The sequence below is a fragment of the Cucumis melo genome, chromosome 11, assembly GCF_025177605.1.
Source record: "Cucumis melo cultivar AY chromosome 11, USDA_Cmelo_AY_1.0, whole genome shotgun sequence".
Taxonomy (NCBI): domain Eukaryota; kingdom Viridiplantae; phylum Streptophyta; class Magnoliopsida; order Cucurbitales; family Cucurbitaceae; genus Cucumis; species Cucumis melo.
In genome coordinates this window covers 3,393,107-3,454,054 of record NC_066867.1, presented here as the reverse complement: position 1 = coordinate 3,454,054, position 60,948 = coordinate 3,393,107, and the positions used below count along the sequence as shown (strand labels likewise).

General features: G+C 32.3%; 5 protein-coding genes and 3 non-coding genes across 13 annotated transcripts; 6 read left to right on the top strand and 2 right to left on the bottom strand.

Annotated features, from left to right (window-relative positions):
* Positions 1-897: 897 nt before the first annotated feature.
* On the top strand, positions 898-6,438 carry LOC103499718 (squalene synthase 12-like). Of its 5 annotated transcripts, none has more exons than XM_051079661.1 (15): positions 898-1,019; positions 1,392-1,700; positions 2,698-2,740; positions 3,113-3,202; positions 3,356-3,431; positions 3,819-3,888; positions 4,198-4,341; positions 4,442-4,546; positions 4,649-4,795; positions 5,217-5,292; positions 5,449-5,537; positions 5,665-5,756; positions 5,858-5,903; positions 5,989-6,082; positions 6,188-6,438. In XM_051079661.1, the coding sequence occupies exons 2-14, from the start codon at positions 1,506-1,508 to the stop codon at positions 6,067-6,069; spliced, it is 1,254 nt and encodes a 417-aa protein (XP_050935618.1). In that variant the 5' UTR covers positions 898-1,019; positions 1,392-1,505; the 3' UTR covers positions 6,070-6,082; positions 6,188-6,438. The 5 variants fall into 5 exon arrangements, with proteins under 5 accessions (XP_050935618.1, XP_008461011.2, XP_008461009.2 ...); XM_008462789.3 differs by having other exon boundaries at positions 5,989-6,087; XM_008462788.2 differs by having other exon boundaries at positions 957-1,119; positions 5,989-6,087.
* Positions 6,439-8,534: 2,096 nt separating this feature from the next.
* LOC103499719 (SH3 domain-containing protein 2) lies at positions 8,535-12,579 on the bottom strand. The gene is made up of 10 exons (XM_008462791.3): positions 12,321-12,579; positions 11,531-11,653; positions 11,369-11,438; positions 11,062-11,213; positions 10,629-10,730; positions 10,034-10,234; positions 9,856-9,918; positions 9,606-9,770; positions 9,092-9,166; positions 8,535-8,969 (listed from the first exon to the last, which is right to left on the bottom strand). The coding sequence occupies exons 1-10, from the start codon at positions 12,378-12,380 to the stop codon at positions 8,853-8,855; spliced, it is 1,128 nt and encodes a 375-aa protein (XP_008461013.1). The 5' UTR covers positions 12,381-12,579; the 3' UTR covers positions 8,535-8,852.
* Positions 12,580-19,951: 7,372 nt separating this feature from the next.
* Positions 19,952-22,133, top strand: LOC103499742 (uncharacterized). The gene is given in 5 exon segments (XM_051079049.1): positions 19,952-20,450; positions 20,540-20,630; positions 20,719-20,802; positions 21,195-21,350; positions 21,426-22,133. Coding segments are annotated over 5 exon segments (1,461 nt in total). The 5' UTR covers positions 19,952-20,028.
* A 9,439-nt stretch (positions 22,134-31,572) lies between these two features.
* LOC103499720 (GATA transcription factor 5) lies at positions 31,573-33,296 on the top strand. Of its 2 annotated transcripts, none has more exons than XM_008462792.3 (3): positions 31,573-31,828; positions 31,911-32,248; positions 32,331-33,296. In XM_008462792.3, the coding sequence occupies exons 2-3, from the start codon at positions 31,916-31,918 to the stop codon at positions 33,000-33,002; spliced, it is 1,005 nt and encodes a 334-aa protein (XP_008461014.2). In that variant the 5' UTR covers positions 31,573-31,828; positions 31,911-31,915; the 3' UTR covers positions 33,003-33,296. The 2 variants fall into 2 exon arrangements, with proteins under 2 accessions (XP_008461014.2, XP_008461015.2); XM_008462793.3 differs by having other exon boundaries at positions 31,643-31,828; positions 31,914-32,248.
* Positions 33,297-34,849: 1,553 nt separating this feature from the next.
* Positions 34,850-43,844, bottom strand: LOC103499721 (uncharacterized). Its single transcript, XM_008462794.3, has 5 exons — positions 43,396-43,844; positions 40,977-41,146; positions 36,099-36,159; positions 35,291-35,360; positions 34,850-35,178 (listed from the first exon to the last, which is right to left on the bottom strand). The coding sequence occupies exons 1-5, from the start codon at positions 43,559-43,561 to the stop codon at positions 35,058-35,060; spliced, it is 588 nt and encodes a 195-aa protein (XP_008461016.1). The 5' UTR covers positions 43,562-43,844; the 3' UTR covers positions 34,850-35,057.
* An 11,261-nt stretch (positions 43,845-55,105) lies between these two features.
* LOC127144087 (small nucleolar RNA snoR117) lies at positions 55,106-55,188 on the top strand. Its single transcript, XR_007815711.1, has one exon. It is a non-coding gene; the product is annotated as a small nucleolar RNA snoR117 (small nucleolar RNA).
* Positions 55,189-55,513: 325 nt separating this feature from the next.
* Positions 55,514-55,636, top strand: LOC127144096 (small nucleolar RNA SNORD14). The gene has a single exon (XR_007815719.1). It is a non-coding gene; the product is annotated as a small nucleolar RNA SNORD14 (small nucleolar RNA).
* A 328-nt stretch (positions 55,637-55,964) lies between these two features.
* LOC127144097 (small nucleolar RNA SNORD14) lies at positions 55,965-56,087 on the top strand. Its single transcript, XR_007815720.1, has one exon. It is a non-coding gene; the product is annotated as a small nucleolar RNA SNORD14 (small nucleolar RNA).
* The last annotated feature ends 4,861 nt before the right edge of the window (positions 56,088-60,948 follow it).

Sequence of the window (60,948 nt, the reverse complement as noted above, 5' to 3'; positions counted from 1 at the left end):
CTAAATATATCACTACAAGAATTTTTAATTTTACCGACAAAAAAAACATGTCGATCAAAGTCCAAAAAATGTCGCCCTAAGTTATGCAGATGCATTTTTTTTTTTTGCGTTGGCAAAAACATCGTCGTATCTGTGTCGGGAAAAATTCTTGTGAAGAAGTTCTTGCTGATTTCATCAGCATAAGTACCTATTTTGCGACGTATATTGTTGCATCAACATACAAGTTTTGGCGACAAAACACAACTTCGTCGACATATAAGTTTTACCGAGAAACACAATTTCGTTGGCATAATGCATTTTTACCAACAAAAATGTTGCGTTGGCATATAAGTTGTCTGACGAAAATACATGTTTTGCCGACATAACCATTTTTCAAAATGCAGTAAAAAACATATGTTTGACGACGTCGTTTTCGTCGGCATAAATAGTTTACAGTTTTATATATGAATTGTAATTGTTAAACAAGCAATTTTTTTTAATAATACCTACTTATGCACGAACAATAATTAATGAATAAATATAACAAGAATAAGCTTCTATATAAAAAATAAAACTAATATTCAATTCAATAATGTAACGTTAGTAATACATATACATTTGAGGATTGCCGAGGACATCATTCCCTAAACTATCGAACAGTTCAAAGTTAATTACCTCTGTAGATTTAAGCTTGTGATACACTTGAGGATACATTTCGTAAGGTTTGCCATGTAAAAATCAGTCAATCTTTAGAGCAAAACGTTTAAACTCAGGCAAGGATATTTTTGTTAATTTAAACATATTCTTTATTTTGAATTTTAAAACAAAACATGAAATGTCGGGAACGATCCTTAGCCAAGATTATTCGAGAAAAATAAAAACATAAATTTTTAAGAACATTGCTTTTAAAATGTAAAACCTAAATGAGATCATATTTGTCATTTTTCGGTACATTGGGTCTAAAAAACGGTCAATTGCTACGTCCAATTTCACTAAAATAAATCAAAATGAAACAGCCAAAGGAAGAAGACGACTGAAAGGTGATTGTCATTTGAATTTGAGGCCTAAAACATTTGTGTGTAATTCTTGAAAATACCCGTTTGCCAATTTGTGTAATTCACCATTGATCCACCAGTTGAGGTCTCTCTCTCTCTTTCTTCAACTTCCTCATTCATTTCTGTCTTAAGAAACAAACCCACGTCTTTCACGTTTTTCTTATCAATCTCTGATTACATTACACCATCCTCAACAATTTTTTAGATTTTGATTTTGATTTTGATTTTGCATAGTACCCAAAAAGTCTTCATCTTTCAAGCTTCGCTCCTTGTTTGTCTTCCTTATATCTGAAAACAACCCTTCATTCATTTTGTAGTCATCTGGGTTTGAATCATTCTCTTCTTTTTGCTTTATAGTGTGAATTTCTCGTCATCAATTGAAGAATAGGAAATCTCAGTTGAGGAATTGGGCATTTGTTGTGGGAGTTGACCAGTCAAAGATCTGAAGCTCTGTGGATTTGAGAGCGAGAAATGGGGAGTTTGGGAGCGATTTTGAAACACCCAGATGACTTTTATCCACTTTTGAAACTGAAAATGGCCGCTAGACATGCGGAAAAACAGATCCCACCTGAGTCTCATTGGGGATTCTGCTATACCATGCTGCATAAGGTCTCAAGAAGTTTTGCACTCGTTATTCAGCAGCTTAAGCCTGAGCTTCGCAATGCTGTGAGTTGAACATCAAGTGTTGTCTTTTTTTTTTTTTTTTTCTTATTATTCTTAATATTGATATTTTGGTGTTCCTTTATTTGAATGAATCTGGTTAATTTTCTGGGTTTATGGTGTTGATGATGAAATCTATTTATCAGCTCTGTTGGGTTTTTTCTTTTTGAACAGTTTGGAGGATTGATCGTTTTTTGCAACGTTGTTAGTGAAGAAGAATATTGATAGCTCAAATATCACCATCACAATCCTGTTGGAATACTAAATAATGGATTTAGGATTATAGAAAATCAACTCTGTTCTGTAAATGATACCTTATGATTTTAAACACTGCTATGGCTCGAAATCTGCAAATCATAATATTATATCTCAATTAATTTTAATGAAACTAGTACCCATCCACTCGTAGAAGCTACCAAGGTTAATTCTATTGAAGTTACCCTTACCACCTTTAATGGGATTGTAGTGTTTCTTGATTTAGCAATTCACAGCAATATTTGAATCTAGGGAAGTAGGCAAGCTAAATGAATTTCATCTGTAGTTCCGTTAACCATTTATCCATTGACTTTAAATGCTGCAGAAGAACACACACGCGCACACACACACATATGGACAATTCAGCTTTTCTCACAAAATTGCCAACTATATGAACTCATATTTGTACCAACCAGGTGGTTCCGCTATTTTCATGAATAGTATCTACCGGGCAATTTATTCTTGTTTACAAATCTTTTCACTTTGAATTCTTTCTAGTTTCATTTCCTCATACCATAACACACCTGCAATTATGCCAATATTCCTTTTCTTCAAAGCTATGCTGGGTTTTATTTGTTTATTTTTGGATATGTCATTCATTCACTCTGTCTTTACTGCATTGGATTGTAGTACAAGTAATAGCTCTTACTACAAAATCTCAGTGTTTGTTTGTCCAGTTATCATTGAAGTGTATTTATTTGTTTGTCCATCATAATATTTGTTAGCTTATAATTTTTGTTTATTTCAGGTGTGCATATTTTATCTTGTTCTGCGAGCCCTCGACACTGTTGGTACGAATGACCTCTTTACTTCTTCTTGTATGTGAGATCCTGATGTATGCTGTTAGCCTCGACTTCAAGAAATTTAATGGTTTTTCTTCAATAGTAATTAATGTAGGTTGAATATAATAACTAGGTTGCCATTTTAGTGGCTTTATACTGTGTTATGAAGAATATGTAGAATTTCCTGTTTGTTTCATTTTGATGTGGATTAGCCTAATGGTCTTATTATCATTGATATTTTTCGATTGATAGCATTTGCTTCTCTCCTTAGGCTTCATGCTGTACCTTTCATTTTACACCTCTCGGGTTTCTGAAAGATTTCCCCTCTGCCCTCCTGATAGATGTTTTGAAACTGATCTAACATTGACATTTTCTTTACAGAGGATGATACAAGCATACAAACAGACATTAAGGTGCCCATTCTGAAAGCTTTTCACTGTCACATTTATAACCGTGATTGGCACTTTTCATGTAAGTTTTGTACTTGTAATTCTGTCCTCTCTTTAGAAGAAAAAACAAATTAATAAAATAAAGTTCTGTGCTTATGAGTAGGATGTTTTAAGAGTAATTTTTATTTAAGTTCTCCTCTTCTTCTACTGAATGTGTTCTTTTTTCTATATTTAGGTGGCACAAAGGACTATAAAGTTCTTATGGATGAGTTTCATCATGTTTCAACTGCGTTTCTAGAACTTGGGAAAGGGTTTGTTACTGGAACCTACTGATTCCTGTCTGATGCTTTTTGACGAAGACAGCAATTAATTATTGATCAATGTCTATACCAATGTTTTCTCCCCCACATCTTTTCTGGCTTGGGGACTCTTTTAAAGAGGGGACTTTTTTAAAGATCTAACTACAATTAATGATTCAGGGATTGTGGCACATAAATGACTTGATGTTTTTTCTGAATTTAATTTACTTCATCACTGCAATTATTTCTGCTTTCTTATTTTCTTTCTTTGAAGAAATACACACAATTTTTCATTTTGGTATCGAATAAAAGGCCTTCCAAACTTGTTGAAGTTCTTAAAATGGAACACCTCATTATAAATTCTCCTGTTTAACTCACTATGTTCAATTGCTTCTGCAGGTACCAGGAAGCGATTGAGGATATCACAAAACGGATGGGTGCAGGAATGGCTAAGTTCATTTGCAAAGAGGTACAAGATGAGTCTGTCATCCCCGTTCTATATTGGCCTTTAGATTCACGTTCTTTTTACTTTTGACGCAATGTATTCCTTTTGTATGTTGACTGTTATTTTCTTAGCAGTAGTCTATCAATAAGACCTGCTTAGGGGCCGTTAAAATTAATGCTCTTAAACTATTTCCTGTTAATTTATTCGAAGTGTCAGTAAATACACATTTTCTTTTTCTTTCCTACCTAATAAAGTAGTAAATTAGTTATAAGGAACATAGCTGAAGTGATGTATTGACTGGTGAAGAGACTGAAATATTTCTTCTCTTTGTAGGTAGAGACAGTTGATGATTATGATGAATATTGCCACTACGTAGCAGGACTTGTTGGACTAGGTTTATCTAAGCTGTTCCATGCTGCGGAGTTGGAGGATTTGGCGCCTGATTCTCTTTCAAATTCTATGGGATTGTTTCTCCAGGTTAACTACTATAACTTAAGTGATCATTGTTCTTTCAAATAGTTCATTAAGTTGTTGAAGTTTGACTCTGATATGTTCGTTTTTGAACTATTTAATGCAGAAAACAAACATTATCCGAGATTACTTGGAGGACATTAATGAGATTCCAAAGTCCCGGATGTTTTGGCCTCGTGAGATTTGGGGCAAATATGCTGATAAATTAGAGGTGCATAAGTCTATATTCCCTTTGCCTTTTGCTTTGAACTATCTAATTCTTCTACCATCTTTTAATCTGATTTGATTGTTTCGTCATTTTTGTGTTGTACAGGATTTTAAATATGAGGAGAATTCAGTCAAGGCCGTGCAATGCCTCAATGATTTGGTCACTAATGCTTTGAACCATGTGGAGGATTGTCTGAAATACATGTCCAACTTAAGGGATCTTTCCATATTTCGGTTTTGTGCTATTCCTCAGGTATGAAAAAAATTTCACTCTATGTAGGATAAGTCATAAGCAAGTGTTTCCCCTTTGTGCTCATCCATTTGTACCATCAAACTTGCAAACATATATGGACCCGATGGCTTTGTTCGCCCCTTGACCTGATTCTAATAACTTTTGAAGCAAGAATCAACTTTTCCAAGCATGATTGTATGAAATTATAATTTCAATTCCATTAACAATTGTATATACCAGAGAAAAGAAGCCACCAACACTTTTTAATTATATAAGTTCATTATATGTACCTATTTTTTCCTGCTTCATATTGAAGCAATGGTCCTTTATTGCACAATTAAGTACAAAATTCGAACCAAATAAATGCTGCTGTACATTTATTTCATGCCAAGAACTAACATTTATGTAGAAGTAATTATCTAGTTTGGTATCTTCTTGATAGATTATGGCAATTGGAACTCTAGCATTATGCTACAATAACGTAGAAGTCTTCAGAGGGGTGGTTAAAATGCGCCGGGGTAAGATTTTCATTTACAGTTCCCTTTTTATTTTTTAACAAATAATCTGTAGAAAAAATCCCAAAAAGGGTGCACCCATTGGGAGAGATGTAAAAGAGAAATCTATCCTTTTAGGAACTACTCCTAGTATGAATTTTTATGGCTTTTCTTCTGCAGGTCTTACTGCAAAGGTCATTGATCGAACGAAAACAATGGCTGACGTCTATGGAGCTTTCTTTGATTTTTCTGTTATGCTGAAGGCTAAGGTAGAAATCTTCCTGTCAGACTCAGCGATTGCTCGGTTATCGCATGTCGCTTTTCTGCACAAATATCAGAGCTTATCACATCATCATCTAAAGCTGTTTTAGAAACTAACATCCATGGGTTCTACAGGTCAACAGCAATGATCCTAATGCTTCTAAAACCCTGAGCAGGATCGAGGCAATACAGCAAACCTGCCAGCAGTCAGGACTCATGAACAAGAGGTTTGTATTATCTGTCCTCAACTCTCACTCTTCCTCTATCTTTCAACCTTAATCCTCTGCGCCCTCTGAAAAACTTTCATCCGTGTTTATTTGTTCACCAGGAAATTGTATGTAGTCAGAAGTGAGCCAATGTACAATCCAGCTGTGGTGAGTTTCTATTACTCAAGTCACGTCAAAACGAAATCGTTACAATGTAAGAATATCTGATGATATTTCTGTTGTTCCTGTCCAGATTGTTATACTTTTCAGCCTATTATGCATCATTCTTGCATATCTCTCTGCCAAGCGATTACCAGCCAACCAATCTATATGAGCGTCAAATTCCAGTAAGGTTCGTACCAACTGGATCATTGATTACAAAGGAAAACAATCAAACACAAGAATATGTCTAGTCATTCATAGTTCTAACTTTGTTTTCTTTTTGAATGCAGTATATGAATTCCAACAGAACACGCCGCAAATGTGCAATTTATGATTCAGTTTCTGGCTCCGTTATCTTTCTTAGAGCTTTGTTTAAGTATTACAATGGGTGTAAGTTACTGTTTGTTTAGTACAGAACAGGAAACAAGTGAAATCCTGTAACCTTCTAATGGTTGTAGTGAAATGGTTGACATGAAAATAAGCTTATTATTATTCGTCTTTTTTCAATCTTATAATAAGGAATTAAGTCTTTGAATTAAAATCTCTTCATAGCAGTGAGTTGCAATTAACAAATGTTATTTATCTACTTCTGTTTCTTGCTGATTGTTTGTTTGCTTCTCTTTTTCTGTTATTTTTTCTTTTAGATTGTGAACATCCTAATACCAATTTAGTGCATTAAATTATATTTTTGTATGCCATTTGAAACATTACCTATAGAAAGGAGAATGTGTTGGGTCAAAAGAAACATTGGAATCTCAATTCTAAAAGAATATTTCTAAATAAAGCAAAATGAATCAAAATATTTATAAATATAGCAAAAGTTTTTTAATGGTAGACATTGATTGTACCTTATAAGAGAGGGTTATACACTTTGTGAATTCAAATAAAGATCTTATTTACTTTTCGTCTGAAACTGTGAAACTGTGAAACTGTGGCACACATCTGAGTTACAATCCCCTAATAAAGATTCAATAAAAAAGTAAGGACAAAAAAAGGATTTTACTTTTTTAAAAGTTTTTGGAATGGAAGTTGACCAGCCTTTTGGTGCTTCTGCAAAAAGACTTGCGTTTTTTGAACCCGAGTTAATAACCGAAAGAGCAAAACCAATTTTATAAAAAATGGACAAATAACCATGCACTTTGCGAATAATTTTAACGGTTTTATCATTTAAAATAATTACCCTTTAAAAATTTGTTGGTTTGAAATAGTGTAAAAAGAATTATTTAAACTAGCGAAAAACATTTCACATTTTTTAGACAAGTAAATATGTTTATTATCTATATTTACATTTAATGACATTTTGTTGCTTAATTTTTATGTTCTATGGATTTTTTTACAATGCAACAAAAAACCATCAATTCATATATATGTGATATCAAAACCCATGAAAATACGAAAACATCAACCTAATGAAATTTTTGTTAAGTTTGATTTAAATTATTATCTACCTAAAAAGTAGTTTCAAAAAATGTAAAGGCAAAAAAAAACTAATTTCCATATGAGTGAACATAATTCAATGATAATTGACATGTACTCTTTGATTGAAAGTTCAAACCTTCTAAGCCTTTTCCTATTATACTAAAACAAATGTCGCTAAATAAATACAATTGATCGAATGGAGGTTTCCATGAGTATAAAGTTGCATTAGAAGTATCCATTCATCTTCTTAATGTTAGAGGTGGTTCATGTACTTGAAACAAAACAAATCAAATGGAGATACAAGAAATAATAGAATATATGCAATTTAAGATTGAAGAAGTAATTGGAATCTTTTAGGTTTCAAAAGTATGCGAAAGAATCAAAGATCCAGCAGTTTCCAACAAACGTAGTGGGTTTGTACCATCGATCAATGACATATTTTAATAAAATAATTTGATCATAACTCTTGTTTGTTAAGATTAAAACACTTCAATATCATGCAATATAGAGTTGTCCATGTAAAAGAATTTATATCAAGAAAGAAAACTGTTCCATTTTGAGTATTAAGTTTTGACAAATTTCCAATATGTTTACTCTAATTCACAATCACACATGAATGGATGAATTGAGCTAACATTTAACCATCGTTGCTTAAACAATTGTGTCCGCAACTACTCAATCTAATGTTACAATTTGACCTAAAAGTTCAATTTTCATGTATATAACTACATCGATCACACCAACATAAATTGTTACTGTTCGATCTCATTACATAAGTAGATAACTAGATATGAATTAAGAAAATGTTTGTTGTGTGAGTTAGTTTATACACACCCGACTAATTTGATATAACAACTCACTTGTCCCTACTCATATTCCAAATTTGTAGAATAGAAATATTGCTCCACATGACAATCGGAATAAGTGGGCCCGTCGTGCTATTCTCCACGAAACTAATAAAGAAAGGCTAAAAATCTTTCTAGATTTAGAATCATCGAATAATTAACACTTAAATATAGAATATAGCTTTTGATGGTTGACAAAGAGCAGATGATTGTGTGTTACAGATGTAGAAGTGAAAATTCCAATGTCTTATTCACATTTTCAAATATAGGAAAATAAAACTAAATATTTACAAAAGTTTTATTATTTAGGATAATTCATCCATAATGCATAACTTTAAATAAATAAATAATATATAAAAGTAATGAGAGAGAATTAAAATCAAAGAAAGTTCTTCATTGGCTAAACTGGAGAATAATACAACCTTTCCTAAAAAGGGGGGGAGAAAGAAAGAAAAGGAATAAAAGGAAGTAAAAAGCAATAAAAAGAAAGTTTTAAACCCACCCCACAAAGATCAATTTTAGATATTGTTGATGTCTATGTTACAAAATCTCAAAAATTGGTAGAATGTGCATTCTATGAGCAAAGAACATGATGCATCATATGAGTACACCTAATGAAAGAAGGAAAAAGGAAAAGAAAAAAAAAATACACATACAATATTCCGAGCCGAATAAATTGAAGCAAAAGTGATCAAAACACCTCAGCAACCTTACTTGCAAGTACGCGTTCTCTTCTTTCGATATATCCGAACGGGAACCAACCTGCTTTACCTTTGCACTCTCCCTCGGCCCAACCATTGTTCGACACCTGTTGAAAGAAAGAACCAAATGAAAACACAATCGGTAAGCAAGGTTCGTTCCAAATCCGAAAGGAAGACTTTAAGGGCATTCCAATATTTAAGGGCATATGAATTTAGTAATGCATGTAACCTTTCTGACAACAACGTAGTCGCCAACTGATAAATTGAGCTCAACATCTGACTCGGCTAGGTACGGATGCATAACCTACAAGAAAGATGATAAAACAAAGACAAATCATCTACCTAGTAATCCAACAAGACAGTAATTACCTAAGAAAGGTAAAATACAAACAAAAATTGCTCTTTGTTTCATAAATAACCCTGCTCTTTCTAAAGTTGCAACATTATCCTTGACCTTACAGAAACGTTTCAAAACTACCCTTGGAGTAAAAATTCGGTAGAACGTGAGATCAAAACTGGGATATCAAAGTGTGTCAGAGACCTGATTGAAATTGAAACTCGAATACTATTGACACTGTTGCAGCTCACCACTACAATCGTTCCTATTCATGTCCAAATTTCTAATAGATTTCTATTGCAACTTTTGAAAGAATACGGTAAACGTAATTCCGAAACAAAGAGCAAAGTTGGCTAGTATTTTTATAAAACAAATAAACCAAAGAAAAAGGAAATTGGCAAGCTACCTCCCCCAAAAAGTAACCCATGGCATCTGTTGAGCCATTATGTGCTTGAGAAGCAAATACACCATTGACTTCTTCATATGATGGGGGAGGCGGCATGCTATTGTCGATACTTGGACCAGGAGGAGGAGTTGGTGGAGCTTCAATTCTCTGCCGCTCCAATATCATCTACCATCAAAAGAATATTACATGCTTAATAATCCTTCAACATTAAGCGAAAAGCTTCAGAACAAAACTGGTACGTGATTTCTACCTCGCCTTCAAGCTGATCAAGTATCTGAAGGACTCTCTGATGATAGGCACGTTCTGCTTCAACCTTCAAAATACAGGATGATACAAGACCATTAATTTCAACCTTTAGACTCCTAAAAATAAAATACATCTAAACAAAATCAGAAAATCACCAGAAGTCCTGATAACATTATACCCACCATGGCAATGAGTCGTTGGAGAGTTAGCCTCTGTTGTTGAGCTTCAACAGCAGCCATGGCTGCTGCAGCTTCCTTTCCCATTGTTGCCATATTTGACTTTAGATCTTGCAATTTCGCTTCGGCAGCTTCCAACTTCACAGTAATCTCAGCATTCCCTGGTGCTTCCCTAACTCTTGCCTGGCGCTTGAAAACCTCAATAGCCTGTCTAGGTAGAACATAAAGTGCTACTTAATTAAATATTGGTAGGAATTGAAACCTTACCAAAGTACATCACATCCTGAGCCAATAAAAGTATATATTAATTTTGTTTTTAAAGAAGGCCTTTTTACATATGAAGAATGAGAAAAAGTACGCATTTTACCCTCAATCCCTTTGTTGTAATTTACATCAAGTCAAGTCATTTCCAACTAGTGAATCCACAGTTTCTACTTATTATAATGTAGGACCTCATCAAGAGATAGGAAACTCCCACTCCCATTTCACATATTTCATAACAACTTTTTTCCCTTGATTTGCCTAGACATATTCCTATGCGTTCTGATGAGCATTTCAATTAATTTAAATAATGGAGGATCTTAAATTATTGATGAATTACCTGAGCTTCTGCTTCTTGTCGCATTCTATCATAACGTTGAGCAAGATGTCGAGCATCCTCCAAAGGAGCACCCATAACCATTGCTCTCAACGGCTCTGCTACCTGTTAATTGGAATGTGTAAGAACACTTGAATCACTGTCCTTAGTATGTTGATGTGAATTAAGTATCATTTAAAGAGTTGTAACTCAGGGTGGATGGGTTCCTCATCATTTCAACTCAGAATGGGCATAGTCCTTAATTGCCTAAATTCCTAACAAAGAGTTAAGAGACCGAACCATGAATATGATATACAAATTTTTAACCTGAATGAGTTATGCAGGGCCCTTGTACTTTTCTAAAAAGACTAAATCATATTCAAAATTGAATCAGCAAGAACTTGGCTAGCTATAATTCAAATGACATCTAATCTTGCACAAAAATCCATAATCTAACCTGAGTGCCAAGAGCCTTCAGCATGTTTCCACGCTCTTTCTCCATTTGAGCTCGGGCTCGCCCATAATTTAGAGCAGCTTTCGATAATGTGTTTCCACTAGTACATGTATTTTCAGCACCATATTTCCTGCTATCCTCTGACAACTTTGTTCCTATCGAAAAATGAGCACAAACAGAACAATGACAAAATGATCTAAATGTTACAAACAATTATTATCTAAATCTCAATTCAATTATAAGACTTTAAACTCCTCAGAAAATATTATTTTAAAATAACAACAATGGTTAAAAAAATGAAAGAACTTACCTATTTCAACTTGTTTCGAACCGGTTACAATATATCCCTCTACTCCTCGTACAATATCCCTTTGAAAGTGCTAAAAGAATAAACAAATTTCACATAAATATAGAAACAACCATTTGAAAAGATAAAGGAGTGATTAGTGAAGCCATAAGGATGAGTAGCAACCTTTCCAGCACGAGTTGATATATACAACTTTTCTAGTTTTTGGTGTTGGTGAAGCTCTGCCTCATCCGTAATAATGTTATCCGAACCTCCATATCCTCCAGCACCAAACTGTTTGAGTACAGCCTACAATACAAAATGAGGTCGCATTATATCAACGACTTTTCTAGCAATACCAAGAATACACAAATAAAATCTAAGCTAACCGCTCTTCCATTAAAATTACGATAAGCAACCATGAAAAAACAAATGGAGAAGAGATAAGGAGAGGAAACGGATCAGAAACACATTCCTTCAACTTCTTTTCCATTTCTACTTTCTGAAGAGCATTACTTCTGAATAAGACACTTACGCACAACTCTTTAAAAAGCATAAAGTTACAGTTACCTATCACATCAATCCTGTTACAATAAACAAAAAACTAGCGGCTCCTAGCTGATAAGAAATGCCGCGGAAAACATATTCATCTCTATCTTTAAATTATCCACCAACAAAAGATAAACGAAGATTTGATAATCGAAGATTTAGCTTCCAGATCCATAAATTCGTTATAAAAAAAAAAAAGTCATTAATCAACAAAAGCATTGACATCCGAATCAAAGCCACATAACCAGGAGTTGCATTATCGAATATTCCGAAAGAAACAAAAAACAACAACAAAACCAAAGAAGCTAAGGCATGAAAGAAGAAGAAAATGAAGAAAAAAGGCTTGAAGAGATTGAAGAAAACACATAAACGGATCTAAGCAAGAGGAAAGAGTTAGGGTTCGATCGGAGGAGGGAAGAAAAAAAACCTGTTGCTGGCGAGCGACCTGTTCACGGAGCTTAGTGGCTTGCTTTCGGATGGCCTCCATACGACGGGACGAATCTGGCCCGGCGGGAATCGGAGGAGAAACGGCGGGGGGATCGGAGAAGGAAGAAGAAATAAGGAGAGGAGAGAGAGAGAGAGAGAGAGAGAGAGAGAGAGAGAGAGAGAGAGAGAGATGAAAGGTTTTAGTTTTTAAAATTAATTGTATTATTTAGTTTTTCAAAATTGGGAAGATGAGCACTTGAAGCTTTGGGAGGCTTCGTACTTACATTTGTCTCTTTCTCATTTTGATTAGGTAAGATATATTTTTAAAAATAAATCAAAGTTTCTTAATTTATTTATATACAAAGTTATGATTATTTACTTTTATCCAAAAATTAATCCTACTTCTTAGTTTTAAATCCTAAATTATCAACAAAAAAATATTCTAAAATATATTATAGTTCGTAACATATAAATTTGATATTTTTTTAGCAGTGAAATCCACTGTTAGATTAAGAGTCAAGTTCGTATTTTATTTGTTATAATTTATCACGATTTATCGTTATAAAATTTTGTTATATTTATAAATAATTTACCAATTTTTTAATTAAAGTATCACATTTTTTAAAATAAAAATTTTCAAACTTTTGAAAATTTAAGATTTTTTTTAACTCCAAGTTTAATTCAAAATTATTTAACGAGGAATCTAGATTTAAACCTTTCTAATTTGACTTTCAAGTTGATAGTTTAATAATCAAACTTTGAAGTATAAATAGATAACATTTGAATTAGTTCGACATTTTAAAAATTTAAGTTCTATTCGGTAACTATTTCGTCTTTGTTCTTACTTTTAAAACATATTTTTATCTTCTTATCTAACAATGATTTGCATCTTTTGCAAATACAATGGTTGAATTATTAACCAAATTTAAAAACTAAAAGTAACTTTTTGAAAGTTTTATTTTTCGGTTTTTAAATTTTGGTTTGAATTTTTAACAATTTGTAGAATATAAATAAGAAATGAGGTTGGATGCAATGGTAATGTCTATAAGCTTAATTTAAAAAAGCAAAATGGTTTCTTTAATTTATGTTTTCAAGTTTCAAGTTTATGTTTTCTTTAATCTAAAAAGTATTGAGAAGGAATACGTTTTCAATTTTATGTTTAATAAGTCTCAAATTTGTTACGTCGTTTAGTCCATTCAACAACGTTCGTCGTTGTTTGTATTTGATAGATTAATAATCTTTAAAACGTAAAATAGGTAAAAGTTCTACCAAACATAACGTTGTAAATTCAATAACTTGTTATGCACAAAATTAAACACTTAAGATTCGTTCGATGATATTTAAAGTTTACGGAGAAAAAGAAATCGAAAGTTCATTACTTACTTGAATCTTATAAAAGTTTCTTAATGCAAACTTTGAAATTTTTAGAACTATACTTTAAATGATTTATTTTTTAACTTGTTTCAATCAACTTACAAATCTTTTAGCTTAACTTCAACGACGTTTAATAATTTTTTTTATCTCAAAACAGTGTTTCGTCTGTCTACAAACATTTAGTGAAATAATTAATAGATGTTCAAATTTTTAATTTCATCTCAAATAGTTTGAACGTTTAATATTTGCTAAAACATAATGTCAAGAGTTTGTAATATATAAGGTGGGAATTTGAATATATGACTTTTTGAAAGAGTTAGAAATGTTTCATTTGACAATATAAGATAACGCACTTCCACATTAGTGAAATATATAAGTTTAATAAATTGGTTCGAAAGAAACACTTGAAATCTTTCTTAAATTTGTATAATTATTAAAATTGACAAAATGCTCTCACAAGCAATCTATGCTCACTTCCACCACATTGCCACTAGCCACAAACTCCGATCATCAACGACGGCCAAATTCGGCCATTACCACTAGCAACCACCACTATTGTTAGCAGCCAACTCTAGAAACCACCAACAAATACCGACTATGACAACCGCTATTTTATTTTATTTTTAATATTTTAAAATATTAGTTCATAATGTTTCAAATTGTCATTCTTCACAATAATTTAACATTAAGTATATAATAAACTAAACAAACTTATATATAAAAACACTTTTGAAAAAGCGTAATCAAGATCTATTTTATTTTAATTAATATTTTACGAAATTCTACCCAAAGAACTTAAACAAAGACAACATTTTAAAAAACACTTTTTTATTAATCAATTCAAACACGTTCTTAGTTTAACAACAAGAGAAGAAAAGTGAAAAAACCGAAAAATTAGATTACGGAATGAAGAAGGTTATAAATAGAATTATAACAACATAAGAATCTTTCTCTTCCAAATTGATAGTATATGTTAAATGATGAATTTAAAAACATGATTGGGATCTTTTATCTTTTTTAATTGGAAAATGAGAAAGAAGATTGGTATATAATAATTGTGCCAACCAATGAATTGAGAGCTTAGCAATATTGTGGCGTATAAAACAATCTACCATTTTTATTGCTATCAATCATCATTACTTCCATACATAAAAGTAAATATTTGATGATACTATAAACTCCCAATCCATATTAAGGTTTCATCTTATGCATACTTTACTATATATCTTTTTTATCTCTCAAAGTTCGTGAGCATGCCTTCACATATTCTAATAATATCCTTTTTCTTAAATTTTCCATCATTTCTTCCTTTTCTTACAAGAAGAGATTTTCAACTTTTTCATATACTAAAGTTCGAGAAAAAAGATTAATTAATTAAAATTAATATCCAACGACAACTTAGTTCAATGGACATCAGGGGTTAATGGTTCAAACTCATCTATCTTCGATTTGTACTATTAATATCTTAATTATAAGAGAGTTCGACTATTGTGATTGGACGTTTGATTATGGTATTATGCACTACTTCTCGTGCGTTTGAAAATGTGTTTGAATTAAAGGGTGAACATGTAAATTTTTTGAATTTTTTTCAATACGAAAATGTGAGATAAATGAAATTGTAGACTTCTTAGTCGTTAATATATAGTTGATATCGATTTAGCTAAGCTCGGTGTTTATCAATTCTTGTTTTGTATTATTTTATTTTTTTTTCCTAGACTTTTAAAAGAATATTCTTAGGCATTGATAATAGGTCATGTTTACCGATTTGTAATGGGAATTTGTGTAATCGTAATGAAATTCAGTTGATAGATTAATCGTAATGGATTGCAATATATGCAATAATCAAAAGCAATTAGATTGTTTTTTATTATATTTACCAAAAACTATAAATTTTGTCAAATTCACCATTGTCGTTACCCAAATTATAACGATAACGACGCAACGTAATTTTCGGACACAATCAAATTAATCACCCTCCGTTAGTCAATTGGATTACGATTTTTGTTTACAGATTTGGATGTGTACCTCACGTATCAAGACAGATGTGAAATACAAGTAAACAACATCAAACATAATCCCAAGTGATTCACTTTTTAAATTGCAATTGATTTGTTTTTATTGGATTGGAGATCGAGGTAAACATGACCCTAATTAATTGTTTAAAATCAAAAGGCTAGAAAAGAAAAATACAAATGTTTAGGAAAAGAAAATTGTGAGACATTTAAGAATTGAAAATGCCGTCAAAGGATTTAATCAAATCCAAGATCAGATCAAAAGATATTTTATCTAACGTCGAAAAAGTTCAAGAAAATCATGGATTTCTAGGATTATAAAAGGAATTTATTCCTTTAGTTTTAATATGTTCTATTTAGAAATACTTTTAAGTTTAGGTATGCTAATTCTAATTACTTTTTAGTTTTAAATTTTGATGAATATATGTGTATGTTCTTTGAGTTTTATCTTTTTAGTTTCCAAGTTTATAAAAATAAATTCATTTGGTTCTTGAATTTTAGAGAAAATATAGTTTTTAGAAAATATTCGACAAATTTTAAATGTCATATAATTTTTTTAAATAAAAATATAAAGTTAATTGAAAGAATTTTTAAACATATTTTTAAAATCTCAATAACTTTTTAAACTCAGTTTTATATATTCGATGACTACAAAAATACCTTTTTAAAACTTAGAACCAAGTCCATGGTTTAAATATTGATGTCGATGGATATATCGAAATTTTAATTTTACTAAAATTTCAATTTCGATGAATATTTATAGAAAAATTATTTAAAAAATCAAAAAATAAATTTAAGTTAGTAAATAAATATTTTTATCATTTTTAAATAAATAAACATGTTTATTACTTGTATTATATTTATATATGTGTGATTTTTGATGTTTATTTATTATGATTTGTGAATTTTTCTGCAATAAAAATATTGATTTATCACTTCTATCGATATGAAACCAAAAATATCGACATGTCGATATAAATTTGAACTATGATTTTAACTTAGAATTTAGGTTTTTATTGGAAGTGCTAAGAAATTTGGTGTACAAATTAGATTAATTAAAATAAATTTAAATTTTTGTAAGTTTAAGGTATTTATGAAACTTTTAAATATTCTAGTGACATTTTCACAACAAAATTTTAACAGTTTACATGAAAAGGGTATTTAATACTCTTTTCAAAAAATTTAAGGGAAATTTTTACGCATACCACAAAATTGAAGGCATTTTTTATAATTTACGCAGGTTTGTTAGTCTCCTGCCAACAAATGTGCAATAATATTTAAATTGAAGAATGTGTTCTTATATTGAAGTTTAAACATTTTGAGTTTAGAGTTTTCTTAAGGATACTCAATATTCTTTTAAATGGAAATTTTACTGGAGATTATTCGTTTAAGTAGCTTTTGTAAAAAAAAAAAAAGGCACCGTATTTGGATTGAAATTATTCATTTATTATGTCATATATATATATATATATAACCAATGGAGAATTTGCACCTAAATCACCACAAAATTAAATGAAAGATTTAGTGAGAAGGAATATGAAATGGAAGGTAGGGATGATGAACAAAAGTTAATTCTTTATAGAAGATATGAATTTGAATGTGATTTAAATATATAATTAAGAAACAACTAAATTATATATATATATATATATATATATATATATAAAAGAAACCAAACTGACTCACCAAACAAGACCTCAAACAACACAACTTAAAGGGAAGGACCTCAGACGACCCCCCTCAAGCATTAAAAATTCTTAACCCCAAGTGAATTGAGGGAGAGAAACGCATCAAACCTAACCACTCAACAAATCACTAGGGGTGGAAGTTAGTGTCATGGACAGAGAGGTTATGCTCATGCTAATGAAGAAAAATGATAGCATGTCATTTAAGCCACATGACTTCTTGATTGACACATTGTTTACTATTCTTCCAACTCCAACCATACACAGTCAATAAAGTAATAAACCTAGGAGTATTTCAATTCTCAAATTCCTCAAAGACTATATCCAATTTAGATTCTCTAAGGGGGCGTTTGGTGCTCAGGTTTGGAATCAAATTTCTGGAAATTAAATACATAATTCATAATAACAATCAAATGATGTTTACGAAAGTTTCAATTAAGCAACAAGGGATTTAAGTTTTAAAATAAGTTTAACCAGAAGGATCATGCAAAAACGAAAGTCAAGTAGAGTTACCTTTAGCCGTAGTTAAGTAGAGTTACCTTTAGCCATTGTTATGGTTACGTTATTTTTCTATGTATTTTAAACCATATTTATTAAAAGAGTTTAAATAAAAATGAGTTTTTTTTATATACTTTTCTCTTAAGTCAATCAGTTTTAAGTTTTCTAGTTAAATTGACCAACGAAAAAAATGAAAAATATTATTAAATTAAAAATAAATCATGATACATGTGATATATATTTAAAATTTCTACCATGTTACCAACATATTAATATTTAATTTACATATACTTGAAATCACCATAGATAGTTCATCAATTTCCACATAGGAAAAATATAACAAAATAAATAAAATCTCCTAAAAAGAAGAAAAGATTAGTTTTAAACAAAGAAGAAAATAGATAATTAAAAAAGATGATCTAATAATAATAATAATTAAAAAAAACTCTAGAAGAAAAGAAAATAGAAGAATGAAAAATCCATATTTTTAAAAATGTTATTGTAATTAAATCAACTACGTATTTGAAAAATGACTCAAAGAATTTTTTTTTCATAACTTTATTTTTATTAATTTTTCAAGGTTTACGATAGTTGCTGGAGTTGGTGTCGGAAGTTCGTCGACTATTGGGTATCACACTTTGCCGACATAGTTGTCAAAAATGACACCCAATAGTCAGCCGACAATGGTTACCAAGGGTGGTGTTCGGAGTTGGTCGACAAATTTTATAGATTGAATTAAGAAAAAAAAAAAGGTAACCCATGGGCTTGAATAATGTTTACTATTCAAACTCATATGAAAGTCGTTGATCAATGGTGAAGATGGACAACGGTTGCCAATATTTAATTAAGACAATTGGTTGATCATCGATCATCATGACAATCGATCGCCAAGGATCATGGCTATTGGTCATTGACCATCATGACAAGAAACACAACATCGATATTTAACGATAACGATTTCGATCAAGATGTTCACCTGACGACAAAAACGTCCAAAGTTGTAGGTCACCAACGATCAAAATGATAGGTCACCGACGATCGATAATCAACAATCAAGATGATCCGAAGTCGACAGTTAAGACGATTGGTCATCATGACCGTCAATCAATCATCATAGTTGATCGTCAAGTTGGTTGTCGTTTGTTGTCAACGATCATCAATAATCAATAGTAAGAGGTTGAAGTGAAATTTTTTCTAAAACATATAACATTGAATATATATATATATATATATATATATATATATATATATATATATATATATATATATTAAAAAAAAACATATTCCATACTCGTGGGTTTGGTTTCTTAATCCCGGAAATTTTATTGCAATGGTCCAAACATGGGTTTGGCTTCAAATGTCAAACCCCCTAATTCCAAACCCATGGACCAAACACCCTCTAAGACAATGCAAACAATGTAATCAATAGTAACTAAATATGAACTAATGATGATTAGGTTGAGTGTTGATTAAAACATTAAAGAAGAAGGGCTAACGAGTGTCCTACGAAACAACATTAGCAACTCCGTCGTCACAAAGTTTATTTGGATATTTTTTTTCACTTATTGTTGCTAATCAACCATCTCAATATCTAACTAAGAGATCATAGATTCAATTCATATGTTGTAGGGTGATTGAAATGATAGGAGAAAAATAAACAAACTAACTAATTTTTTTAAAAAAAAATATGAAGCCAAATCATGCAAATAAAATAGAGGGGAAAATAGAAATAAAGATTAAATAAATCATGAGAATGGGAGAAAATTGCTGCAATTCTTTTAACAAGCCAAAATAATAAAGATTAAACCAATACTCAACCAGCCAATCAGCATATAATGATTTCATCACCCATTTGTTTTTCAAAATGGAAATATTTCTGAGGCAAATCAAGAGGTTCTTTCATTCCAACAGCAAATCCAAAACAAAGTAGCAATTAAGTTAAAAATCTTTCTCCGAGAAGATAACCTACAACGGGTTTTGAGAATTGGTATTTCAAAACCCGTCGTAGGTTATACCTAAAATGGAGGAGAAAGAAAAATTTAAGGACTACCAACTTGACCATATGAAATAAAAAAGGCATAATCAACCTAAAGATAGATCTGAACTCAATTCCTGCAAGGTTCCATTCACCAAGAAGAAGATGAAGGTGATGGTGGTTTTACTCTGTTGCTGGGCAGCTTTGGTGGCTGTTGATGAAGACTATGTCATGTATAAGGACCCTATACAGCCGCTTAACATCCGGATCAAGGACCTGATGGATAGAATGACTCTAGCAGATAAGGTTGGGCAGATGGCACAGTTGGATTCTTCGGCCATCACACCGGAAATCATAAGAGATTACTCCATTGGCAGTGTGCTTAGCAGCGGAGGCAGTACCCCATCTCTAAAGGCTACTGCACAGGAGTGGATTGACATGGTGAATTCATTCCAACAGGCCACATTATCAAGTAGGCTTGGAATTCCAATAATGTACGGTATTGATGCTGTCCATGGTCACAACGGTGTCTACAATGCTACCGTCTTCCCCCACAATCTCGGTTGGTGTAACCAGGTGAAAATACATGAGAGGAGGATCTAAACTTCGTTTTAACGAACTGCCGATGCCATCGATATGGAGTTATTGGTGGCTAAATAGTTTTCTCATGTGACAGGGAACCTGAACTTTTAAGAAGGATTGGTGCTGCTACTGGTAAAGAAGTTAGAGGAACTGGGATTGATTATGTCTTTGCTCCATGCATAGCAGTATGTTTTCTAAAATTCATTTCTCTTTCTTTATATAAACTTATCTAATTCAAATAGAACTATGAGCATTTTCATTTCAGGTCTGTAGAGATCCAAGATTGGGAACGGTGCGAAAATGCATTCAAACCATGAACTCGTCGTTGATTTCCTTAAGAACAGTCTAAACTTCAGGGTATGTATTGGCACTAGATCCTCATGGATAATAAGCCCATACAATGAAAGTCCCCTAAATTTGAACACACGTAACTATTGCAGGGTTTTGTAATCTCCGATTGAGAAGGTATTGATAAGATCATAGACCCAGCTCATTCAAACTACACATTCTCAATCCTCTCTGGAGTTCAAGATGGAATAGACATGGTAAGATAATCAACATAGCATCTATACATCTTATAAAACTAGTTTTATTGTCGTGTTTTAGATTATGGTTCCTGAAAATTACATTGAGTTGCCAAGTTGAGCTAAGCTCAACTGGACCTGTATCTACCTGTGGATCAGAGGACCCGGATTCAAATCTTTCCACCTTGCATTTAATTACAATAACTTTCCAAAAAATACACCGAGTTCATCGATGGCCTTACCTACCTTGTCGTTAAGAACGCCATTCCGATGTCCCGAATCAACGACGCTGTGAGAAGGATTTTGAGAGTCGAGTTTATGATGGACCTGTTTGAGAATCCATTGGCGGATGACAGATCTGTAAATGAGCTTGGAAGCCAGGTTAGTTGATCTGAAAAGACAAAGAAATGTAGTTTAAATTGAAATGTTATACCAATTCAATTGAACACTGAACAGGAACACAAAGATTTGGCAACAGAAGCAGTGAGGAAATCACTTGTTCTATTGAAGAATGTCGAAAATGCTGACGAACCAGTTCTTCCTCTGTCAAAGAAAGCACCGAAGATCTTGGTAGCCGGAACTCACGCCAACAATCTAGGTTACCAATGCAGCGGCCGGACAATCACCCGGCAAGGACTCAGAGGCAACAACCTCACAACCGGAACCACCATTCTCGAGGCAGTGAAGAAAACCGTTGATCCAAACACGGAGGTCATCTACAACGTAAATCCAACAACCGATTACGTCAAGGCGAACAACTTCTCGTACGCAATATTCATTGTAGGAGAAACGCCGTCCGCCGAGTCCAAAGGCGACAACCTGAACCTAACGATCGCCGAAGGAGGCTCGGACACGATCCAGAACGTGTGCAACTGAGTTAAGTGCATCGTTGTCATCGTCTCTGGCCGCCAGCAATACATGTCACAGTTGGACGCGCTGGTGGTGGCGTGGCTGCCGGGAACGGAAGGGGAGGGCGTGACGGACGTGCTACACGGAGAATATGGGTTCACCGGAAAGTTAGGGAGGACGTGGTTGAAGACTGCGGATCAACTTCCGATGAACTATGGGGATGAGAATTACAATCCGCTTTTTCCTTTAGGATTTGGGCTTACAACTGACCCTCTAACAATAGACAGTCTAGGGGTTTTGTTTAGAAAGAAATAGGGTTTCTTGGAAATCAAACGAATAATTTTCGATAACAAAGTCCATGTCACTGTATTTTTTAAATGATAAGAGTAGAAAATCTAAAAGAGGATAGTCCTTTTGATAGTCAATTGATAGCTATCTGATAACAGATACGTCATATTTACAATATGCAAAAATGAGATGCTATAGGTTTCTTTTTTCTAAATTTTTTGTCCAATTTCCCTATATAATTTGCATTCGTAGCTTCTTTTATGTGTATATATATATATATATATATGTATAGATTTTAAATAATTCTTTTTAATGGAAAGATAATGTAATATATTGCAAAATTATATGAAATAAAATAAGTATAAGAGGTAGAGCTCAAATACGAACCAAACAACTAAAAGTAGAGAAGCAAAGACAACAAACAAACTCTCGTCTCTGTTCGAGAAGAAATCATTAAAATCAATGTCAATTTTCAATGATAGGATCTATAAAGCTTTTGAGGTTGTTATTTCTCCGATATGAAATGAAAAATTTTGCACGAATAAAGATTCGGGTTTTGGTTGATTTGCTTCTTTTTGGTCAACAACAAGAGTAGCTATACTTGAATATATGGATATTTGACAATTTGGTTTGAAGACTACCTTTCAGGGGCGAATTTTGCCCTTCTCTTTTATTTGCTTTGTCCTTCGGTTTTCTCTCTTGTTGCATTGAAAAAGTAATGTTTTGGTAGAGTTGTGATAGAATGGATCTAGCAAATTTTTGGAATTGATAGATAACAAAACGTAGAAGTTCTAATTTTATGTTAATTTTGATAAACTTTGAACATTGCACGCTTTTTAAACAAATTAACATTTTTATTATTTATTTTATATTTAGTTTAGCAACATTTTGTTATTTCTATTTCTCGTTTCATTGATTTTTTTCTTTTGCGCTATAATGAAAATGTCAATCTATCTCTCGTATTGATGTCAGCCTTGTGAAAACATGGAAATATCAATGAAAATATCTACGTATCCAATACCAAAAATTTAACAAAATTTTCTTTTTTCATTTTTTATCAACCACCCATGCAAAACGTCTTTTTCAATTTGTTCCCTCAATTTAAAACAATATAAGTGAAAAAAAAAGCATTTTGCATTGTAAGGTCGATATAAAAGTTTCACAAAAAAAGAAAAAAAAAAACTTCTTCTTTAACCCATTGCTAAGAACTTTCTCTTAGATACGTAAAGGCTACGAACAAAAGTCATTACTTTACGTTCAACTAGCACTATAGAAACCTATTTACCAATAGAAGTGGTAGAATTATTCTGAACACGTACTTTAACTTGGACTACTAGCACGTTTTTTTTCTTATCTTTTATTCACTCGTGATTTAGTTACAACAAGCAAGTTTTTCCTTTTTTCGTGGGTCAGGCCTTATCACAAATACTAAAAAGAGAAATACGAAAAAAAAAAAAAAAAGACAAAAATAAGATAAAGATTGAAATGTTTTGTGTCAAAAGTATGGGTGAAAGGTGAATTTATACCAAAAACTTTATAACTAATAATTTTAAGACAAAACTATATTAAAGTTTTCATCTTTCCTATAAATCCATTCTATGTTTTAACTAAATGGTAAAAAGTTAAAAACATTATATTCTTTAAAATATTAGGAAAAACTCAAATTTTAATATTTTTAAAAAGAGTATTCACACCTAAATACTATTAAATATTAAAATGCAATAACAAATGCTTAGTTTAGTTTAGAGTATTTTTGGTACAACTTTTATTTTCAATTAACTTCATCTATTAATTAGTATTTAAATTTATTAGGTTGATTTCCACTAGTTAATATTTTTTGTGGTTTCTTGCTTGAACTTTTTTTTTTTTTTTAATATTACATTTATTATTTTTTTTTCTTACATTAACATGTCAAATTGCCATAGTATTAATGGAAGATGGAGGGGGAAAAGTTAATAAGTCAACTTGACCTACCCACTCTCCTATCATAATTTCTTTCATAAATTTCTAATATTTAACTATTTGATTGAAAAAAGAATAAAACTTAAAGAATAAGTAACTAAGTTAAATATTCTTAAAAATTAGTTTAAAAACTATTTTTGTCCAATTGCTTTCAAAAATAAAATAAAAATAAAAATATTTTGATTATTCTATATTTGACTTTAGTTCATTTTGGTCTCTATATTCTTAACTTTAGTTCATTTTCTATATTTAAACTTTCAAAATATTTATTTTAACTTTATGGTTTTTAGACTTTAAAAAAGTAATCGGTTCAATTCCTTTCAAAAGATAAAAATTGTCACTTTTTAAAATATAAGAACCAAAACGAACATTTTAAAAGTTACAGTGACCAAAATGAACTAATAGAAAATATAAAATCCAAAATGGACAAAAACTAAAAATAACATTGAAACAAAAAAAAAATGTAAAAGAAGATTAATAAGAAAAGTCTAAAACATTAGAATCAAATTATTCCATGAAAAATTTGAACATAGGGATCCAATCAATGACCAAACACATTGAGTGGTTAAATTTTGGTTGAAGAGTTGGTATTTTATTTTCAATTCCTTTGATTTCTTTAAGAGATTAATTTTCCATTAATAAATAATACATAGATTGACATTTTCTTTTTGACCCCTTTTTATGAGCAATAAATTATTGCACTATTTATTCCTAATTTAAATTACTTTATTTTAAAAACCACTAGGCTCTTGGATTCTGCCTACCATTCATCAAAGCAAAAGAGATGATAAGGGCAAATTTGGAAAAGTAAATTTGTGGGGAGAAGAAAAAAAAAATGACAAAAGACATGTGATTTGTTGAGTGGAGTGTACTTTATATAAAAATAAAAAGCTTTTTGGATGGATGCTTTCCATATTTTCAATTTCCAAATGTTTAATATTTAATTACCATCAATTTGATTACAAAACTTATGATTTTAAATCTCAACTTGTTTGAAAATTCAATCTTTTGCTCAATAGAAACTATTCCATGTATCATAACTAAAGGACGAAAAAGTAATATTTATCGCAGACATACAAAAACATTTTTATGAGAATGAACGCTTTGAAGCTTAGAGAGAACTCGATTAACAGCTCTTCTAAAGTATTTGTTGTCTCACACTTGAAAAATAGTTTGCAGATTACTGGTAGAAGACATAAATCAATTGAGCCAAATTGAAGTCAACTCGAGTCTTAAGTTCATTGAATTTGAGGAAGGTGTGGGGATCGTATAATTCAGTGGATGAAGTGAGGTTTTGTTGATCTAGATACTTTGATATCTTTTTATAATGTGCATTGGTCCACAAATTGTGTATAAGCATGATATCTAAATGCTTAATTTACAAAGGAATTGGTCAACTAGGAGATTTTGTTAGTGTCAACATCACACTCTAGAATTGAATATTCTAAGAAAAACAACTTAGCATTGCTAGAGGAATTTGAATTATTTTCTAAAATTTGAAAGGCTATAAATTATTATATATATATATATATATATATATATATATATAAATAGGGTTGATTAAGATATTTGTAAATAGGTGGTAATAATTCATTAGACCAACATTAGGATTTTAATTTTTTAAAAAAGACAAAAAGAAAAAGGAAGTTGTGGTGTAAAGGGATATGGAAGGTGAGGAGCATGATACTATGTTAAAAGCAAAGCAAAGCAAAAAAATAAAATAAAATAATTATGATAATAATTAAAATAAATTACTTTTCATCATTATATTTTGAATCTACATTAGGTTTGTTTAAACATTTTTAAATATTAAATTTTCATCACCGTTATAACCAAATTTACTACCACTCTGATCTTTTTGACATGTTTTCGTACATCAACAAATATTGAAATTAGTTCCTCAAATTTTATTTTTACAAATTAGTTGAAAAATAACGAGAATTTGTCAAAAATAAAATGTTCACACTAAGTCAAGTATAATGAGTTTTATCTTTTATTCTATAGAGCGTAAATAATTTATCGATTTATTTTATATTTTATTAAACACTTAAAATAACAACACTAACTCCCACGAAGAAATAAATACAAAATGTTAACATATCTTCAAAATTTATATAAAAATGTTAGGATAACAAAAAAGGAAAATAAAGAATAAACTAGCATTTGAGATTAAATTTAATATTCATTCAATTACATCAACTAAAATTAAACAATTAAATTAGTAGGAACTAAAATTTACGAGATACCAAAATAATAATTTTAACCTAAAATTACTTACAAAATATTATAATTAATTTAAATAAGGAAAATGCCCAAACACCCTGTAAAGTACCAAAAATACGCATGATATATTTGGTAACGCGATTTGGTACACGATCGTTTAGATTTGACTATTGTTTGGTACGCATTTGTTTTTTTAATTATATCGTTTAATTTGTTACACCGTTTAATTAATTGAGTTACATGATCGTTTAGATTTCGTTATTCAATATTCTTTATACACAATTTTAGTTTTCGTTATGTCTAACCAATTTTTAAGATTCTTATACACCATCAATTTACCTAATCTAAACGTAAAAAATAAAAGAAGAAAGACAATGCATGCGGTGAATGAAAAAAAAAACATGCACACATCTAAAAAGAGAGAAAAACGATAAAAATAGATTTTGTTGTCCAAATCTAAAAAAAAACATGGAAGAACTCACAGTTAAAAAAAGAAGACTACGGAAGAAGACGATAAAAAAAATTGCATTATACAGTCCGAAAATATTTAGGAAAGTTTTCCTTTAAACAAACCAAAATTTAACTAGAATAAGTAAAAAAATTAAAAAGTTAAAAGATTAAAGGAAGACCAAATAATAATTAAACTTAAAATCGGAAACTAAAATGTTAAAATAAAATAAAAAGTAAAGTACAAAATAAATAAATATATGAAAAGAAATGTAAAGAAGAAGATAAGTTAGAGAGGATAGTGGACAATGAAAAGGTCTTTGCTTTCGTCAAAGATGGCCGAACATTGGTTTTCCCAAATAAATTTAATTACATTAAATCCATTGAGCGTCACCTTTTTTTTCTCTCTCTCTCTCTCTGTTAAATAAATTTAAAAAAAAAATCATCATTTTATTTAATAACAAAACTATGGTTTATTAATAATTTCACAAGTAACTTTTATTTAAAAAAAAATTATGCCTTTTCTTTTAACCCTTTCAATTTTCTTTTTTGTTTGTTTTAAATCTTTTTTATTAAAAACAAAATATACTTTATCTAAAGTTTTTTTTTTTTTACCATAGTTTGAAAAACAAATTTATTGTTTAAAAAATAAATAATTGAATCAATTACTAAACAAACTGTTTTTTTTTTAATAATTAATAAACAGAAAACAAAATAATTTTTAGTGAGTTGGGTGAATAGCTTATTTTGAATAAGATTGTAGAATGACATGAAGATGATGGGTCATACAAAAATGTGTAACTTTACTTAATTTTTAGATTCAACTTTCTTTCCTACACGACTTCAAATTTAAGCATAATTCGATAGATAAATAAAGCATCAAATGGTTTGGTCACGTTATCGTATTAGATTTTAAAATATAAAATAAAATACTTAATCCTAAATCTTAAAATTTGGTGTTTTAAAGTTATATTTTTTAAAAAGTATTTATAGTAAAAATGTTAATGTAGATGAAAGAAAAAAGAAGAAGAAAATTATTGAAAATAACATATCAATGTCTATTAAATGCCTCGATGGAACTTATAAGTCTATCGATATCTATTATTGATATAATCTAAAATTTTGTTGTATTTCGTAAAAAGAATTGGTTCATTACGCTATATTTGAAAATACCTCTAAAAATAGTATAACTTAAAGAAGGGATTTGTGGTAAATAGCAAATCTATTGAAAATATTTATAAATCATAGTAAAATTTTATGTCCATGCTAAATATGAAAATATGTTATATTTGAAAATGCTTGTAAACTAAATTGAGATAGTTTAAAAGTATAGATGAACTGCAATTGAACTAATTCCGAAAAAGTATACGGAACAAAATAATATTCTAAACGAATAAAAACACACAAAACCTAAATAGAAAGCTAGGTTCCAACTATATGACATATTCATTAATATGATGTGAGATATAACTAAGTTGATGAATGGGTATGTTGAGTCATATTTTTAATTCTCTTTTAATTTGTTAATACTATGTATGTTTTTTCATAGTATTCTTCTCTCATTTTTGTATAATCATAACATCTAATATTAATCTATAACTTAAATGACTAAAAAAATGTTTTTATGCTCACAATCTTATTCTACGACCCTTTAAAAAGTTAAAGATTAAATGGTCGTAAAACAAGTTAAAATGTATATTATTTAAATTCCATTATGGTTGACATTTTGTTATTTATTTTTTTTTCAGGTTTTTTAGATTTTTTACGACATAATATAAATATCAACTTATCAAATTGTAAATGTTTAACTCATAGAAATATAAGACTATCGTATATCACTTAAAATTTCATACCCAAAATCTAAGAAACTAAATTACAAATAAAATATTCTAAACTAGGATCTTTATTTCAATAATACCTCTACATTTTCAAAACTCGTAACATTGAACTTTTACAAATACATTTTTTTTAAATTTCAAACAAAAAAATGAAAAACTAAAACCATATAAAAATCATCTTATCCATATATTCAATACTATAAAATATAAAGTCATCGTCTCTTGTTATAAGCTTATTATCGCTTATAACTATATAATGATAAATCTTTTTCTCATAAAATACATCAAATTTTATTATATTAAGTGATATTTTTATTTTTGTTATGAAATTGAACCAAAAATCTAAAATGATTTTTTTTTTTTTTTAAAAAAAACATATTTTAAATAGTAGAAGAAAATTGTATTTGGAAAGGGGAGATTGGAGAAGAAGAAGAAAAAGGTCAATAATGGAACGCGGAGGCTCACGGTGCCTGCCAACGCGAGTTTCCATAATCATCTGCCACCTAATCAATCACCAGCGAAACACAACATTACAAAACCAATATCTTATTTTCTTGTGTATTACCCTTACACTACACGCACCCACACAACAAATGAACAAACTCTCCGATTGAAAAAGCCTACCCATCACACGGTGTACCCTTTCTTTAGGATGGGAGGAAACAAATTAGTCCCACAAAGTCCGCCACAAACCCATGCGTATATGAATAAAAGTATAAAAGAAAAGGCAAATCTAGAATGAAACGAATCGTAATTAACGCAGGGGAGGGGGGGGGGGGAGGGGGAAGAATACGAAAAAGGAAGAAAAAGCCGAAAATTCCATTGCTGTAAATAATAGAAATTTCAACGCTCAAATTTTGGAAAATTTTAATTTAACGATTGTGACTTATGGTGACACAAACAACAATTTAACAATTGTCGACGACAAAGGCTTTCTTTTGTTTCCTCGTTGCTTCCTCTTTCTATCTCTTTACTTTTTACTTTCTTTTTTTTTTTTTTTTTTTTTTTTTTTTTTTTTTTTTACCTTTTTACTCTTTTCATCTCAATCTATCGTCTTCTAATCAATCTTCACCCTTCATTTCCATATATCCATCTTATCTGTGGGTCCCACTTTTTTTTTTTTTTTTTCTCTCTCAATTTTACTATCAATCCATTTGTATTGAATTGAATGTTAATGGAATTGAATATTCCATGTTCTATCATGTGATTCTTAATATTAAGCTATGATAAAATTTAGTTAGCATTGATACTAGACACGTCAACGTCGTCTTTTAGCTCGATCAAAACAAAATATTTTTTAAAGAGTTATGTTAAGTAGAAATTAGATCTTCATTATTATTAAAAGTGTTTAAGTGATTGATAGATCTCCAAATATCTCATATTGTCTACTTTGGGAATATATCTTTATGACTTTGCTTTCGATTTCACCCAAAATGATTTATACCATTGAAGATAGTCGTCGTCTCTTAAATCATTTTCTTATTTAATTGATGTGGGACTTTAATTGCATTCCCATCTAACATTAGCTTTGCAATTTTAAAATTGTAAGCGATGGAAAGCATACCATCGTAGCGGAAATAAGATCGGATTTTTACTCTAATTACAACTAAACTAATTTTAGTAATTAACATGCATGCGAGAACCCTAATTAACCTAAATTGGGGATGAATGAAAATCTAATTTTTTTTCCATCACTATAATCTTAAATCCAATAGTAACGATTTAGACACAATTGTGAAAGTATGAGTAACATCAGTGAAATTTTCAATGTTAAAAAGAAACCAAATATATGAATAAAATATGTTTAAAAAGATACAAAGACTAAATTGTTACAAATTAGAAAAAATAGTGACCAAATGATTATAAACTAAAGTTCAAATACTAAATCAATACTTTTATTAAAGTACGAGGGTCCATCCAGATTCTTTTGCCAAAAGAAAAAGAACATGTTCAAAAATGATTTGGAGTAGTTATTAAATATCATAATCAATATTATTGTTATTGTTATAATATAAGTTCAATAACATATGGGTATAGAGAAATTCAACTTCTAACCTATTTTGTCAAATGATATTTGAGCGTTAAGATTGTGAGTAAACACATATATTGAATTGCAAACTATTTTTCCTTTTATTTTTTTCTTTAAAAGAAAGTTCATTAGACCAATAAACTAACCATGATCTCAAAGAACAAAGGACGACCAGCCAGCAAAATAAGAATTCCAGCAAACCTTATGTGTCTCTCAAAACATTATACCACTTGAACGATCGTTCCAATATATAAAACTTGAAGTTTTTTTTTACTGGGATAATTTAAAATTAAAATCATATGCTCCTTTTACAATGTTAGGAGTCCATCATTCCTTTAAAATTTTCTTACGTCGGACAACTATAACTCTAATATTTTGATAGACAATGGACTTTAAAGTTTAAACTTTAAACTACGATACACAAAGAACATTACACGACTAAATTACCACACAAAGCTTTAAGTGCTTTCGTTTGGAATAATTTAAAGTCAAAGTCATTGGTTCACTTTCCAGTGTTTATAGTCTATCACTTCCTTAACTTTTCTAACGTAGGATTATAGTAGTTCTAATATTTCTCAAAAAATGCAATACATTATAACTTAAAGTTACAATTTAGTAGATCCCAAAACGTTTATTAAACGTCACATCCAATTTCGAGATCACTGACCAACTTGCTCACTCTTCTAGTTCAAATCTCCATAAGAAGACCATTTCATTTCTAGACATACAAAAATCTACAACCATGAGAGGGGGGGGGGGACCTTAAATCTCAATTCAAAACGTTTTTTTTTTTTTTTTTTGGGTTCTTTTTTCTTTTTATTTATTTACTTAGTTAAATTGAGTGGAATGGATGTGGAAGTGAGTGCAAATTGAAAATTAAGAAAAAGAAATAAATTTAAAAAAAAGAAAAAGAAAAAAAGATTTAAAGAGTCATAGTCATAGTTGGGTGGAAGGAAGAAGAAGAAGAAGAAGCCGGCTAAGCCTGCTGTCCATTAAGACTAAGAAAAGTCAGCCCCACCAAATGATAAAACCAAATGTCCAAAATTTAATCAAAATCAAATTTTTTTAATCTTTTTTTTTTTTTTCAATTCTGATATAAATTTCAAAAGGGGTTAATTTATCCTTTCAAACTTTGGAATCTGCAACTGCCCATCTGACCCATCTTTCCATTTCTCTCCCTTTGCAATTATTTTTTGTTTTTCTTTCCCCCCTTTCTCAAACAGGTAATAATCATTAATTCAAACAACAAAGTTTAGAAATGAATTTTGTGTAAAAAAAATAATTGGTTTTGTGTTTTGGTTGTAGAAGAAATGGAGTTTTTGGAAGCTAAAGCTTTGAAATCAAGTTTCCATTGGGAATTAGCCATGAAATCTGCCCAACAAGATGCTTTGGTCGAGGAAGTTTGGTGTTTGAACGGTGCTAATCTTGTTTCCGGTGAGGATTTTGAGATCGAAGAGTTCTTAAACTTCTCTAATGGCGATTTAGAACATGGGTCTTCTTTGAGACCTCAAGAAGATGATGATTGTGAAGAGTTTGAGAAGAATCGGTTCTCTCTTTCGTCTAATTCGAACCAGACCGGTGGGTCTCCGGTCGTCGGAGATGAGGATTCTAAGTCGCTTCTTGCTGTTGAACTTGCTTTTCCGGTAAATTTAATTTCTGGGTTTTTTATTTTTTTGGTTCTAATTGCTTGAATCGAAAATTCAAAATCGAAACCCCACTTTTCAGGGCGATTCTCTGACGGACCTTGAATGGGTTTCTCAATTTGTCGACGATTCTTCCTCGGAATTTTCCTGTCCCGCCGTGGCTTTCAACCGCTCCGAACCGGAGAAGAAACTCACCGGAACGGTTATTTCGTGTTTGCCGACGTTTTTTCCGGTCAGACCGAGGACAAAAAGGTCTAGACAATCTCGTCAAGCGAAATCCGCAGGTTCTTCTCTCAACCAATCGCCGTCGTCGTCCTCCTCCTCGACCTCCTCCGGTGTTTCCTCCGCCGCACCTTGGTTTATATTCTCCGACGCCGGTGAGAACGTGGACTTTTTAAACGTGACCGGTGAGCCTCCGAAGAAGCAGAGGAAAAAGCCATCGTCGCCGTCGCCTTCGTCAACGGGTCTTCTACCCACCGGTTCGACTGGTCAAATTCCGCGGCGTTGCAGCCATTGTCTAGTTCAAAAGACCCCACAGTGGCGGACCGGTCCAAACGGAGCCAAAACGCTTTGTAACGCTTGTGGTGTCCGGTACAAATCCGGTCGGCTCTTCCCGGAATATAGACCGGCGTTGAGTCCAACTTTTTGCAGCGGCGTTCACTCAAACAGTCATCGTAAAGTACTTGAAATGAGGAAGACGAAGGAAGTTTCACAACCGGCGACCGAGTTGGCCCCAATGGTCCCGAGTTACTAAACCAACCGACTGAACCGGGTTCAGTTGGACCGGGTAGATGATGATGATTAAGGAGAAAAAAGACCAAAAGGGCAGATTTTTGTTGTGACGCTAAAAAGGAATCCATTTGTATTTGTAGGGTTAGGCGAGGAATTAGATTAGGGCATTTAATTTTAGTGTAGTATTTTTGTGAAATCAATTTCATTAATTTAGGTTGGATTAGATATGCTTAGGTAGGAGAAAGAAGAAGATTTTTGTATTTTTGTATTACTTTAGCTAGATTACGAATATAAAATACTCTATTTCTATTTCTCACGTGAGTTGGTTTTGTCGAAAATTGTCTTAATGCTAAATTAGTACATACTATCTTTTATTTGATGCATCATTAGATAATTTATTGTATGGATGTTGTACATAACATTTTTGATAGTAGAATTATTATTATTTTCTAAAAGAAAACAATGGAAAAAGTGGGAGTGACATTATTGAAGCTTTTAATTTGTTGTTGAGACATTATTGAAGGGATTGTAGAGTGAGCAATAAAGGTGAGTGTGGTATGAGTGGTTGAAATTATCTTTACTTTAAGGAGGGACCAAAGTGGTGGTTGATTCAACAAACATTAATGCTCACTTTCTTTGGTGTTGGTCATTTTGGTATTCTAACACTTTCAATATCTAACTTTCTCCAATTTAAATATTATTATACTTATCATCATCTAAAAAAACATATTTGTCCAACTCATTTTACATACAAACACTAATATCTTCCTAATTACTGTCACTAATAAAAAAAAAAAAAAAAAAACCTTGTTCTATATCAAATATTAAAAGTCGTGATAATTTGATATATAGCATGCTTAAACCAACATAACTTAACGAGTTATCGTATGCTTTATCGGTAAAGAAATTTGTAGTTCAAATCCTTAACCCTTATGGTATTCATAGGATTATCTATTAGTTGATAACTTAGACTTTGTGTTTGGATAAGTGTATCAATTGAGACTCTCTGTTATGTTTCATTTGGAAAAGTCTCCTGTGAAATTTATAAATGTGTAATTAAACCATTCAACGTTCATAAATATTCAATTTAGACTCAATATTTTATTTAAGAATTATTCATACATGCATAATCCATTTTGTATAACTAACATTTGAACAAGATTATATGTCTAGACTTAATGCATTGATGACTTTTAAAAGTAATTGTAACTAAAAGTTTAAGTTGATGGGTTATAAAAAATTTAGTTTCTATGACTTAAATTATGATTTTTCATACAATATCGGTCTAATGAATTTCAAATGGTTAAGTTGAAAATGAATAGTTAAGTCAAAGTTTAAAAGTATAAATCAATTACTTACGATGAAAGTTTAGATGATTATAGAAATGTATTTGATTTGATGTTACCATAGCATTATGGCTTTCAACTTAAATAGTTTCAATTTGAACCGATGATTATCTATTAATTACTTTTATTTAAACCGTCACTTTCTTTCTTTCTTTTTTTCCTTTTCAAAATTTCAAAATCTCAAATTTTCAAATTTTCAAAATTTCAAAATCAAAGTAGAATTTAAAAAGAATCTGTTTGAACTTGTTGGCATTTCATATACATCCCCTCACAACCACAAGTGGTTGATATCTTAATTTCAATTTCTTTCCCTCTCAAAATTTAAAAAGAGTTCAGGGACCAATATGCAATTTAAAATTTTCTGTCACAACGTTTTATTAATTGCAGTAAATACCACATATTATCATATTTGATAGCATAAACTGATCTTAGAAACTAATAAATATTCATTTTGAAACTCATCCTGAGATTCAAAGGCCAAGCTTTGACTCCCAAGCAAAAGCAATGGCTTTGCATCAAAACATAAACAAATCATGAAACTTTAAATTCATTACTTTATTCATTACAGCGCCAAGTAACGATGATGACGTGCTCCCTCGATGTCATCTCTACACAGTTTATAAGAAAGATGAGAATTTTATCGATATTTCACATGATCGGGCCACGTCTGGATTCTCAACCTACATACTGTAATGACTGATATTTATTCTACAATCTGTGGAGGTACCACCTCATTTCGGACGCCTTCGATATGGGTATAAGATATCATCCAAACTCTCTTTTACATAGTTGCAAACTCTGTTCACATTCCTTGCGACACCTGATGCGACAAGGGCTGCATTTCGTTTAAACCTGGACATTGCACTCTTTGGGTATTAGAATTCTTTTGTGACACATTGATAATGGCTACTAAATTTGAAGGTATTTAGCAGTCGAAAGATGAAAAGAGTTGAAAAGTTCTTGCCTGTTTAGATACTCATCTCCAGCCGGGTATGATGGTTTATAGTTGCGTGGTTGTGGAAAGGCAGGGCTATCTGCAGAATACCAAGATCAAATTTGAAGATTAATATCTGTGTGACATGGGTTTAATCGGTTTATTGACGTTGAAATCGAAGTTTATATAAAGATAGAAGAATAAAGAAAAATAAAAATAAGGATTCCTGCTACCCAGCAAAAGGAATTACTTTTGAAAACAAAGAGAGATGAAAGAATAAACGGTATACCAAAAAAATGTTCCAACAAAAAGGAGTCCGACTGTAAGAACATGCAAAAGACTATGACCTAGAAGAACAAGTCCTAGCTCATAAATTACAAAAGGGTCACATCCCGTTACCAATATCCACAATGAGGCATTAAACCTAGCTACCTCCCAAACCTCCTCACCCAATATCTCCATTTCTCTACAAATTCTGCTGTAGTACTCCTCGAAAATCACCTCCCCCGCCTCCAGCAAAAAAAAAAAAGTCACAACAAAAAGGAGTTCGACCATAACATGAAAAAGACTTTGATCCAAAAGAACAAGACAAAGCTCATAATTACAAAATGGTCACATCTAGCTACGAGGCAATAAACCTAGCCACCTCCTAAACCTCCTCACCTGATATCTCAATTTCTCTACAAATACTAAAATCTCTCCATACAAATACCCCACAAAAAAGCAAAAAACTATCTACCACAATTTTGCACTACACCCTAATGAGGAGGATATTAGTACTTCTGGAAAACTGAGAGATATTAGTAGTCAAACAAAATTATATGGTAACTTGCAGTACCTTCAGTTTTATTATGAATATGAGCTTGAGAATTTTCTGCTGGTCTTTTGTCCAACAATACCTAACAAGCATATGTTTATTGTCAAGATATAAAATTATAAAAGAATATTCTTTAGGTGACAGAAATTTCAAATCTCACATTTATACGATTAAGAACTCAGCTTAAAACAGCATTTTAATGTTACCTACCTTACAGGTTCCAGGAGCTATAGTTTAATTTACACAGACATGCGTTATATATAACAAACATCCAATTCCAATAAAAGAAAATTTTTAGGTTAGTTATAGAGATTAAGCTGAGCAACACAATCCTATCCAGATGAGAGCTTAAAATAAATATATTTTATGCTAAACATGTCTACATAAAGAAATGAAACGTATTAGAAGTTCAATTAAGAGGTTATTTTGTAGTTAATCTGTTAGAAGCTGTTATTAAATTTTTTAATATTTTAACTGTTTATTCACTTTCTTCACTTGTGGGTAAATACCATTAGGCAAGACCAACAATAAGGTAAGAAAGTCTTATTATTACATTTCTTCTAATATGGTATCAGGTGTTTTACTTTCTCCCAACTAGTCTTCAACCTTCCGATTCTTTCACCTTGACTGCTATTTCCTCCACCATGCCTAATGAAGATCTCCTTCAAGATCCATCCTCCTCTAGCTGCATTCAAAACGCAAAAGAAGCCCAATCCCAGTCCTCATGCTTCTCTCCTCAGCTCTCAGTTGATCAGAATCAAGGGTATCTTAATCCCTATTATCTGCATCACAACGACAACACCAGTGACTAGACACTGAGCCATTTACTGAAGAGACCTATATTTTCTTGGAGCCGAGCGATGGTTATTGGACTATCTGTCAAAAACAAACTCAGCTTTATTGACGGATCCCTCCCTCATCCAACTGGTGATCTTCTCTCTTCTGGATCCGGAATGACAATATTGTTTTCTCTTGGATCTTGAACTCAGTCTCTAAGCCAAATCGGCAAGCATTTAATTTGTGAACTCTGTAAGGAGCACCTGGCTCGATCTCAAAGAGTGATTTCAACGAAAGAATGCTCCAAGGATCTTCCAAGACACACTGCTGATAGATGCTACAAAATCCATGAATATCCACCAAGCTACAAGTCTAAACAACAACGTTCTAGTAACAAAAATCCAAATACATCCACCAATAATGTGAACTCTGTTACTACTCAGTCCAATGAAAATCAGTATCCAAATATAACTATTGTCCCAAATGATGAATAGTACTACAAATCCAGCAGAGGCTTCGTTGCAATGTTAGAATCTCCTTAATCAACTCCAGTCTCGACTGCATCCTCAAATGGATCCTCCTTTCATATAGCAAGTACTATTTCTTTAAATTCTTATGGGATTGTTGATTTTGATGCATCTACACACATTTGTTCTAAAGAATATTTTACTTCCATGGTTCCTTGCACTACATCAGTTAGCCTACCAAATAATAGGTCCTTTGAAGTTAAAAGTGTTGATTCTGTCAGATTGTCTGCTATATGAAAGGATCTTTTACGTGCCTGATTTCTCCTTCAATATTCTATCCAAGAGTGCAATAACAAGAGACTTTTCAGTAAATGTTCAGTTTCACACCAACACTAGCATAATTCGGGAGAAGTACACTTTGAAGAAGATTAGCAGTGCTAAGCTTTTACATGGGAATGTACATCCTCGATTCTCCAACCACTCTTACTACAGATTCATCGGTATGTGCTCTTGTTGATAATAATTCTTCCTTTTGGCATCAAAGGCTAGGCACCATCTTTTGATTGTGTAGGTTCCTTACCAAATATTTTACATTTGAAGTTGCCTGTTGATTGCAAAGAATCTCCATGCACTATTTTCCCTTTAGCCAAACAGAAAATATTGCAGTTTACTTCCAATAATAACCTGTCTTCAAATCCTTGTGATCTTGTAGATATGGATATTTGGGGACCTTTTCCTACAAGGACTAATGCTGGTTACTCTTATTTTCTTACCATAGTGGATGATGCTACTTGTTACGCTTGGGTTTTCATGCTCAAACGCAGATCTGATGTTGCTTTCATTACACCACAGTTTTTTAAACTAATTGAAACTCAATATGGTAGAATAATCGAACAAGTAAGATCTGGCAATGCCCCAGAACTACAGTTTACTGAATTTTTCAAAGAAAAGGGAGTTATACATCAATATTCTTGTGTTAGTTCTCCTCAATAAAATTCTGTGGTAGAAAGAAAGCATCAAAACATATTAAATACTACCCGTGCTCTCTTTTTTCAGTCTAGAGTTCCTTATCTTTTATGGGAGGATGTGCACTAACAGATGTTTATTTGATAAATAGAACTCCCTCCAAATTGTTACAATGGAAGTCCCCTTTTGGGAAGCTGAATAACAGAGCACCAAATTACAAAGCATTACAAGTGTTTGGTCACACAACCGCTCCAAGTTTCAACCAAGAGCTGTTGTTTCTATGTTTCTTGGCTATCCTCAAGGCATAAGGGCATAAAGGCATACAAGCTGTATGATATTGAGCAGCAAAAGTTTTTCATTTCCAGAGATGTGTTTCATGAAGGGATTTTTCCTTTTCATAACAAGCCAACTGTTGATCCTCGCCCTGGTTTTTCTTTGCCAAAGCCATTTCATGATTGTAATGTTCCTGATCCTAATAGTACTCAGCCTGATGCAATTGACAGTACTAATCAACCTAATACAAGTGACAGAACTCATAGTTCTCGTCCTAACTGTGAAGAATTTGCTCATGATACTGTACCCGAACAATGTGAATCATCACATAATCAGCAGCAAGATCCGAGTGAAAATGTTAATGAAGAAGTTCAACCGTCCACTATTTAGCCAAGTCCTGTTGAAAATCTCCAATTAAGAAGGTCTACAAGACTCAACAAACTGCCTCACATTTGGAAGCTCATCAGTGCAATCTACTGACTATGGATCCTTCAACACAACACTCAACAAGATATACTATTGACAAATATGTTTCATACCAGGCGTTGTCATCATTATACACTTCAAGTCTCAGCTCAACAAGAACCTAATTTCTATCATGAAGCTATCATCCATGAACATTGGCAACAAGCTATGAGAGTTGAACTAAAAGCAATGGAGTCAAATCAAACTTGGAGTATAGTGCCATTACCAAGTGGTAAGAATAAAGTTGGTTGCCCATGGATTAACAAGATCAAACATAAAGCAGATGGATCCATAGAGAGATACAAGGCACGTCTTGTTACAAAAGGATAAACACCCGGAAGGGCTTGACTACTTTGAAACTCTCTCCAGTTGCAAAAATGGTCACACTTAAGACTTCGTTAACTATGGTTGTTTCAAAACATTGGCCATTAGTTACATTGGATGTAAAAAATGCCTTCTTACATGGAGATCCCTTTGAGGAAGTATATACGGATATGCTTCTAGGCTACAAGCAATGTGCAACATTTCAGGGGGAGAAATGGTTTGTGAACTTTATAAGTCAATCTACGGCTTAAAACAAGCCTCCAAACAATGGTTTGCCAAATTCTCAATGTTTGTTGTTTCGTTGGGATTTCAACAATCCAAAGATGATTATTCTTTGTTTGTCAAAGGTAAAGGTGATGATTTCATAGCTCTCCTAGTCTATGTCGAAGACATAATAATAACCGGAGCTAATGACACTCACATTCAAGAATTAAAAGTAGCTCTAAAAGAGAAATTTTGCCTTAAAGATTTGGGCTCTCTTATATTTTTCCTTGGTCTTGAACTGGCTAGATCCTCCTCCGGTTTATTTTAATCACCGAGATTATGCTATGCACCTACTTGAAGATGATGGACTTATAGGTGCAAAGCCAACATCAACTCCAATGGACCCTTCACTAAAGTTAGTTGCTTCAGACAAGGATATTCTCCATGACCAAACAGGATATCAAAGAGTAATTGGCCATCTTCTTTATCTTTCTATTTCAAGACCAGACATCATCTCTGCAGTCCAAAAACTCAGTCAGTTCATGGCAAAACCAACTAAAGCTCATATGATTCAAACTGTTCGCTGAGATATATAAAAGGAACTCCTGGAAAAGGGATTTTTTGGTCCAAAACTCAAGATTTCTCAAATCACCAATTCAACTCAAAAGCTTAAGTTGATGGTGAAGACAAATTTAATAAAATATCTAACATTGTTGATGCCAACTGGGGATCTTGTTTAGATATACCCGTCACTCCGTCACAGGATTTTGTGTCTTCCTTGGAAATTCATTGATATCATGAAAATCCAAGAAAAAGCAGACTGTTTCTCAATCATTAGCAGAGGTGGAATACCGTGCATTAGCCACGATATCATGTGAACATTGTGAAGTAGTATGGCTTCAAAGTCTACTTCATGAACTTCAAATTCAAGTACCATCCCCGACTCTTGTTTTTTGTGATAATCAAGCTGCAATTTATATTGTCAATAACCCTATGTTTCATGAAAGGACTAAACACATCAAGCTTGACTGTCAATTTGTTCGAGACAGAGTTATGGATGGATCGTTAAAGTTGTTGCCCGTTCACTTGTCAAATCAACTAGCAGACATACTTACTAAACCTCTTCTAGCAGCATTTTTTCCCTCCATTAAGCAAGACGGGTGTTAAGGACATCTTTTTCCCATCTTGAGGGGGAATATTAGAAGTTTAATTAAGAGCTTATTTTTTAGTTGGTTTGTTAGAAGTTGTTATTAAATTTGTTATTATTTTAACATTCTATTCACTTTCTTCACTTGTGTATAAATACCATTGGGCAACACCATTAATAAAGTAAGAAAGTCTTAATATTAAATTTCTTCTAATAAAACGAAAGGATTTTTTTTATATTTTTTTCATCTCACAGAAAAATTGAGACATTTCAAACCTCTAAACCAACGCAGAAGGGGAGCTCAGCTTGTTTGTTCTGCACATCATTTGATGAATCTTTCTTTTCTAAGTAGACAGAGTAACCAACGCAAGCATACTTGAAATCTGTAAGACTGCGCCCCTCTTTTGAAGCTTCCAACTCAGTTTCTCCCACTATGTATTTCGGTACTGCTTAGAAAAATTAAGGATTACTGTATATCCCATAAAATTATGATGTTAATATGCTTCATATCAGCACAGGCGTTATTTGAAAAAGTAAAAGAACTACATATATTGAAGGGAAGCTAACAGTCTTACACAACTTTTCAATAGTCGATATAATGTCGGTAATAGATAGATCCTCTACAAGATCATATTCAACATATAAATAGATCTAGGATATACAACTGATTGTGAACTCAAATGAATGACATGAGTGTGTCCACTCAATGCTGCAAGAGCAACTAGGGAGATATTTATGACACCAAATCATCCAAATTCTGAACTTTTTTGTTTTTAATGAGAAACCAGGGAGAATATTCAGACAAAGAAGAGAAAACAACCTAAGGGCAGGGGGTGGGATCCACACCCAAGGAGGCCAATTACCAAAACTTTTTGAATTGTTAGTGATCAACCACATAGGATAATAAAAAAAATCTTGTTGCTGTGATAAAAATAAATAAATAAAATAAAAAGATAATTACAAAATAAATTTGCAAATTGCTGTGACACCACCAAGGGAAAAGAGGTGTTCATTGCTAAAAAAAAGACTCAAAAGTGGAGAAATTATTTTCAAATAATCGCTGGTTTCTTTCTAACAAACTTTGGATTTTTTTCTAATCAGCAGTCCCACAACTTAGCCCTGACAACAAATCCCCACAACACCCAGCATGACTCATTAGCCGCCAGCCATTTATAGCACTTTAATCTGTTACCAAATTGGATTGAAAATACATCTTGACTTAAGGGCAATAAATCAGATAACATTTGGTACAAAGAACCTCGTTCGATCATACTGTCTTGTACCAAACAAGAGGCACATTGGCGGTGGTAAAATCACCAGGTCTTTTTCCACCTCAATATTCCATCCCCACAATAATTGAATTCACAAAACTACCATATCCAGATATGCTATAGACACCACAAATGTTCTGGGTTTTATTTTTCTGTAGCATTTTTTAAGTTTATCTACTAGAGTCCAAACCAGTTTAAATGCATTACGCAACTTTGACTAAGCCCACGTCATATATTAAGATCTTCTTAGGGAAATGATGATAAACATTTAGAACAAGAGACTTCTTGATGTTTGTGTGGTTAAATATCACATTTCTATGGCAGCTACAGTATATCTCTGGAAGTGGCTGGAATTCTGCTGATTTCTTTTTCGTGAGTACTTCTACTTTCTCTCATACTTTCAACTTCTAAGTGAACTAATATAGCTCATTTCTACCCACTCTTTGTTCAGCTAATACGCTTTTCTTTTCTTGCGTGTTCATAGTACCAACACCAACCGGCAACCATGCTTAGCCCTTCTTCTGCAAGTGTAGTTCATTCCTCGCTTCAATCCCAAAAAATTCCTACTCCTTAGGACAATGTTCACAAATTTTCTCTGCTGTTTGTTCATTCAAATCCACAGGTTGCTTCTTAATAACTTGATTCATAACACACTTGCCCTCCTCTTTCACCTATCTAAAGTTTTCTCTACTGTCTGGATTTTGATATTCAGAAATGGGGCTTCTTTGATCCATTTGCTCTCCTATTTATGGCAGTGTGACCTAAACGACCTCATTTCAGTGACCCCCCTCACCCAAAACCTTGTCAAAAAGGAGAGGACAAAAAGGCATCTTCAACGACATTTGGAAGAGCAAATACCAAAATAAAAGATCAAGTTCTACTTTTAGGAACTTAATCACTCAAGCATAAACATTGGCGTTCCCTAGGATGGTGTTCCCTTTCCAAGAAAGAACCAAAATCGCAAAATCACACATTCCTCGCTTGCATTTATACTATCAATCTTTAAACTTCCATTCTCTCCACTTCCAAGTAGGAAATTGGTGCTTGAAATCCTTATTGACACCAACAATCATGAAAAGAAAAGAAACTCTTTAGCTTACATTTAAGATCTTCCGAATTGCTTCCCTTGTTTTATAGAATTATGCACAACCACCATAATCATAGAGAAAACACCAAACACAGGTGAGTCGATGACATGTGGGAAAAGAAGACCAGGCTCCTTGAATTTCAAGAAGCGGCCTTTGCAGAACCCAAAAAAAGAGATATAAAACAACAATATACAATAACACATAACAAAATAAAAAAAGTAATCAACACCCAGATGATAAAAAATGAAAACGAATACGATTCTGAACCATTTACTCACTAATCAAATTGAATCTGAAGAGATGCATGAAAGAAGAAGAGAGAAATGGGAGAGGTACCTTGGTCGAGAGTTTTGGACAATCCAATGCAAGTGGGTGTCTTAGATTTGGATTTTTGAAGTGAAGAGTAATAGAGGCAGCCCTTACAAGACTTCCCTTTCGAATCTTTAATCCCATTAGAGGTACGATTAGGTGCTTGATTTTGAACTCCGCCTGATTCATCCATCTCCAAGTTCTTGAAGACTTTCTTTGGCTATGAACAACAAATACAAATACAATAGAATTACTGGCGTAAAGGGTTAGCCCCCAAAATCTCTCTCCCTCTCTCAAATACTAGGCTATAAGACTTGGAGGAATAACACTATAATGGAAAGTTTTGTTTTTAGCTTTTTTTCTCTTCTTTTTTGTGACAGTGGATTAGTATTTAGTATAAAATTTTGGGTTATGGCTTCTTCTTTCTTTCTTTTTTCTACTTCCTTTTTAACAATAGTGTGGATGAATTTGAGGCTAAAATGCTAAATTCATCTTGGTTTCATTCTATGTATAGATCGTTGAAATTTAGTAATCGACATGATGTCGCACGCGCACCTATCCTTCCTCCTTAGACGGCGTCGACCATCCCATCCCATCCCATCTATGCAACCCTTTTCTATCTCATCTATGCAACCCTTTTCTATCTCATCTATGCAATCCTTTTCTTCATCTACGGCCTATATTGCTCCCTACGTCACGATTTGTGTACTGTCACCTAATTTCCTTCGGTAACCATCGCTTATGTCGTTATTTTCAATCAATCTTAACTTTAGTCATTTTTATTTGTTTGTATTGAATGAAAAGTTTTAGATCAAACATGGTTGTCACATCTTAATGATGAAGTTACAAATTATGAAAATTTAGACTAAAAAATCAACCTGCGTCTAAGACTGAAATTAAAATATAAATTTGTTGATTATGAAATTGTTGTGTGTCTTCATTTGGATTGTTTGATGGAATTGATTAACTTGGTCCAACTAGATATTGATATTTGGGTTAGGTACAATTGAGATAAGAAAATATACCATGCCCAAGCATGTTTAAAACTCCAATGTAAACTCTAGAAACAGGAGTCTCGAGATTGAAAGCTGGAGACCTCCCGAAATCTAAAGACCGAAACTCCTAATATTTGAATATCAAATCCTAAAGATTAAAATTTTCAAATTTTTAAGGTTTGAAATAATCCCTAAACTTTTGAAGATTGGACTTCAAGAACATCCCTCCTTCCTTAAATAAAAAATGATAGAAATAAAACATGCATGACTGGATCAAAATTCTACCTAATTACACTAGCTTAGCATGGAACCCTAACTCGAAAAATACTTTGAAATTAGGGTTTTTAAAAATATTTACATTCAAAGCTTCGATTGTTGTTTGAATTACTATTAAGGTTAACCTGCTATCCTCCATACTCAAAACCGAGTTGTGGAACCCATTGAAGGAAACGAGAGAGAGAAATAGATAGAAATAAAGAATTGAGCTTGAAATAGTTTTTTTTTTCTTTTCTTTTTGAGTGAAGAAGAAAAATAAACAATTTCTTATGAGAGCCCAAAATTTCCGACCCATCAAATGAGTTGTTTGTCCCTATTTATAATAGATTTACATGCAAAAATGCACGTGTATGCAGCATTAAAGTCCAACAACTCAAAGTCCACTTTTCTTAGTGGATTTTTTGTCTTCATCAAAAGACAATACTTAGCCCACTAGAGTTGTCCAACAAAATGTTGGTCTTTTGTTCAAAAGCCAAACTTTGATTCTTCAAACAAAAAGTCAACATTTTGACTTTTTATCATTTTGTCCGATTGACTAATTTCAACCTCTCGAGCATGAATCTGTATTCACTTTCTCAAAAGTGAAATTATATTTGAATATATTGACAGTCAAAGTTTGATTTTTAAAGTAAAAAAATCAACATTTTGACTTTTTACAATTTTGACTATTTCCATCATTTTCGAGCTTCTGAGTATGAATCTGCGTTCATATTTTTAATATTTGAATCATATTTAAACATAATGTTCTATATCCAATATGAAAATTGATGGATATATCACATATATTTGTCGGTAGGGTGTTCACGGTTTGGTTTGGTTCGATTTGAAGCTAAAACCGCATTGAATCTCAACATGCAAAAAAAAATCTCATCTGAAACCGAATTGAATCGCTCATCTATGTCAAACCAAATTGAAACCAGACTGCTTATACATAAATAAAACCAAACTGAAACCAAATCGCTTGTGTATAAATATTAAAATCGAAATCCTTTAGGAACATTGTATATAAATAAAAGTCCTACAAAGTTACTAACATATATTAAATTAATTTGTACAGTAATTAAGTACAAGACATAGAAGTTTCAAACATTTCAGTTTGAAAATCCATCAAAATAATTCCTACAAAGTTACACTTGGTCCCTACCTTAAGTTATGCTTACATATTTAATTATATATTAAAAAATAAAGCGATTCGGTTCAGTTTTAGAATTAGTATAAATTCTTAAATCGAACAAGACCGCATAAGAATCGGTTTAAATTTAACACAAGCCAAATCGAACCGCATGCATTCAATTTCGGTTAGGTTTTGGTTGGGTTTGTCAATTGGATCAGTTTTAAACTAATTTTTTAACACCTCTACTTGTTGGTTTCTCTCTTGTCTTCCAATTCGATTCATTCCATCATACTGTTCTAAGTTTATTCCATATGAGATAGCAAGAGAACCTAATGAACCTATAGATCATGAGCTCAAATGATCCAAGATTAACTGGCTGAACTCTTTTATAACGAGTTAATCAACATTTGTTAACTAACGGGTCATTCCACTAAAGTCTCGTAGTTGCACTCCTGTCACTATAAACATATTTTGCGTCCATTCGATATAACCATAATAAATAAGTTAATCATTCACATGTTGTCTGTAAGCTCGACTAGGTCAAAATATCGTTTTACCCCCGATACTACGTATTGCTCCTTAAGTCCACTGATCCACTAGTGAACAATTGGTTTAAGGTCTAACCTATAAATTGAACCCCTATCGGGCCAATGAGAAGGTAAGGCCCCTTATTCAATGCTTGGATTCAGTTCTTAAGAAAACAACCTATCTATTAACCCTAAAGCGGGTAGGTGTGAGTTCCGTCTTGCACCCTATGTCCTAAGCTATTCAACCAGTCTTACCTCTCAAATAAAAGGTTTATTGGGCCAGCGCTAAAAAAAGCTGCCCTCACCTACGCAAATCTAAGAATAATCTCATGTGAACAGGAGTTAATAGTTAGCTTATGATTAAGATTAAATTACTTATGTCATCAATAATCAAGATAGTCAGTTTTAAACATCATGGTTCAGTCTTACGTAAACTCTTTACGTAGGATACCCTAACTTTCATGTCTTTACATGAATGATTTAGGATCACCTCGTTTTGTGCTAACTACAAAGTAGGCTGCATGCATAGTTTTTTTAAATAAGGCGCCCAACCTTTATTCATATACTATAGACTATTTATGCTATACACGCGAACTTGATCCATGTTTACGTTTTTACATAAAGTTCAAGTTTAGTTAAAATAACTTTGGGACTTTAGTTTATTTGATTTAAAATTATAGTATTCAATGTTTCAATAACGACTTTATTGAATAAAATATGATTACAAACTAAGGGTGCGTTTGGGGGAAGGGTTGATTTAGGGAAGGGTTAGTGTTAAGATAAAACTAGTGTTAAGTTAAACCTAGTTTTATCATAACCCTTGTTTGGGGGAAGAGTTTAAAAATGTAGTTTTATGATAATATGTGTTTGGGGGAAGGGTTAGGTGGGAAGAATTAATGAGGATTTTATGATAAAATGTGTTTGGGAGAAGGGTTAGGTGGGTAGTTTAATGGGGATTTTATGATAAAATGTGCTTGAGTGAAGGGTTAGTTGGGTAGTTTTATGGGAATTTTATGATAAAATGTGTTTGGGGGAAGGGTTAGGTGGGTAGGTTTATGTGGATTTTATGATAAATTTTATTTGGGGAAATTGTTAAATGGGTTGGGTTAATAACTTTTTTCATGTGGTATAATATTTTTTTAAATTAAATTGTAAATATGATAAAAAAAATTATTGCATACTTTTTACGAAACCCTCAAATCCGTCTTATTGCAAATAATTTGTTGTATGTGTAATGTTATTAAATTAGTACATACAATTGCCCAAATTAAAATCAATTTCTGAACATATTGTGAGAAATTTATTATAATTCATTTTTTAGAAAGACAAAAAAATTATTGAATATTTCTAATCGGCGATAGCGATGTCCTCCTATTTTAAACCTATATAAATAGCCGTTATAACGCTTTTGGGAAATTGTGACTATTTTTCTTAATTTAAAATAAACATTAGCAAGGATGAAAATAAGTTCTTTACAATAGGAAATGCATAAATAGTCATCATTATAGACAAAAAAAAAATGTAAGGAAATAATAAGCAACCCAGGTCCGTAGAAACATAAACTATCTCTCTATGTCTCGTAGGAGGACTCTACAAAATCCCTCCCTCTCATCCTCAGGCATGAGTACGAAACCCCGAAGGTCGTCCATACGAGACAAAAGATGCCTTTGCAATAACGCCCTATCCAAACTCATAAGTTCTGGCATCTCACGCAATATGCAGAAAAATTCCATGCGCACATGGTTGTCATTTGCAAGGTTGCGTGCAGGCCACTCTGCAATTTGCTTGAGTTGCTCGTTTGTTTGGTCGAGCGCCAGATGTATCGCTTCAACATCGAAGTCTCGCTGACTTTCCCTCTTCCTCTTGGATCCACTCGATCCAGTCCTACCCTCTGAGGCGCGAGAAGGTCGGGATGCACGTACATCGTCCTGCGAGAGGTCAATTCCCTGGCTGTACACGGGCGGGAAGTCCTCGTTTCCATCCCTCATATCAAATCTGTCATATCCGCCACAGGCTCGTTAGACCCGACGTCCGCAAATGTCTCAGCGAACCGATCGATCGCCCTATCGCGACCGAATACATATGTAAGTTCGTCGTAATACAGGAATGGTTTGTTCAGGAGTCCCTTCGCTGCAGGATGCGACTGCGGGCAAAAAAAATATCACGTATGAGTACTGATTGAAAAATTGTTAACTAAATGTACATTGTGAACGTTGTGTGACGTTTAAATTATTTTTCATACCCTAACCCAATTATCAAATAATTCCTTCTTCGCAATGATACATTTCTCTTCATCGTTTCACCCAAAGCCACTGCACGCTGGGCCCTGCATTTCGGCAATGGCCTGGAATGTTCGCTTAAGTGTCTTAATTCTACAATCAATTACAGTTGTTGCTCGGACCTGACATCCAGGTAGTTTCTCCGCCATCATGCGTACCAACTGCGCAAGGTAACCTGGGCGGAACGTACCATTATCTGATTTTCATCCCCCCATTCACACCATTTCCATTAAACATTCCACAAGAGTGCAATCCTCCTCCTTCGTCCAGACATGTCTCGGGGCACGATTTGAGGTTGACATACTGAGAATGAGAAATTAGAAAAAATACATGGAGTACGTAAGTAATTTCACAATTGAACAGTAAAAAAAAATAGGCATGACACAAATTCATCGCACGCGTACATTTTATATGCAACACCCCATATTACTTTTTATAGTACATTTTAGACATGATAGAATTGCAACCTTACAATAAAAAACTTGTAATGTAAAACTGTCTTAGCTAAGCGTTACGCAACTGCCAATCGGTGAACATCGATTCGGCTAGGTCGTCGCGCCACTGAGACCACTCGTTTATTGTCTCAATGTACTGAATGTCTTCTGAAGCGGTGGTCGTCGCGTACGTGGAGTCCCCCTCGTCCTCGTCGTCAACGTCCTTGCAATATGTCATTTCCCTGTTGATCAAATTGTGAAGCAAGGCACATGTTAGAATGGTGCGACACTGAACTTGTAGGGGATAGTACGACTTTCCACAAAGAATGGCCCAACGACCCTTGAGAACACCGAACGCGCACTCAATAACATTCCTTGTCGAGGAGCGCTTCATGTTGAAGTACTCCTTTGCATTTGTTGGCGCATTTGCAGCACCACGCCACTCTTGCAAATGGTACCACTGGCCTCTGTACGGGACGAGAAACCCCTCCGCGTTTGGATATCCCGCATCGCACAGATAATAATATCCTGTTATTAAATGATTTGTTTATGACCTTTAAATAGGTAAGTAGGAAGCGGCGATGTTTTATTATAAAGAAGATATACCCTTTGGCACTTGTAGTCCATTTTCTCGTGAAAAGGGCATCACGTAGGATCCGCGAGTCTGCTGCGGATCCTTCCCAACCGACGAGGACATAAACGAAATCCCCTTTCGTGTCACACACCCCTAGAACGTTTGTGGCAATTTTCCCCTTACGCGTTCTGAATGTAGGCCGATCTCCTGCGGGGTTGTTGACCTTTATGTACGTCCCGTCTAACGCGCCAAAACAATTCTGCAGGTTGAAATAAACACGTTGAAATAAGTGCAACGTACGTAAAGGTGAAATATAGTGAACTTCTATGATGCCCACCTCGAAACACTTCCAACGTTAACATTGCAGTTACTTATTACCGAAACAGGTCTCTTTATCAACTCTTCGTACAGTCGAAGAACAGCCAACAATACGATGTTAAATTGTCAAGATACTGTCTCACCGGACCGTACAAATTCCCGTTGGATGACGCAGTTCTTCGCGTCATGAGCGAGGACGTGCAAGAACATTGCTACCATTTCCTCAACATCGACAATCTCAGTCGACGAAAGACCAGCCACATTTCTAAGTAAATGGCATAGAATTGTGAATGTTCGTCTATCCATTCGCGTGCTCTGCCGACACACAAGATCTGACTCGTGTATCATGCGAAAGTAAGCAAACTCCCTAATTCTATGGCGTGTATCGGGCGGTGTATGGGGGAGACGCTTATTGTTGTTCATTAATAGCTCCAACGTTAGTAAAATCTGACGTTGGGCCAACGTGAATGCAGTTAGGACTCCAATAAGTGTTTGTTCATCCATTACAATGTATGTACAGTTTCCTAAAAAACATGTACTAAGTGAATTAGTACAATATCGATATATATTGTGAAAAGATCCATAAACTTAGTAATATCCCTATTTACTAAAACCATAAACATAGAACAAAAAAAGTAGATTATGAGTGACTAGAACATTGAAAATGATACATAAAATTAAAGAAGTTGAAAATGGAAGGCATGTAATTAAATATTTCCATGATACATAACGTACGTACTTGAGACGATAGTATTTAAAAAAACCGAACAATAGTACTTAAAGACATATTTTCGAAGTTTATGAAATGTGTATTCCCTTAATATAATTTAATTAGTATCAAAATTTGTGATTATATTGAAAAAACACTATTAGTAAAAACTTGTTCATATGGAAATTTATGATGATATTCAAAAAACACTATTAGGGAAGGGTTGTTGATATGCAAATCTATGATCATATTGAAAAACACTATTACTAAAAAATTGATATGCAAATTTATTATCATATTGAAAAACAGTATTTGTAAAAAAGTTTTTGATATGCAAATTTATTATCATATTTTTACCGAATTAAACACTTGTTTTCAAAAATCAATAACATTAGTAAAATTATTTATATTACTAAAAATTATTGGTAATAAAGTTAAAACTTTCTACTTATAAAAAACATTGTTAAATGTACTTATTAGGTAGTAGAAAAGATTTTATATTTTTTAAATTACGAATTGTTGTTAATTAGTTTGATAGTTAATACCAATTTTTGTTAATATTTAATTGGACAATTAATTCAATTTTTGTTAAATAGTAAATGTTGTTAATTAATTGCATATTTTGTAAATACAAATTGTTCTTACTATATACAAAAAAAATAGTTAAAAAAGAGGAAGTTAATAAGATACAATATTTAACAAAATTAAAAAAAATGTTCTATATACATATTATAAACCGAAACAAAATGTTCATTATAAAATTATACAAAACCGAAAAAAATAAATAAGAAAAAATACAGTATAGAAAGCCTACAAACGACCATTACAATAGTACCTCTTCAAATAGTAAACTCGTGAATCGCGACATCCTACATAAGACAAACAAAATGGTTAATGTTTGTACATAACACACAATATAGAAGGTATGAAAAAAAAGTATTACATATACATACCTTTTGTGACGACAAATCTTACCCGAAATGAACATTGAATGGGGAAACCGAAACAAGAAGTTTATTTTTAAATTCATAGCCTCAGAGTTTTTATTCCATTCAAAATAATGAATGAAATTCCATCATAGTTACAGATGAAAAAAATAAAGGATAGAAAGGTATAGGAAAAAGATCACAAAAACATAAGAGAAAAGGAGGATAGCAACTTAAAAGAAAAGGAGGACATAAACATATACGAAAAGGAGAACAGAAACATATAGGAAAAGGGAAATTAAAACATATATGCTAACACAAATGAAGAATCAGCAAACAGAGAAAAAGAAAAAGATAACTTACAAAAGATAAGTTAGAACCAGAGATAGGATACAAAGAGAGACAATAATGCAGTGAATGAAAAGAGGAAACATTGTTATATATAGGGGAAAGATGGGGCAAGTTGAGAGGACTTTAATGGAGCTAAACCAAAAAATAAAGACCAAAGTAATGGACTGCAACCTATCTATCAATAAAAGACAAGGAATCTTTCTGCTACAACTGACATAAAGCATAGCAAAGTCCAAAGAGTCAAAGCCTATATACTGAAAGCTATACCAAAACCATACACTAAAAACAGATGGAAGAGACAACACTGGAAGGTATACAGAAAGGAAGACCAATACAGTATGAAAATAAATGAAGAATGTAACAATACAGAGAGATAAGAATAGAAGAATTGTAACAAAATTTGTAAGAAAATAGTATGTCAAAACCATACAATAAAAACAGATGGAAGAGACAACACTGGAAGGTATACAGAAAGGAAGACCAATACACTATGAAAATAATAGAAGAATGTAACAAACAGAGAGATAAGAATAAAAGAAATGTAACAAAATTTGTAAGAAAATAATATGTAAGAAAAGAATACAAGAATAGAAGAATTGTAAAAAAAAATAGAAGAATTGTAACAAAATTTGTAAGAAAAGAATAGAAGAATTGTAACACATGGTCGGAAAAGCTAAAGCAATAACAGAAAAGACATGACAACAATACAGAACACATGGCCGGAAAAGGTAAAGCAATAACACAGAAGACATGAGCGCAATAATACAGAACACATGGTCGGAGAAGGTAAAGCAATAACACAGAAGACATGAGCGCAATAATACAGAATACATGGCCGGAGAAGGTAAAGCAACAACACAGAAGACATGGGCGCAATAATACAGAAGATATGGCCGCCAAAGGTAAAACAATAACACATAAGACATGGCCGCAATAATACAGAACACATGGCCGCAAAATGTAAACAAATAAGACAGAAGACACAACAAAATGCAAAGAAATACATACATTCCAAAAGAAATCAGTTTCAATTCAAAATTGGAACTCATCATCGGCTTAAAAAAAGTGGATTTAAAACTCCAATACCTCCCTACCAAGCTCCATCGGCATCCAATAGCAGAGTGAAGTTTCTGTCTTATCAGTGGAGGAATCACCAAATGCCAAGCGAAACACTCGGTCGCATAATGGAACCGCGAGCGGCAAGGAGTAAAGAAGGAGCCAAAACCCTAGATTCTAAAAGGAAATCGTGTTCGGAGCCAACGACGTTGAACAGTCGGCTTCAACAAACACAGAAATCCTTTCGGGAGTGAGAGAGACGGATGAGAGAGATGCAGAGAGAGATTCGGCGTAACGAAATCGGATTTCATCGCGAAAACGCAACGGCATAATGGATTAAAGGATGAAGACGAAACAGAAAGTGCGGGTTAGGATGGTTGAGGGAGAAGACGACAGAACGAACGAAATGGATTAAAGGATGAAGACGAAACAAAACGAAATGGAGCGGAGAACACAGAACGAACAGAAACCCTCGATTCGTTGAGGGAGAAGACGAAAGAAAACAACACGCAGTTGATTCCTTGAGGGAGATGAAACAAATGGAGAAGACGAAACAAAACGAAGGAAATGGATTAAAGGATGAAGACGAAACAAAACGATATAGAGCAGAGAACACACAACGAACAGAAACCCTCGATTCATTGAGGGAGAAGACGAAACGAAACAACACGAAGTCAATTCCTTGAGGGAGATGAGAGAGAAGAGAAAAACGAAAATATTTTCGATGAAGAAGGGTTGAGGAGAAGATTTAACACGGTTTCAATGCGAAAATGAAAGACGGATTGAGGGGAACGACGAAACCGGATTAACGAAAAGGGGAAAAACGCGAACCGACGTTGGAAGCGGCAGACGAAAATGGGTTAAGGAAACTGGTTTCCTTAACCTTCGGCCCAAACGGGGGTTAGGGTTGGGCTAACCTAAGCCCACAGTCCCAACCCTAACCCCAAACGGGCCCTAAGAGTTTTATGACATAAATTTCAACATAGCCAAAAATTCGCAAGTGAAAAATAACAAAACATTTCCAACAAGAGAATAACAGAACTTAATATTAAAACAATAACTTCAAATTTAATATAGGTCTCAGAATACCATCCATCATAAAAAGTAGTATGTACCTATACAAATACAAATATAATTTATTTTGTTTAGAATAAATTACCTTACAAACAATAAAACCAAACAAGTTGAAAGATCCTACACCATAACACACCGGATGATTGGTGAACCATTTGAGACAAGGAGTTTAAAGAATTGAAAATTCACATTTCTTTAGAGTTGCATGCACTTATCAGTGAACCAACACAATTTGATTGCAACGAACATGAGAGAATGAGACAATTCCCATTTAATTGTTGTTGGCTTTTACCTCATCAATAAAGAAATACACTTCAGAAATGTGAATTGTCGCATAATTCCACAGTTCAACTACTTCCAAACAATCAAATTCAACTAGAATATTTAATAGATTGATCGATGAAATACTCTCAAGTACAAATCACATAGCCGCTACTCTATTAATCTTCACCTCATATCAACGAAGAATGAACTTCATACTATCTAGGCGTACATGACCCAAAGATCTCTAAGTACTCATCCCTAATTATCAAGCTTTGTGATCAAATTTCAAGAAACATTGATATATCTTAAAAAAGACAAGGGTTATTAGTAGGATACATCGAGACAATATTTAAAACTAATTTCAAAAGTTATTTAATTAATTGATAAATCTATTAAAACATCATCAAACATGCAATATGTGCAAAAACTTGGACAATGTTGTAAACTACGGCAACTAAGCATTTTTCTTTTTTTAAAATGAAACAAGTTAAAAAAATAAAAAGTCAATACAAAATACACTAAAGAAGTCTTTGTTTAGCGATAAAAACATAGAATTACATTGAGTTGAGTCGGAGACGAAATAAGTGTATGGTATCGCTAAATAATCCCAACAAAAATTAAACGCCCAAATGCGAAAGAGGGTGCTGTAGTAATTTCACTTGTTCTAGGGTTTCCAAAAATCTTCTACTTAAACTCCTTCCCATCCTTTCTTTCTGTCAAATCCCCAGCCTCAGCAGTTCTCTACACTCTCTATCTATTAGATCTTTCCACCATTGTTTTTACTTTTTAGGGTTTGAGTTCTTAGTCTTCTTCTAATTTCTGATTCTGATGTTCTCCTCTGGCCGATGATGTAGAAAATTTGTCCGTACCATCTGAGATGCATTTCGATGGAGTACACAATCAATCTTTACGTTCTGAGGCCTTCTACTTGTTTCTTTTCTTTCTCAATTTTATTTCATTATTTGTGTTTCTTTTTCAATCGTTAGGCAATAAATTAGAGTCTCTGATGCGCTTAATCTTTCCGTAGCGTTTTCAGCGCTGTACGTTGCCGACATCGATCTTTGAGAGAAGAGATTCTGGCATTTGCTTCCTTAATGAAGTTTATGCATTTAGATTTTCTTACATTTTGGTTCTCTTTCTTTTTTTTTTCTTCTTCCCATTATGATTTGATCTTTTCTTGAATATTATATCATTTCATGGTGTTTATCTCTCTAGATTCGGTTGATTAGGATGATGGATTTGGCAATGAGTCTATGATGATAAAGTTTTAGGCTTGTTTCTCAAAACATTCGCAGTGGCCGCCTGAGAGCTTTCGCCTTCGCCAGGCTTGAGAGCTTCTGCTGTTTTATCCTTCCTTGGATGTCTGAGACTCTGATTAACGATTCTTCTTCTATGTTCTTTATTATCTTAATCTTTCTTCATGATTCATGCTTAGTTTACGAACCCTCCCGTCACTTGTTTACGTTGATATTCATTAGATGATATAATCTGTTTTCCGTTTTCTGTTCGAGTACCACAAGATTGTTCAGTCTGTTCTTAACTTATAAATTCTGATTTCCCATTTCCATTGGAGAATCATGGAACTGTTGGATCTGTTCATGACTTATCTTAAGTCTCCTTTTTCGTTGTGCTTTGATTGTTAATGTTGTGTATGTTCTATGTCTATCTTTGAACCCCATTTCCAAATGTTTCGTTTTGAAAACAATGATGACATTTTTAAGGCTTGTTTCTCAAAACATTCGCAGTGGCCGCCTAAGAGCTTTCGCCTTCGCCAGGCTTGAGAGCTAATGCTGTTTTAATCCTTCCTTGGATGTCTGAGTTTTCAATATAGTTTTTGATTTTTGTCAGCTATTGTTTTTGTTGTTGTTGATGATGACCCGGTTTTCAATGGTTGCTTCTTCCGCAGCTCCTGTCTTAAAGTACTCGCCTTTTTTTAGGCTTGAGAGCTTCATGCTGCAAACTTGTAATGTCTGAAACAATTAGTACGTTTTGCTTTCCTTTGTTTTCATCCTGTGCTTCATTGAATTTTCGTCAATTTTCTCAGGTTTGTTTTGAGCGGAAGGGGCTCTCTTCTCCCTAGGCTCCCTAATCCTTGGATGTCTGAGTGTTCTATGTAGTTTTTGATTTGTCAATCAATTGTTTTTTTTTGTTGTTGATGATGACCCGGTTTTCAATGGTTGCTTCTTCCGCAACTCCTTGCTAAAAGTACTCGCCTATTTTAGGCTTGAGAGCTTCATGCTGCGAGCTTGTTATGTCTGAAACAAATTGTTTGTGTTGCTTTCCTTTGTTTTCATCTTGTACTTCATTGGATTTTCATCATTTTTCTCAGGTTTGTTATGAGCAGAAGGGGTTTTCTTCTCCCTAAGCTGTGTGAATCTATGAAACTTTGCTTGGGATTGATGGTGACATTTTTCTCTAAGGGTTGCCTCCCTTATGTGTAGCTTCCTTGTCTTAAAAGCGCTCGCCTTCTTTTTTTTTTTTGTTTTGGTTTGAGCGCATGTTGGTGCCATATTGGAATGTATAAAACTGACATATTCGGTATTCACTCCTCAAATTACATAGGAAGTTGGGGAGGGTTAGGTTAATATTTTTTAGGGCTAACTAGATAAGAAGCAATATAAATATCATTTAATTATAAACGTAATCATAATATGCGGGGTAATTTTAGAAATATGTGATTTTTAAAATTATTGAAAAAAATAGAATAGGTGGCTTTTGAAGTGGAAGAATTGTATGGAAGTTGTGTACATTTTTACGAATTTAAAAATTATTCGATTGATTATTGTTATTATTATTGTGTTTTTATTATTATATTTTATTATTATATTTTATTATAAAATTTTGTATGTTTATAATTCTTTTTCGAAATTAATTATATTTAGCAAATTTTATTTTAGTTTCTCATTCAAGATTTTAATATAATCCCAGTCTAATGAATCTTAAATTGCAAATTGCGATATGTTTTAATTATGTATTGAATTTTAAATAAGTGTATTTTTCTTTTGAACTCTAAGGATCTAATTTCTTTTTTGTAAAAAACTATCATACTTGAAAAAAAATTGAATATTTAAGTAATTAATTAACATTGATTTATATAGTTTAAATTGAAATTAATAAGAATCCAAAATTAAGTTACAAATTTTCAATTATTATTATCTTTTTCTACGACATCATTGTTTTGCTGTCGTATGCATCGATGATTTGTGGGTCCGTTGGGTCTACCGATAACTTTTGTGGTTTTGTCAAGAAAGCTTCAACTTAGAAACTAATTTTTAATTATCATTATCACCCTAAACGGAGGATACGATTTGGCGTCTCTAATTTTGAATAGTTTTCAAAGAATCTTATTTTTTGTATTAATTTTTAAAAATACATTATTTGAAAGAGAATTCTATAATGTGCATACACGAAAGAAATTATAAATTTTTCATCTAACAGTATTCAAACACCCTTTATGTTTACATCGTCAGCCAAAAAACGTCCCGGCCTACAAATTGTCTCTTATTGCTGTTTTCATCTTGACGTCTAACTGTTGGGTTTATGGGGCAAGGCAATCTCCTTTTCTAAATCAGATTAAAAAATGGGTGATTAAACTGTGATGAAGGTGATCAGGCTTCAACTTTATACCAGATTTATATATTGTCAACGTTATTCTTTAGAATTTAGTAAACATCTTTTGGAAAATTCTTATTTTAAGGAAAGGTAGACTAGTTGAAGCAACATAAATTAGTAGATGTATTTATTGTGAAAGACCTACTTTTATGATGAATAAAACAACCGAATTTGATTCAACATCATAAACAATTTAATTAATCTTTTAGAAAAATAATATTGTAGAGACCTGGTATTCAGGGCAAAAAATAAATTATACCTAAATAGAAATGATTACAAATTTTGTTGATTAAACATTTTATAAATTAACTTTCTAATCGATAAGAAGGTTTTATATAGGTTATAGGTTATGTAATTTGCAATGATTAATTGTGCAATTAAAAGGTGGTTTTCTAATTGGAATTAAATTAGTAAAGTACAAACTGGTTAAAAGTAGAAATTATTAAGAAATATGATAACTCATTTAAGGTTTTTTTTTTTTTTTTTAAGTATATCAAACACAATAATTGTACGCTCTAAACAGAATGTTTACATGTACAATCTAAATTGCAGTTGAATATGACAAACAATTTATGTATAAAGTATATAAACAGTTCGAACAGATAACTGAATAAAGAACAAAATGAAATTGAAGAACACTTTCATTAATAAAGCGACCTAATAGAAAAAGCCACCCAAGTACACAGCATATTCATCAGCTCAGACCATTCTTATCAGTCTCGAAAGCCGTTGAGGAAGATCAGAGGTTCAATGATGAAATTATCGAACACCCAAACCTACATGTCTGCTCAAATTCCACAAAATTTAGAGTCAGTGGAATTATCCAAATCTACATAAATGACAGTAAAAGGGGGAGAGTATCGATAAAGTTCTTGTGCTAAATAGGCTGTTGTTGCGAAGTTGATAAAGCGAAGAATACATCCAGAATATTCAAAGTATATACAAAAATTAATAATGTGATAAGGAATAAGAAGTCATTTTAAAAAATAATATCACCCAAACCAAATATATGTTTAGATAATTTTAAATTCTAGTTAAATAAAAGGTAAACAAATCTTAAAAAATAAGTAATGTACTTGAGAAAATAAAGTTCATCCTCAATTAGCTTCTATAATCAAGGGCAAACCACCCTTGATTTTGGACTTTCTTATATGAAATTAAACTTTCATGTTTTGTTGGTAATTAAATAGGAAAAAGGAAAGTTCTTAAGAATTTGAGTGTATGTTAATTGAAAATAAAAAGAAATGGTGAATCAAATAGTTTCTTATTAAGTCTTACAAATTTGAGCATTCAAGTTTTCAAAGTGTTTAAGATCGATCATGATTTGAAATCAATTATGAAGACTTCAAACGGTATGTCATTTGTCCTTTGTGTTTATTTGATATCGAAAATGTTGTACTAAGAAAGTCAAACTTTTTTATAACAGTTTCCAAACATAACTGGTTGTCAAGCGTGAATCATGGAATGAAAGTTCGCATATCATATCAGGATTGTCGTGGTGGTGGATTTCGACGTAGCGACAACTTCTTCAAGTAGTTTATTTGAATTTTAAAGGGGGTTGTTTTTGACAATTTGTATTATTTGTTTTTCTATTTTGCCATTTGTATAAGTAATTTTTTTGTTTTTGCTATTTTTTCCAAACTAAACTTCATATCTTGTTGTTGGCCCTGAGTTAAACAAAGAGAAGTGGTATGACCTTTACGTACAATTTCCTACTTTACCTCTGTCTATTGTTGAAGGCCCAAGCAGAGCTCAATTCCTATTATGAATTTGGGCTTAGTCCATTGACTTAAATTAGGAAGGCCCAGACGGCCCGCACCAATAGGATTCGTTTGAAGTTTGGATCTGACCGGCCCACTCAACTCTTTGTTAATTTTTTCCAAAAAAGAAAGAAAGAAATAAGAAAAAGAAAAAGGAAATATTACTAACCGTTCTTTCTTTCACTAAAATTAAAATGAAACATTTTTATTGTTTGGTTGATTTAGTACTCTAAAGAAAAATACAAATAACATAATTAAATTATTTATAGCTTGTTTGGCAATTATATTTTATTTGACTAGAAAAGAAATAATTCAAAATAGTATAGAAAGTTTTGTCTTTTAAAATATTTTTTCAATATAAAATGTATTTTATACCTATTTTTTTTTTGTCGATATACTCTTTTATTTGTTCAATAGTAAAATATTTCTACTTTTAAAACAAATACTGTCACTTTTTTAATTTTGAAGTTGTATTAATAACATATTTTTCACGTATTTTTCGAAAAAAATAGTGAAATTTATAAATGTGTAGACTTAAATAACGAATTAGCAAAAGAGATATCCAAATAATTTTTCTACGTAGCAAATACAAAACTATATATACTAATTTTTCTACAGTAACAAATACAAAACTATATATACTAAAACTACACTTCACAAACACTATAAGGATGAAATTTAGAATTTAATGGGAAAGGATAGTTTTGGTAAATTAAATAGTAGAATATGAAAAGCACACATTTTTAGGAGGAAAAAATAACAGAGAATGAATGATGAATATTGAATATATTGTTTATTTATGAAATGTTATGGAGTGAGCCCATTTCTCCCTTTTCCATTCAATTCTCAATCAAATCAAAACTTCCAGTGACTTTAGGATTTCCATTGAAATTGGTGCACCTAACCTATCTTATCTTTACCCTATACATACCCACATTATATATATATATATATATATATATATATATATAATAAGTTGATTATGAATTACTTATATAAATATCTTTGAAATATTTTGACTCACTCTTTAGTTCTTTTTAAGTGATTTTGAATTTTAGAGGCCAATGATTTTATCATGCAGTTCTGTTTTATTGTTAAAAAAGTAAATAGATAAACACAAACTAATAGTAAGAAAAGTAATTAATGTATCTTTTAAAGATCGTAAGGTTTTTTCATATTTTCTAGTTGAGATTTTCGATGTGTCGTTTAAGATGATATATCTTCTTTTAGTACAATAATTTACGATAGAGAAATTCAAACTCCAAAATCTCATGATTATTAATTAGTACACTTGAATAACAATTAACGTGG

Excerpts from the sequence above, each read along its gene's own strand:
- LOC103499718 (XM_051079661.1), top strand. The coding sequence starts at position 1,506 with ATGGGGAGTTTGGGAGCGATTTTGAAACACCCAGATGACTTTTATCCA. Across the intron at positions 2,741-3,112 it reads GCGAGCCCTCGACACTGTTG|AGGATGATACAAGCATACAA; the intron begins GTACGAATGACC and ends TTTTCTTTACAG. Across the intron at positions 3,203-3,355 it reads CCGTGATTGGCACTTTTCAT|GTGGCACAAAGGACTATAAA; the intron begins GTAAGTTTTGTA and ends TTCTATATTTAG.
- LOC103499720 (XM_008462792.3), top strand. The coding sequence starts at position 31,916 with ATGGAGTTTTTGGAAGCTAAAGCTTTGAAATCAAGTTTCCATTGGGAA. Across the intron at positions 32,249-32,330 it reads CTGTTGAACTTGCTTTTCCG|GGCGATTCTCTGACGGACCT; the intron begins GTAAATTTAATT and ends CCCACTTTTCAG.
- LOC103499719 (XM_008462791.3), bottom strand. The coding sequence starts at position 12,380 with ATGGAGGCCATCCGAAAGCAAGCCACTAAGCTCCGTGAACAGGTCGCT. Across the intron at positions 10,731-11,061 it reads TGAAGGCTCTTGGCACTCAG|GTAGCAGAGCCGTTGAGAGC; the intron begins GTTAGATTATGG and ends TCCAATTAACAG. Across the intron at positions 8,970-9,091 it reads ACTACGTTGTTGTCAGAAAG|GTGTCGAACAATGGTTGGGC; the intron begins GTTACATGCATT and ends TTCTTTCAACAG.
- LOC103499721 (XM_008462794.3), bottom strand. The coding sequence starts at position 43,561 with ATGGATGAATCAGGCGGAGTTCAAAATCAAGCACCTAATCGTACCTCT. Across the intron at positions 35,361-36,098 it reads TATTCATAATAAAACTGAAG|ATAGCCCTGCCTTTCCACAA; the intron begins GTACTGCAAGTT and ends GGTATTCTGCAG. Across the intron at positions 35,179-35,290 it reads GGAGATGAGTATCTAAACAG|GTTTAAACGAAATGCAGCCC; the intron begins GCAAGAACTTTT and ends TGCAATGTCCAG.